Source organism: Rissa tridactyla, chromosome 2, assembly GCF_028500815.1.
Source record: "Rissa tridactyla isolate bRisTri1 chromosome 2, bRisTri1.patW.cur.20221130, whole genome shotgun sequence".
Lineage (NCBI taxonomy): Eukaryota > Metazoa > Chordata > Aves > Charadriiformes > Laridae > Rissa > Rissa tridactyla.
The window spans coordinates 48,337,120-48,409,208 of record NC_071467.1 but is presented as its reverse complement, the minus strand read 5'-3'; the positions used below and the strand labels follow the sequence as shown (position 1 = coordinate 48,409,208).

General features: G+C 39.7%; 2 protein-coding genes across 2 annotated transcripts in view; both read left to right on the top strand.

The window, feature by feature from the left end:
- Positions 1–29,684: 29,684 nt before the first annotated feature.
- LOC128905617 (desmoglein-4-like) lies at positions 29,685–51,854 on the top strand. The gene is made up of 16 exons (XM_054191936.1): positions 29,685–29,732; positions 36,401–36,436; positions 36,809–36,937; positions 37,624–37,779; positions 37,926–38,073; positions 38,976–39,139; positions 39,391–39,525; positions 41,347–41,532; positions 41,715–41,974; positions 42,902–43,044; positions 43,195–43,413; positions 44,587–45,060; positions 46,985–47,133; positions 47,617–47,677; positions 49,263–49,471; positions 50,883–51,854. The coding sequence occupies exons 1-16, from the start codon at positions 29,685–29,687 to the stop codon at positions 51,852–51,854; spliced, it is 3,489 nt and encodes a 1,162-aa protein (XP_054047911.1).
- Positions 51,855–65,418: 13,564 nt separating this feature from the next.
- The window catches only part of DSG2 (desmoglein 2), a 23,616-nt gene continuing 16,945 nt past the window's right edge, over positions 65,419–72,089 (top strand). Inside the window, exons 1-2 of the mRNA XM_054193323.1 lie at positions 65,419–65,605; positions 71,669–71,704. Coding sequence (XP_054049298.1) covers positions 65,561–65,605; positions 71,669–71,704 — 81 coding nt within the window. The 5' untranslated portion in view covers positions 65,419–65,560. The remainder of the gene's footprint in view (positions 65,606–71,668; positions 71,705–72,089) is intronic.

The window sequence follows — 72,089 nt, the reverse complement described above, 5'->3', positions numbered from 1 at the left end:
GGCTGCTACAAGGTGCCTCCGGAACCTTCCCTTCTCCAGGCTGAACAGGCCCAACTCTCTCAGACCGTTCATAGGAGAGGTGTTCCAATGAGCATCTGTGAGCATCTCCCTCAACTTGGAATTGTGCCTGCCTTGCTTTCTCTCCTTACCTTCACCCTCCTGGACCATCTCTCCCATTCCTCCCTAACTCCCAGAGGGGTAGAGCTCTCTGAGAGCACCACTGGCTCCCCTTGACACAGAAACGTCTCCTAGTGCTAGTCCCTTTGGCTTCCCTTGTGCCTCACACAGCCACCCCCACCCCCCGAATTAAGCATATATTTCCAAAAAGCCTTGAACAGGCTCTATGTGAAGGCCTTCAAGGATTTCATGACTGCCAAATAGTGAAGTTCTGTATTACTTACAGGATACCACAACTTGCAAGTCTGTTTTTGGGGAAGCCTAAAGCATTGCAGAAACAGTAACTACTTGAACACTCACGATGGCTTTTGAAATACTGTTATAGGGTCTGTTTGGTTTTCAGAGGGAAAAACAGACGCTGGGAAGTGGTGTGTCTTGACACACTTCTTCGATTGCAGAAGTAGCGACGTCAGGGGAGAGAATAAATGACGAGAATTCCTGGGCCTTGGGCTCCAACCTCTAAACTCATAACAGTAAATTCATCTCTCTAGAAAAAAGAAGCGTTTTATTATTTGGTACTTACACTCAATCCATACCGTCATATATCTGAAAACTGATCTGAAATGCATACAAAAGACTTTCTTAAAGTGCCCTATATTTGGACTGATTTCAGTGTTAACTGTTTGTCTTATTTCTGCCTATATTTAGATTGCCTGTTCATAATAAGTTATTTTCTCCCTACTGGAAAACAGATTCATCTGTTATTTTGTGAGCTCATCCCTCATTTTTTTAAAAGGCTCAAAACCAGGCCCCACAATCCTCTGTTATCAGATTCTTGTTAAACTGCAGCTCATCCACACACTTTCCGAGGTCCATAAACTTAAAGTACTATTTCACTTATGTGTGATATCATTTTGTAAATTTTGGATTGTTTTAACTTACCAGGCATACTTGCTGATTTATATAAAGTCTGAATGCATTTTGTTAGCTTCCTGAGAGATTGTGGCCAGAAAACAAAAATGTAAGAAACACGGCTGGGGTTTTTGTCTGTTTATTTTTGTTTGATTTTTCTTGTTTGCGTGTTTAGTGGATGCAAGACTGAATATTGCTCCACACTTTGAATAAAGCACACATTTAAATTATGACTGCAACTATCTGTACCTTAAACTTGAATTGTTGTAAAAAAAGAAATCTCCCCCAACAAAATTCTTCATTCTTCAGTCTAGTATTTTTATTTATAGAGAAAGTGATTACTTCTTTTCTTGCAAAGGGAGAAATAAAGAACCAAAAGAAAAGAAATATTTATATCCTGAACATGGTGGACTGGAGATGGCATTTCACCAAACCTTTGATGCATTAGTTTTTGCATACGGTCATGATATTGGAATGACAAAATTATGTTGTTGAGGTAATCCACTATACTGGAAAGTACCTTGCAGGGATCTTTTATTTTCTATTGGACATAGAAATTAGCGTTTCCCACAGTAAAATCATTATTATTGCATGCAATTGTGAAACCAAAGGGCCATATTCCATGAGCTAACTCACAGCCAAGCTTTTTAGCACAACTTTCAGATTCTTAACAGAAAAAAAAAGGTATTTATAAAAATGCAGATAACTTTTGCATTTTAAGTTTTTCTGGATTCCTTGACGTTTGTCTTTATTTTTATTTATTTCTCTTTCCATGAATTCTTGTATAAAATATAGTGACTTAGAAAAGTGCTAGCAACAAATTATCTTTTGGTTTTGGAGAAGACAAAAGCATTGCCCTATAACTACAAAATGTTTCTTCCTATTAGAAGATACTAAAATGAAAAATGTTATTATTCCATGGGATTTAAAACTGATGGATTCCTCTGCCATTTCCACCTTCATTCTTACTCTTTTCGTTAAATTCACACATCAAAAAAAAAAAGACAATGCTGTTACACCTGAGGTATAATACTGCCACAACAGAAGTTGCAGTCAAATGATAAAGGAAAGGGCAATATTTGAAAACTTATACTGCAACCCATTTGTTTCAGATTCAGAAGGGGAAGCATTTGAGGGTGAGGCTGAAAACGTGTATTTACACCATCAAGGCTTTTCTCTTGCTGTTGAAAGTAACTCTCCAAAAACATATCTGTCTCAGGTTCCTATCAAGACGAAGCGGTTGATGCCTGATAGCATCCTCCCTTTCTTTTCTGGGTCCAGGCCAATCTGTATTGAAGTCACCAGAAAGAATCCCTCTGGCTTGAGCAAGAAGTTAAATTGGGCTTTCTTGGGTTTGTGGTATAGCCTCGGGCAAGACACAAACCCTCTGTCCCATAATTAATCTGCATGCTACCTTCCAATATTATAGCAAGCCAAGTTAATGCTGCATTTGGAGTGTGTAGTTCTTTTATGTTGCATTTCAAACAGTTCAAAGCAAAGTCTTATTTTAGGTACCTATATGTAATTATAAAACTGAGATCATCAGATGTTAGAAGCTGATAAAATCTGTAGGGTACACAAGGATATTACAGAGTTGTTGGGGTTTTTTTCTTCCTATAAGATAATTAACTTTCTGTTTACTATATTATCTGGAAAAGGGACAGCATAAGATAGGGACTGGCTAACAAAGAATAATAATATTTTTCATGATATTTACATTTTTTACCTTATGATAACTTTAACGTTGTGATACACGGATGCCATAACACTGCATTACATGAAATTTTTTAAAAGTGAAAGTAAGGAAGGATGACTTGTACTTCCAATACAAGAAAAAATACCTTTCATAGGCTGAAAGCCTTTTCTTATGGCATACACTCAGTTTTAGGCAGGAAAGTTTCAATTTCTGAGCAAATGTATAGGTAAATTAAGTAATAAAATGTATATATGCAATTTTTTCTTTCACCTGAAAAATGGTTTAAAGGACAGAAAAAAAATTGGGACAATACTCACTTACAAACCCAAGCTGAAGCTGTATCCTACAAATATCAAATCAATCATAGAACCAGGCTTGCACACCAAAAAGTATTTAATTGTTTTTACTGTGTGGACTAGGTCTGATAGGTTAGGAGGATGTGAGAAAATTAGTAAAGGAAACATTTAACCTTTGTTCCCAAACATCCAAGTTAAGTATCATAACCTGTCCCTGAAATTTAGTTAATGTGGGGAATTGTGTGAGACTCATCTGACTCAATGAATGTTTACTACACCAACACAAACATCTGAGCTTAGGCTTTTTTATAGTCAGCAGAGATCTGGCCAACAGTTAATGGATATGTCTCATCCTGAACTAGATGCCTACATTTGGTCAGATTAATTTTGCCCTAAGTGGCACTGATCATATTTACTCTACTTCCACTGACTACAGATGGTGACGATGTAACTCTAGGTTACCCGTGTGACTAGCTCAGATGTAGACATCTACACTGCAAAAAGCAAAATGTTAGATAAATTAATATTGGCCCTTGTGATACTGTGAACATAGTTTTTGCAAGATTCACTTGTATGTTAAGCAGATCTAATAGAGGAGCCTGAGCAAGGCATAGTTTAAAACAGCTAACTGATTAGGTTACTGTCTTGGAATAGGAAAGACCTTGGGACAAATCTTTGTTCCTAATTATTCAAAGGAAGGACTGGAATCACTATATTGTACATCTTATCAAAGTCTACTAAATATGGGTCTACCATAGTTACTATTCTGATGTGAATGGCATTTAAACCTTTGGCAGATGCCCTTTTCATTCCAGTGCACTACAGGATTCACTTGAAAATCTCTGATAGTTCAAAGGGATGGAAAAAATATCTTTTGCTCATTTCAGTTCCACACCTTTTTTTTGCTAGACTGTGCCTCCAAGGCACATCTGAACATCTAACCCTTTTGATCAATCTGGTGGAATATATACACAGAGTGGGAGTAATTTAAAAAGGGAGTTGATTTACTTTAATTTACACATTCATATAGCTTTTTTGCTATCTGCTTAACATGGCACACCCTTACCCGGTCCCTTGGCACACTAACTGAACCAGCCTTAGATTGCCTTCAAATTCCTTAGCCTTAGAATATGAAGGATAAATTCAGAGATGATCTATCAGATGAACAGGGAATCCAGTGTGGATCTAAGGTGGTTAACATACCTAGCAAATTAAATAAACTGTAGATTACCGCTAGAGTTATTTCATCTCACAACTACAGTTACTTTAAATTTACATAAAACTTCATTCCTGAAGGTGGCAGCATCATGAGCAAATCAATACACAGCCTTCAATGCATGCAAAAACCCAGAACTTGACCATGCAATTATACGTGTTAATTTAACAGCAGAGCCACATGTGACCTTTTAACATGTATAACTGAGAGTAAGTTCTGTGCTAGCAGTTGGTTGGAGGTTTGCACTGAGCGTTTCCCATGTTTTTCTCTTGAGCTTTAAAAGAACATCCTTTCCCTTAGATGCCTTTTAGCATTCCATGCTACTGGTCTTCATGAATTATTATAAGCGTTACATACCAGAAATGGTGAATTTTGAACATTTTCGGCCTAATGCTTTGTTTCACAAAGGTCATTTTACACAACACAGGCACTATAAAAGGACTCACATCATAGATGGACTGTCTTCTCTGTCCACTTCATAATGTGAACACTGTAGGAACCTACAAGTATTTTATTTTTTTTTTTTTACTTTTTTTTTTTTAAGTTAGTGTTTGTGTAGGCTGGCTGGTTACAGAAAAAGGAGGGGATAAGGGTTTCGCCCACCATTGTCCCTATGTATACAGAGGCATGAATCACCCATTTTTACATAAGCAAATTCTTTTTAAACTACTTTTTGTAGCAAGCACCTGAGATCATACTGAAATCAGGGGGAAAAAAAGATCCATTAAGCTTAAAGATTATGGGATAAACCTCTCATTTAACTAGACTTAAATACAAAAAAGCAAAGAAGACGCACAAGTCATTCTTGCAAAGTCCCTGGGACAGCCAGAGGGAATCTCATTCTGCCCCCAGAGGAACGCAAGCTTTACTCCATCCACAACTCCCTGGAAAAAAAACAACAGGCTTTTCAGAGAGGGTGAGTCCAGCCTTTCCCACTTGGGAAAGCAGGGCGAACCACCCCATGCTGGGTGACACAGCTTCGGGAAGGTAAAGCAATATGTGGGCATGTTCCCCCGTGCTTCCTCCTGGAAGAAAGAATTTGCATCATTCCTTAATAATGGCTACACCTAAATGTTGCAAACCAGCCTTTAGTTCTTCCTTAGCCATTTTCTGGTATGCAGAGCACATTTTCCAATCCAGCAGGACTCTCTCCCCTCTGTAGCACAGGCCTCCGGTTGTCAGGTTCCTGGAGCAGAAACCTCCAGACCAAAGTTTGCGTCTGGGTCTCTGTAGAATTCTCGGTAAATTAGAAAAAGCATTTAGGAAAAACCATACCTTTAAAATGTTGAAATAGCATGAATAATACTTAGCTTACCTGCTTGTCACAGATTTTTTTCCACATCGAAATCCTTTCGAGGGTTTGCCTCTGTCTCGCTCAGTCTTACATCTGTCAGTGATGAGATGGGTAAAATGCCTTTTCTCTCATGTCAGAACCAAGATTCTCCGCATTTTCAGATCCTCTGTCTTCTAATGCTTCCCAAACCTAACCAAACTAGTCTAAGCTAGTCCCACAGGGCAATACTTCAAAAGGCTTTTTTTCTGCTTAATTTTAGTATTGCAATTTACCCTCATTATTTTTAGTTCCTACAGCAAGCATTCCCTGCGTTAACAGATAAACCAGGAAGACTTTAAGTAACAGCTCTGCAAAAATGTGTACATAACCTCCGTAAAGTCAGGAGAGTTGCTACTGAATATTCTGTGCTCCTTTGACATCTGCAATATTAGCACGGATGAAATGACACCGGTGCCGACAGCCTGTTATTTGTGTTGGGGAGTTCCTGATGCAGCTTCTTTAGAATTTCACTCCAAAAATATTTTTTTTTATCAGTTCTCTCTGGCAGAAGTGCAGCTGTCAGAAATCCCCTGCGTTGCCTCTGGCCTCTGCCCTGCCAAGGCAGAATTAGCTCATCTCTGGTGTGGTTGCACTATCGTCAGTATTGGAGCTGTGGGTTTGTTTTCACCTGGGCTGCTTTGCACTCCAGATGCGCTTGTAGACGGAGACGTGAAGACAACATGTCGGAGTGTATCACAAAGAGAACTGGAATGGCTGAGTGGTATTACCTCAGCTAATGGCAAGTGTTACTGACCTGTCCTGAATAATAAGAATAAAAAGTAATAATTACTGCGAGGTTTTAAAAAATATACCTACAACAAAAGGCAAAAGTTAAACTGAGTGGAAATGAGGCCTGTGGCTTCCTTCTGTTTCTGAAATAAATGGAGACTTTTAGAAGAGCCCTGAGCGTAACAGGGTGTAGAAACTGGATTGTGCCCAGACACGGCAGGGTCCATCCCTCGAACGCCGTCCTTCCTGTGCACCCTTCTTGCAATGGCAGTTTGTCTGTCTCCTACCTCTGTAGCCACTCGTCTCTGGTGACTGTCACACAAAGAAGGCAAGAACCACAGATCTCTGTTCCTCCTTCCACTCCTTTTTCTCTGAAGAGCGATACTTTCCGAAATCTATTTTCCCAACTTCTACCCCGAGCTTTCACCCAGGCTATGACTAGATAAGCCATAAATACTTTAAAGACCATTCAGATCTAGCTGAATGATAAGAAAGGTCATCTAATTAGCTGCTGCTTAAAAGCTTTTCTAATGATTGATTTAAATCCTTGAATTTTTAAATTAATTTAAAGTTTTGCCTGTTTGACATGCCAGATGAAAGTATATCACATATTTTGATGAGTGGAAATGAATCTGTATTTGGGCAAAAAAAGTCAGTGCAATTGCACAGTAAGAGCCTTGGAGCTTTTCAAGCATCCACAGCTTAAGTTGTCCACGGGTGTTTTATAAGAAGGTAAACAGAAAGGTACATGGTCTCTTAGTCATAAAGTAGATAGTTTTACCATTACATCTGGTTGCTATGCCTCAAAAAAATATTCACTATATTTTTATGACAATGTAAAAGTGGCTGAAATTCATCACAGAAATTTTCTCCAGTTAAAATTATAAACAGCAATGGCTGATGTGCAAAGATATCAGAAGTACAATGAATTCATATAAAAAAAAATCTTTTTAATACACATGCCTGTGCTTGATCACCTAATACATATAAACAGATACTTTCAATTTGTAAATATTTCCTTTTATTAATGAAGAAGGAGCAAGGTGCGCCACATAGGGATCTCTGTGTTCTAAAGCACGTTTGTGCTTCTGCTTTTACAGACTTTACCCGGAGAAAGCCTGCAAATGAAGTCTTTCAATTGTATCTGAATCTCCAGATATTAAATAGATATCAGGCCTTCATGGGAACCGAGAGCTTCAGAAAATGTTTTTTAAATCAGGGTGACTTGGCTTGGGAGTTTACGTTGGCTTCTGGCCAAGCAGAAAGATCCAAAAGAGCAAATTACACCTCCACACCCAGTTAGAAAGTCTGCAGGTATTAAGTTGTTTGTTAAGTAGAGTCATTGCGTTAGTAATTTTAGCTGTGTTTGTTCTTTGTGGAAGGCAACAGGCTCTTCCAGATAGTTTCAAAACACGGCAGGGCAAAACTTGATCTTATTAAAACTAAGTTTCTACATGAACTGTTGTTTCTCGCTTCACAGGTTTCTTCTGCACTTCTCAGCCAAAATTGTTGCTAATGTGCCCTTCTCTGTGAAATATTTTTTTAGAGATATTTATTTTAGAAATGACTCTCAAATCCTTTGCTTCAGGTAAAACTAGCAAAATCACAATGCTCACAGCAGACTCCTTTGCCTCTTGGGCCTGTCTTCTTATCCTTGTTATTTTCTGTTTCTCCTAATTAGAAGAAAAACTGTACTTCTCTCTTGCAGAAAATTTCTGCTACCTTTTTTTTAAATTTAAAATAAAACATGCTTGCACAGTTCAGTAAATCAGCTAAATGCTTTGTAAGCTTCCTTAGACTTCTGGATTTCAGGATTACTTAAAGCTGTAGCTCAATTCTGATCAATGAATGCCTTATTATAGAAGCCTGGTCAGAAACATTTATTTTTCTGAGCAGATTTGTCTTCAGAAAGCAAGGATGACCAAATGATTACAGTAATAATTGTATGTTTTACTTGGTCCTTTGCTGTTGTACTAGGAAATTGCTCTTGGAACTTTGAAATGAGTAAAAAGGTCTAGAGCTGTTGTCTTTCCTCCACAACAGTGATGGAACACCCCAGCTAGTTTCAGTGAAGTGCAAGACTTACTCCAATCCACAGACGTGTAACTGAAGGTAGAGTTTAGTTCAAAGGCTGATATACAAGTAACCTACAAGCCCAGCTAGTTCCTCTGGCTCAGTGGGACTACTCATAGGAGGAGGAAAAGCAGGATTGTGTTTTGCAGAGGGAAACATTGCTTTAACTCTTACCGTATTAAACCACAACGCAACCCAGAGGAAGTCTGTTATGCAGGTGTCTACAGTCCCTAGTGAAGATAACCTTCCAAGCAGAGGACTCCAGTGCAATGCAGTGCCCTCAATCACCCGTGTATCTTTAGGGTGTCTGCAGACTACAGGCATAACCGTATGAGAGATGTAGCTGTGGCAACCGGACATGCAGGAATTGCAGGCACAACTCTCCCAAACTTCCTTTGCCTTGCATACCACTGTGAAATTGCTGTGCAGACTCCTGTCCCCTCAGCGAGGAGCTCAGCTGTCCCTCAGGCTCAGTGACTACTGCTGACACCGGCTAGGGTGGTTTGAATTATGCCAGCTCTCAGGGGTGACTCATCCTTCTCGTGCCCACGTCTCCAAGCATGCTCAAAATCAGCATATTTCAGCTTACATATTGTTTATAGACCAAAAAAAGGTTCAGCTGCCATTGCTGTGGATTGTATGGTTAATTTCCAAGTTTAGGAGGCGTGAAAGCCTCCTTGTTGGCTGAACTTGTAATCTGCAAATGATAGGATAGATTTTCTTTTGCCTTCTCATACCTCTGTGCAATTTCTTGTAAATACAGCTGCAGCATAGACACTAGAGCTTGTTTTGCAAGCTATGCAGAAGTGGGCTGGTAAGATATCTAACCAGAGCGTAAGCCTTGGGGCTTCTTTTCCAGCCAACTGTCAAAGCTTTGAAACTATCATATGTTTAAGGCACTGAAAGGACTGTGGAACACGAGCCTGATGGAATGTGCGGTATTTATTTATCTCTGGAAGTTTACATGTCCTGCTTGATGAATTAGGGCTACAAAGTGACGAAGTAAAAGATGAAAGAAGCTGCAAAGAAGTAAAAGGCTCTGCAGTTAAAAAAGGTGCTTGAAAGCTTGAGTTCATCAAGCAAAACTTTGGTCTTTCATTGAAAGTACTTTCAGTAACGAACAGTTGATCTTGTACCTGGACGGATTGCACCCTGATGTTGCTTGGCAACCATTCCAGAAAAGGACAGTATTTTCCATTTAATGAATAATTTGAGCACTGAAGCTGAAACACGAGTCGATGCCTGACCCTGTGTCACAGACGAATGTCAACAGGAGAGGGGATGAGCCACAGGTACACCCTAACCACAAAATCATCCTTCTCTCTTTTCAGGGGTCAGCTTTAGCTTTGTGCTAAGTGTCCATGTGATCAATTTGCAGCTAGTACTGTATGTAAACAGCCTGTACTGCAAACTACTTAGGAATTAAGAGCAGTTTATTCATTTATATATTCGCTTTGAATTTAGCCAAATGGCAATGAGATGCTTCAAGGCCACTGCAAAAGCTGCTGAAGAATTCATTTAAACAACCAAAGGACAAAGTTTAGAGTTGGACCTGCCATGCAGCTCACCTAAGTCATACAACATTGTTTCTGTAGTCACACCATGCAGAATAACTTCTGTAAGTGGAGAAATATCTGAAGTGGGGAAATTTCTTCAAAGGGATGGAAAGCCAACTCACTGTAGGCCTCTTGCTGATGCTTCAACATGCTAAATGTTGTCATCCTGTGCTCCCTCTGTAGTCACTGGGAGGAGATAAGCGTCTCCAGCAGATAATTGAGATCTTGGACGCTCTGATTCATCTTCTACAGGTGTCTTCCTCTCCAGAGACTGCACGGGGAGACTGTGCTCCTATTTGATTTACCCAAGTTAGGTGCATAATTAAATGAACAAAAGGTTCCAGCAGAATAGCCAGGCGAATTCCTGTGTATTCTTCCCTCTTTGTTTCCTTTTTTGTGCTGGAAACCAAGTTACACAGAATTTGTATTTAAAATATACACATTCCCTTCTGCATATGAGAAAGACATATATAGACTGGGCAGGATACCCTTTTCTCACAGAAATAATTAGGGATTTTTTTTATTATTATCCTCAACTGCAATAAGATTTTACCACAAAGAATTTGGGAACGGTTTGGGACCACTCAGCTCCTTTCCTCTTTAGCCATAAATCCTATGCTCCTATAACTGGAATTTCCAGTCCTACTGATGGACACAGTTTAGGGGGTGGAAAGAGACAAAAAACTTCTCCTCCTCCTCAGATATGTTTCTTGCTTTTCTGGGTGTTCCCTTGTGGGACAAGGAAGCTCTCTGGTGGATCACTTTTCCAGTGAATGATTGCATGAGGAGGAAAGGAGAAAGCAGAGCAAAGCAGACTGTGGCCTGGTGTACAGGGGAAGAATTATGGCGGGTAGAAAGGAAATGGCGCAGGAGCGTTTGAATACAGAGTCTAACATCCCCTCATCAATTACTCCTACAATGATAACCAGTCGCTAGGAGTTTTTGAATGGCTGTTGCCCACCTCTCTCGCTTCTCTCTGTGTCTGCTGTTGGTAGTGTGTAAGTGGCCATCTATGTATTTAAATCTGATTGCGTAGTTCAAGTACAAAGAGAAGGAAAACAAGGAACTCTTGATTAAAAGATGGAGACTGCCTTTTTAAACAGAGACTGAGGAAAAGGCCTTGCAGCTCACGATGTCTTCTTGTAGGAAGAAAAGGGAGTTGTGACTGTTGCTGGTGTTACCACTTGTGACAGGGAGCAGAAAGGTCAATAGATTTTTTCATGTGCCATAATTACTTACATGAGTAGAAGATTTTGACATTAGAGGGCTCCTTGACTTCAGTAAAATAAGCCATAGCAAGACTGAGAATCTGGAATCTGTATGCTAGAGAAGCACAAGCTGTAAATGCCACGCCACTTTTTCAGGTGGAAGTATAATAAATATTAAGCAAATAACCAGGGGAAGCTATGGAATCTCCAGCACGCAAAGGCTTTAAGTCAAGACCAGGTGTATTTCTGAATTATGTACTGTGTTTCTAATGCATGGCAAGTAAAATTATTGTAATGGTCCCCTCTGGCCTTAAAACGTATGAACTGCTTCCTCTGGTGTAGCAACCTAACACAGCGGGCCGAGGGGAGAAGGAGTTTATTACACAGACCGCTGCTGCTGTTCTTAAAACCACACCCCAAAGGAAAGGTGCTTGAGAGGAAATTGGTGCAGTAGGTTAATGAAAGGCAACAGTGACCAACACGAAGAGGATTCATCTATACTACTCTCTGCATGAGTACCTTTTGTACCAGCAGGGGCAGAAGGACCAGGAGGAGCATCTGGGAAATAGCAACTGAGGGTGAAAACTAGGATTTAGGAACGTTCTATTGGTGATGGTAGTCCAACCCTTTTCCTTGCTATGTCTGTCCCACCTTTCTCAAAGTTGGTACCTTTCTTTTCCAGGAAAAAATATCAAATGCAAACTCAGCTCTCTGCAGCCACCACAAATTACTGATTTGCATATTGCCCAAACTTTTCCAGATGGCCTCCTCCTATTCAAAAACTGGTTGAGCCTGCACTGTATAACCTTCCAAGGTAAAGAATCAAATCTGAAACGATTAAGAAAAATGTGAAGGTTTTGATGACCTTTCCTCAAATCATTTCAACTTTCTGGTAAAACCAGACTTCCAAATGTTAATTTTTTTTCCAGAAAATGAGAAATTCCAAGATTGTGGCAACAGGTATAAATACACCAGATAATATTTTCCAGCCATTTGTAGTGATCAACAGCAAAGAAAAGCAGAAATAGTGTCCATAGAGGGAACTAGGTTTGGTAGGTGGTTTTTTTTAAGGATTGGCTTTTTATTCATGATAAATCATGATTGAATTTTAACAGGATTCTTAGAAAAACTGGTTATGCCCCTAATCCATGGGTTTGGTGTAAACTGAAAGAGCTACATTCACCGACGGGAATGACACCCTGCTTTTCGCTTTCTTAGCAATTTCCATACCAAACTACCTGCTGTGTCACTGTCTTTCTCAGCAGTTTCCTAAATCCAGTTGTACCAGTAGAGTAAGGTTGATTTATTACCCTTCTTTTAGCTTTTTTGACAACAGTTAAGAAAAAGACTATTAGGTTATTTTTGAAGATCATGTGTTTTACAGAGAGAGAACCAATAACATTCATAATATACGAAGTTCTCCTATAAGCGTATTATAGGCAACTAGTCCCATTACCCAAAATATTCAGCATTCCTTTATTTTAATGGGGGGGGTGTTATTATTTATTTCTTATAGATTCTTTACTTTTCTGGTTTTGTCTGCTGTTCCTTTCAAGTCTGACATATCTGAGCTATCTCTTAGAGTGGAAAAACCCAAGCATTTCTTTTCAAGAAAGATTCTGTTGCGCACCACACAAAAGTTTTCTCGTTTCCCCATTGTTATTACCATTATTAATACCACTACTACTAATATAAAACATTTTTATAAAAATGAGTAAAACAAAATTCTCTTTCCCAAAGAGGCTTGCCATTAATTAACAAAAAAGATAGTCCAAAGATAGGAGGGCAAAAAGAATATATATTTATATTTATATTTATATTTATATTTATATTTATATTTATATATGTAGTTAGCAGAGTGGCATATCCTTGCACAACATGCAGCATCCTGTGCATTGCGTCCTGGAGCTGTGTGCTTCCAGTTGACCCAAAGTTGGTGCTTTGTTGAAGTAGACCTAGGGGTCACACAACTTTCTGGTTTGGCAGATCTGCGCTTCTCAGGAGCAAAACTGGAATGGCGGACAAAGCGTTCTGCCTCCCTGGAGTTCGGCTTATCACTTTGGATGTGGGGTACAGAAACTGTTTATCAGTTTCCTGAGTGACTGGCTGTTTTCTTAGGTGTGTGCCTGTACTGAGTGCACTGTAAAGCCACACCCCTCCATTTTCACCACTCTCATTCCCTGTCTAATTACATGTGCGCTGTCATAGTCTTGAGAAACCAAGTGGATAACTTGCTAATATCATGACAACCCTCTTTTTTTTTTTTTTTTTTTTGTTGAGGCGTTAGTTTTATATCTAACAATGACTAAGACATTTTTAGTGTTTAATCTTTGCTTCTTCTGACAACATCCTTTATTCATCACAGCCATAAAGGCATAAACTGCCAGTAATGATTTACTTTTTTCCAGAACAAAACGCTAGTGTGAAATCCAGTATTTGAAGACTTATCCTTGTTCTTAGTACTTGCTTTTGTCTTGTTGGCTTCGCTTTCTTACCACTTGCCTTTGTGTATGAAGAAACCCAAATGGTTTAAAAGTATCTTAGAAGCTCAAAGATGGCAATCTGAGGGTCAGTGGCATGTTTTGCTTTGTTTTGGTTTGGTTTTTTTAATTTGCTACAAGAGGCAGCTTTCTCTCAAAATCAAAGTTTGGTACATCCCTAGCTGAGGAAAGTATGCAGGGGGAAGGTGAGGAGGGGTTGATTGTGACTTCAGGTAAATGGCAGACAATTTAATACTGTCTGAAGTTACACAGGTATCTCACCATCTTTTGACAGATGCAAGGTGTTTATACATTGTCATTATATTCATTAATTTGTGAATATGTGTTCAAGTACACTGTCATATTTCATGCATGCATTAGGTATATAAAATGATGAGAAATAGCACCACAATAGCACCACAGTAGATCACAAATAACTTGTGCATCTTCCGTAGTGGTGAGGGAGCTCTCCTCAGAGGGGATACCACAAGAGGAAGCTGGTGGGGGCTGTAAAGGTCTAGAGGGTAAGATCCCCCACTGCATGTGCCAGGGAAGGATCTACTATGGTCACAAGGCCTGCCCTCCTGAGGGAGACCCCTGAGACACCTCCTGAGATGCCACGGGGCTCAACACCAGTCCCTGCAAGTACGTACTGCCACTGGGGGCGTGTAGCAGGCACTGATGAAAAATGGTCACTTTTAGATTTGGATGGCTCAGGTCTGAATCATTTTAGCCAAAAATGTGATGCAAACAATATTAGAATATATATCTGCTGTTTCAAAAGGGTTTTCTAGAGGCAATTTTCCCACATCAACCACCAGAATTGTGAAAAAACAAAAAAAAAAAAAAAGAAAATAGTCAATAGGGAGAATACATATTTCTCTAGATTTTCTAGTATACTTAGAATGACTGTTCAAGTGCTTTCAAGTAAGCACGACTTAAAGAATGCAATGTGTCTTTTAGATAACACATACAGGGCGAGTGAGCACCTGGCACCAGTTTTTGCAGTCCCGTTGGCTCCCGCCATGCACAGGGGCAGCCCTGGCGTCACTGCGCACCTTGGGAGCTGCGGCTGGTGTGGCGGCCTGTACCTGGGAAAACTGAGAGGAGACAACAGAGAGAAAGGAGTTTTAAGAAGCATAGCATAAGATGCGTTAATTAAACTGGAGAGCAATAGGAACAGAAACTTTGCAGAGGGGCAATGCCTTTCCTTCATGTCGTGGTGACCAAACTAGAAAATTACTCTCTTGAGATTCCAGAAGAAACAAAACCAGGCTGATTTTGTGAGAAGGACCTGGATAAAATGCAGAACTTTACAACACGCCTAAACCTCTGCATTGATTGTATACACAATTAATGGAAATTAAGACAAATGTTTTTGTAACAAGTATTTTAAAAGAGAAGCTTCAATAAATGCCAAAGTGAATATTTGCTCGCACAGAATCTCAGTTGTACATGTAATCCCAGTAATTGCTTCCTTCTAATTAGACTTGTAACAGGTACCCAACCCAGTCTGGATGTTCTTCAGCAACCTGTCTGAGATGTCCGTGGGCCAGATTGCAACAGAAGCTGACACAGGAACGATGGAGCAACACACAGTGAGCCTGCCCGCCATTAAGTGACCAGTGCAAGGGTCGGCCACATCTCCAGTTCACACACAATTCAGAGCTCGGGAGCAGATAAATCCCACCTGCCTGACTAAGCGCCCACCCATCAAAGGCATAATGTTAAAAGCACAGTCACTTTGACTTTCTAAATAGTCAGAAACAGCCATCTCTGGAGGCTCACCTTTGAGTTGTCCTGAGCAGGTGACATTCTATTGACTATATATGTATTTGTGATGCTTACATTAGGCAGGTGATATGAATCCAGGCTTTGGAGGGATATAAAGGAAAGCAGGTCCACAAAGCAGGCATGATAAGCTCTGGGAAACAGGCTGTATCATACCAATGGCAGACACACAACTTACTAAATGCTACTCAGCCTCTGGTGAACCACTTTAGGCCCTGTGGGGACTTATTTCTTGGATTTAGGGATGTGAGAAATTGCCACCATCTGTTCTTCAGCAAAGCGTTTGCAAAGCTTGGCAAGGGTGGCTGTTTCAGGTCTTCTGGTAAAGTGTTGAAATGCACCTGTGTCAGAAGAATACATTAAAAGCATGATTCACGTAATTTAGGACTCTGGCTTCATGGATTTGTGTTCAAGCATCCTGTAGAGGCATTTCTTGCTCTCCTTGATTACATAAATTAGGGAAACCCATTTCATCTACAGAAGCAGATTTCCCCTCATGGAACCTGTTCCAATGTTCAGTGAACTCAAAGACATCCATCTCCATGAATTCAATAGTCTCTGGGTCAGTCACTTCCCAGAGATGAAAGACAGAATCCAGAACAACTGGAGAGATAAAACAAGCTGATCTTTACTTCCAGCAGCACACCACGTTCATCTTTAATGGTGCATAATGACTGTTATTTACAGGGAAGGCTAACTCTTGATTAAAAGAGAAGTTTAGTAGTCATTCTTAGAAGGTATGCACTTTATTTTGTTGTGTAAGTTCTCATTGCTCAGTAGGATGCCACCAAATGACCTGGCAAAGGTGACTAATGAAGGACTATTTGCTGCTTCTCATAACAGAGTGCATTCAGTGAAATAATAAGTCCTCATGTTTAAAGCAACAGAAGGAAGAGCTTTTTCACATTGCACATAACTAAATCTGAGGAACTCCTTGCCAGAGGATGTTTTGGTGGTATAAAAGTGTCAAAACAAATTAATGGAAGAAAGGTGCATCAAATGCTATTAGGCATAGCTGTATGGATGCAATTTCCAGCTCATGAAGTTCCTAACCACCAATGACCCTTTTCTGGGAGTTCCTTTCTGAACTTGGCTGTTAGACTAAGCAAGTGCTGTTGGCCACTCTCAAAGGCAAGCTGTTAGGCTAGAGAGAACTTTGGTCTGATGTCTATGGCTGCTGATATGATACATTCTTATGTCATTATCTCCATTTGATATTTTTATTAAGACACCGTCTCACAAATTCAGTATACAAGCACACAATATGTAAAGATCTTTGCCCAGATATAACGCTTTATAGGCTTTATCTGAAACATAAATCAGTTCAGATGCCAATGTTACAGTGCTCGTATAAAACCAGAAAATAACAATGCTATTGCATTAAAGAAGATGATGTGTAATATTTTATGTAAATAAAATGTAAACCAGAAGTATTACATTATGGAAAACACTGAAATACATACTTCAGGCTCAAGCCTGGGCATTGGTTTTTCCCCCAAGAAAATAAATAAAAAATCTGACATCTTAAAATATTTTTTGTGCGTCGTGTGGAAATTTGTGATCATTTCACAAAAGCTAGTTGTTGAAATGGAAAGAACAGGGGCCACTACTTAGGAACTCGGTATTTTCTATCGGTGAGAGTATTGAAATACCATGGTTCTCCATCTTCAAAGGAAAAACAAAATAACCTTAATTTTACTCAGTGATTTCCATGTTTAATTACTAATTTTTAATAAAGCACTGTATTAGAGAGATGGTTTTGACTTTACTTGTTACTGTTGCCAATGGCGGTATTTTAATGACGATTGCTGAACCATATGACTTCCACTTTCTCATTGCCTCAACATTCAGATGCAGGCTACACTACAAAGATCTGCTCCGAAAAAAAGACATGGGTATCCACGCACCAAAATAATTTGGAGGGGCAGGGCAGCACGTGAAGTCATTATCAATGTAGTGATGACTAAGACAACAAAAACATACAAGCAAACGACTACTTCTTCAGGGGCCCCGTTCATACTTGAAGGCAGCTGGATTCAGAATGTCCTTGTGCTATTAGTCATGCTATTCACACAGCAGTCATTGCCTGAGCAGTCAGATTAGACAAGAAACTGCATGCTTTGCTTGTGGCTCACATACCTGCTCTATACAGTCAGTTGAAAAGAAGCGATCACACTCCCAGTAGTGTCACAACAGCTGGTTTGCTTGTGCTGTGGACGTGTAAATGCACCCTCAGCCTCAGCAAAGGCAGCAGATGAAGACTTTGACTGCTGACCATGCCCTGCAGCAGTGTATACAAACATCTGGTCATTGTTACCTAAAGCCTGTGTTAGGATTTCTGTAATCACCTTCAAGCATGCTCCATTAATTAGAGTACAGGCTCTAAGGGCTAGAAGGAACAGTACTGGTTTCCTTTCTCTCATCCATCCTTCCTTTCTTCCCTGGAAGAAGGGGCAGTTAAGGAATTAGCTCTCCTCCCACCACCTGTGAAGGCATTGCCAGCGGCATCCACCCAGCAAAACTCCTGCTACCTCTCCTCTAGCTCCACTGCAGTGAGAGCTGGAAGGAGAGCAGGTCTGTCTGCCTCTCACATGACTTTCAGGTGGAAACAGACAGCCAGAGGAAGAGATATTCTCAAATGATGCTAGAAATAGAGGTGGGACAGGGCACCATACCAGATAGCCAAATCTGGTAGTTCGTTGCTAATTAAAACCAGAAATAAGTGAGTGACTATGTGTGTAAATGCTAACATTGACAAGCAGTGTGTTCTGAGATACGTCTGATGCTAGCCAACGGAGATTTGGATGGGAAAAGCTCATTAAAATGCCCAGCGTTTTCAAACCCACGTGTGAAAAACCTTAAGATGCCTCCTCTAAGCTGCTATCCAGCGTTAGGCAAAGCATGCCAGTGCCATTGCAGGTGCCCGGCTCCAATGCCACTCTCAACACACAGCCGTCCTCAGGCCCATCACCTTCACCGGTTCTTGCCTTCAGCACCGTCTCGTCTGCCCATCCTGCTCAGCTGCTTTCAGGGGGAAGGATCCAGGTGCAGAACTTGTGCAGGCTGTCTGAGATAACACAGTTATCCAGACAACCAGGACGTTGCTTGAGCCAAGATGGGAATGTGACTTTCAATGGCATTCTCTTGGCAAGAGTGGAAAAAAATGGAAAGTAAAACTAGGATGAGAGCACTATGCTTCGGGGGTTTACTTGCCTTTGGGTACTGAAAGCAGTAAGACTGGATAACAATACAACATTGCTCAGGGTTTTGACTCTATGGATGTTTTAGTACAATATATTTAAATAGAGATGGTGAGGTTGCTTGACATATATTCCTGGCTCATTTGGGGCTGGTCATGGACTTGAAATATATATATAAAAATATATATATATATAAGAATATTTATCTAAAAAATCCAAATTATCCTATCATGAATGTTGAGCTTTTCAAGCTTATACACGTATCTTATCCTTGCTGTTTACTTCTCCAGTTCTTAAGTGGTATGTGTCCTTGCATGCCATCCACCTGTGAAGACAGAACTTCTGCAGCATGCATGAAGTAGCACCACCATTGAGAAAACAGATTATTTTGAGGCAAGATGGGAAATTTTAGCTGCAACTGATATCCAAAGGCCAAATGCACATACCTTTGTGTCTTACTAACATTATAGAAATGTGAAATGTCAGTATAGATTTTTCTCTTTAGTTGAGAGAACAAACTGCACAATTGAACTAAATACCCCACATTTTAACAACACTGAAAGTCAGTGAAATTGTTCCTAAAGCCCAGAAAAAAATCTCCTTACCGTGTGCAAACGGCTAGCAAGTCAGCTGAGGGAGGCACACTGGAAGGGTGAAGAAGGGCTCCAGACACAGTTTTATAACTTTGTCCTTTATGCCCAGACATGCTTCTGCTCCCCAACTTGCTTATCTAAAGTCAAACCTGTTGAAAGTGATACCTAACTTTGCACCGTCTAAAGCAAATTCACCTTTAAATCATGTAAGGGTAGGGATTCATGCTTTAGATCGCCAAGCCAAGATTTTCTGGTTAGCTTTTTCTTTTTCTTTTAGTGGCTGCTGAAGTTAGATTCTTAACATCATCTTCTTTTGAAGTGATGCTGTGATGCAGTTACCCAACTTGGTTTTCTAATTAGCAGGCCTGATTTTAGCAGCATTAATGTGGTGATGCTTCACATGTTTGAAAGTCATGCCACTTAGATGCTTGGATGTGACTTTACAAGCCTGTTACTTCATAAGAGCTTCTAAAAATGTCACTTGAAGTTGAGCCTCCACTTGTCACAGAATTGGTCCTGGGTAGCTTCAGATTGCTCCTATGGCTCCTATAGCTTCTTTCTTGTCTTGCTGCTTTGGCTTTTTTCTCCGTTAAATCTAGGATAATAATTGTTCTTTGTCCCAACGCAGAGGTTGTCTTCTTTACCTGTAAGTAGGATAGCTCATGAGATTTCTAACGTATTTTCAGTTAAACAAAATATATGGTAAAAACAATTTTTCCAAAGGAATATTAAGGTTTTACTCTTTAGCCACTGAAAAGCCTGATCTAAACAGTAAAATATAGAACACAAATCAAACATTAGGACTGGGTTTTATTTATCCACATTGGTTTAGCCTCCCTACTATTCCCAAAACCTAGATTTAACTTCCCTTGCATGCACTTCCCTCTTTTTTTGGCCTCTGTGGATATAAGCTTTTGGCATTATTTAAATTCCAGAAATGTAACCAGATACCACTAATTAGCCTTCACATAACACTGCTGATTCAAAAAACTGAAATAAATAATTGAAGAGATAATAATGTTAAAATATTTGCAATTTTAAAATAAATAGTAGATTTTTGTGTTGTTTAATAAGCCATAATGGCTGCAAGATGTTTAGAACCAAGCGTGTATAGATAATTTAACTTAGAGATAAGACAAAAGCCTTTGGAAAGTACTACACACTTTCTGAGGGAAGTAGGGGGATGATGTTCCTGAGATGCCGTTCTTTCTCTTCTCTGCTTCTTTGTACACACCACGTACATACCCATATACGTACATAGATACAGGGGACATAATATCACCTGAATAATTATAGGCTTGGTTTACAGCATCTGTGTAGTGGATATATCATTTATTCAGAAACTGTGGTATTATACTGATGTATAAAAATAATTTAAATTGCATCCTCAATTCAGAGTACAAAAAGGAAAGCAGGATTACAAGTGGAGAAGCGCAGTTCTGACTGGTTTAAAATATCAACTTGAGATTGAAAACTCTTTTTTAAAAATGTGTATCCCTTTTCTGCACTCCGAGCTCCTCAGAAGGGAGACCATGTCAGTATGAGCTATTTAGCAACAAACACAACAGGGCCAGATGCCGAGGGCAGCCTCTGGGCAGTCTCCATGAGCTACTGCAACACACAGGTTCAATCATATGAGCTATGATGTGACTTCAGTTTGATTTTGATGCTCAATCTAATACCAAAACCAGCATTGTCCTTTTATAAAACATACATTTCATGGCTTCTGATGGATGTTTTGACCAACATTACAGTCTCCTTTATTCTGATAATCTTTCATCGTTTATCTAGCTGCCTATATGTATGTCATAGCTACTGCGAAGACCAACTTTCCAATATCTTTTCATGAGGTAAGATGTTTTCTGAAATCACTCCAGAAGAATACTGGTTTTTCTTCACATATTTTCTTTTAACAAATCTGATTTTTACTTTTTCATACATTATAAGGCGAGAGATTGATTGGTCTCCAGTGCTTCTGAAGTCAAACAAATAACAGTGTCCTCTTTACTCCTGAATCCGTATTGTGAATTTGGTTCTTTATCTCCAACCCTACATCAGAATATAAACTCGCAGTGGATTATGCCCAGAATCTCCAAAATGCTGACACGACATTGGCACAGCACAGGGAAGTACACCATCTTCATCCATGCCCAAAGCTAGTCAAGCAAGTTAGCAGCTGAGATAGATTTATAAATTAACCGGTCTTCAAATAAAATGGTTAAGCCAATGTATTAGATTAACAAGAAGGAAGTTAATTATACATTGCAAATTATGTTTCACCATCCTGAATATTAAAAAAAAAACCCAGTAATATAAACCATTTATTTTGCACTCATATAATCTTTGTTTACTGTCCAAATGAAACAAGTTTTCTTTTTCCTATTCTATAAGAATGTTTTATATTTTCTTTATTTAGTAAACTAAGGGAAACCAGGCCACCTTACAGGCAGCTTTGTTCTTTCCATGCAGCATCCCAGGTACTAGTAACCTGCAGTGAAGCAGCACACAGATCCTGCCGATGACCTGTCTAACCTTCTCGTACTAAGACCATTTCCTCCCTCGGCCCCACAACAGGTACATCTCTCCTCTGGTTTCAGTTCCCTGCTCCAAGGCTGCTTGTCTTCATACCTAAACATGTCCAAAACAGCAGCTCCAAAATCACCGTCACAGGCTGAAGCTAGTGAAGATATGGATTCATAATGATTTTGTTAATCCCACCAGGAATACTAGATGTTCATCTTTCATTAATGTGAACCATAAGACTCTAGTATTATTATTTTCTGTGATGCATGAGTAAAAACTGTGCAAAAGTTACTCAGTGTCACCTTCCTTTTGTTTGCCTTTGACTTTGAAATGCAAGTTAGGCTAAGCTTTGTCCATGATGGATGCATTTGGAATTTCTGTCTGTGCCAGGAGGCCATTGCTTTCACCTTCCTCCAACACTCCTGCCTCCTGCTCAGAGGTATGATCCTGGGCCTCTGTTACCCTCTGTGGTGAAAGTGAGATAGGAGCAAGGCACAGTCCCTTCCCTATAAATAGATACTCTTTCACCAGCAACAAAAGCAAATTCTAGTCTGAACAAATACCAGAAGTCTTTTATACACAACTGCAGCTACTGCTTTGGAAGCCCATATGCTACAAGGCCAAGGCCAAGCACCCTTGGATCTTGCGGGAAGGAGTGGGAGACACACTGCATCTGGCGTGTTTTTAAAAACCAGAAAGGTATCACTCAACAGTAAAAGGCAGAAGAGGAAATTAAAGTGGTCATCATCCCCACCTTTAAAGGAATAACTTTTGAGACTGGCCACTGCATACGAACCTTGCCACCTGAGCAAAGATCTCTTTGATCTTTACTGCTCCTGGCTTGCTCCTGCTTTTTTGAGCCTATTTGAGTCTATTATCCTGCCTGCAGTTCTTTCTAGACACTGAAGATAGTCTCAGTAAACTCAATGAGAGAAAAAATAATCTGCTTGTCCTCTTTACCTCTAAGAGGTACCGTGGCAGAAAGTAAGGAAGCTTGGGATGGTTCAGTCATAAGTGAACCTAAACACATACCCACAGACACGTTAGCTCTTCACAGGTCTTCCACCTGTGCCCGTATTGACTGACCATTTTCTCTTGAGGCTCTGAGGGAAAGATTAATTGAGCCTTCTGAATTAACTCTTCCTTCAGGAGATAATAACGGATAAGAGAGGATAACTTTGGGGTTTGAGAGAGATGGGGAGGGCTATGCTCTAAGACTCTCTTGACTTCCCACCACAATACTTGAAGACTTCTGAAGAACTTCACTGTTCAGCACCTGATGTGTTTTCTGATATCACCTCCCAGCTGCTGCCACCATGGGGCTGTGCCAGTGATTTTTCTATTTTATACCAGAAGTCTGTGTTTGTGGCTGCAGACCTGCCTTACACAGAAAACTCAAAGGAGCGGCATGGTTTGCGCATGGGTCTTGGAGAGTTCCTGGGCCATGCACAGCTAGGAATTTCTCCTATGCTTGTCATAGAAGAGTGGTGGCAAGAGCAATAATACTGACTTTTGATGGTGGGGCTCGTTGTCCAGAGGGAGTCATGACAGTAACTCATGCAGGCAACACTAACCTGCACATAAGCCTAGACCCTACTGCAAACCCTAGTCTCAATGAATTTGGCTTCACCAGGAGATAAAACTCACTAGGCTCTTCATTATAAATGAAAGGAAAATTGTACCTCAGATTGGGAGAATAAGAAGGCAGCCAAGAGATGCTAACTGCTTGAAAAAGTAGCAGGTGACTGTTACCCAGGGCACTTATCAATCTCTTGCTGTTAATTCTAAAGGTTTGACAGAGAAGTCAGGCATCAATCTCAGAGTGAACAATCTCATGATTGCAGTGCTCTAATCATTCTCATTTCCACACACTTTTTTTTTTCTTCCTGACCTTCTACTCCTTGCATCATGTTCAATTTTTCTAGTTTTGCTGCAAGGCTGTCTTTCTGATTATGTTCCTAGGCATGCCCCGCACATCTTCAGCAACTCAGAAAATGTTATCATCACGATTATTATTGTCGTTACTCACAATAACAGTAAACTGAAATTAATAGGCTGCAAAAATCAACTGTTCTGAGGAAACTGAAAGACTGTCTTTAACATTCAATTTCATATCCAGAGAGACGCGTTCATAATACAATGCATAGTGTGGTTAATCAGGCTGATAACAAGAGATACTACCCATCCTAGCAATTCCTTTTGTTACTCTTTTGGACTGCAATGGATGCTTAGCAGTCTGAAATAATCTTGACAGGAGAAGCCTGTACTCCGTAACAGTTTTATCAGCAACAACAGTGATCCTGCTGGTATCTAAGTGAGATTCCCAAAATATCAAAACATAAAGTATATGACAAAACATAGACCTGTATGTCATAAGCATCGCAAAGTGTGTCTGTGTGCCTCGCCTGTCAAGTAATTCCCAGGAGCTCCAGCTCCAGAAATGTGAAATAAGTTATATCAGAGGCAAGTGCGTTGCCATAAGCCACTTGTAAGATATCTTAAAGCGCAGCAGGTGAGACAGAGTCCTGTCCCTGCTTTGCTGAGGTGTTTCAGACAAGTCACTTCATCTTGCTGTGCCTTGGGCTCCTCATATTAAAATCAGGCAAACGGTGCCGACTTCATCACTGCTCTGATAGACTTAATGGCATTTCCCATTTGCCTTCTTTCACTGCTACAGAAATTCTCTTTTTCAGCCTTCCACGTAGGTCTGAATACAGCATTTAAATCTACATTCCTGGGTGCTTGCCAGAAAACAGATAGTTTCGTAAAGTCTTAGGCTGGCTTCCTCTTTCAGAACAGAGGTCTGTATTAACTTAGGAATGACAGATCCTCCAGGTAATTGCTGGGGAAACATGCTTCCTTTAATCAAGAAGGTAAGGCTAGAGGAGAAAAGTTTAATTATTTACGTTGTTGGGGTTTTTCGCTTCCCACACAGGAGACTTTCACTCAGGGCTAAGTCTGAGACTGCGGTATTAGGAGGTGTGTTCATGGTTACCTCATGTAGATCCAAGCCCAACTCGGGTGTCCTACCCATCCTCTGCCCCTGGCCTGGCACCCTCAGCTCTTCTTCCCTGCCATCATCTGCTCTGGATGTTTTAAAATAATGCAGGGTTTAAGCCATTTAGGAAATCTGAAAATTATATTCAGCCTCTCACACAATTGAGTGTTCTTTTCTGTTGTGGGTAATATAAAACTGCATAAATATGTATACTTACTTAGGAAGGAAAAACTGTGAAAATATTTAACATAAACTTATAGGAAAACAAACAAACAAACAAACAAAAAATCCACAAAATATCAGAATGAAACTCCCCCTAAAAATACCAGACTGAAGCAAAGCAGCAAAGCAAAGCAAAAAAAAAAAATTAAACTGAAAGATAAAAGTTACTAAAAAAGAAAACTTCACAAGATGTGATCAACTTTATGAAACTGAAGAACTAAAGGGAATACATTAAAAGTGATAAATCTTTTAATTTAAAAATTCTGTTAAGACATCCACATTAGCCTGCTCTGTAACAGTCTAATACAATCATGATGACTTTATGAATAAGTCAGTTCTGGGTTTATCATCCCAGACCGTAACATGCTTACGTTTAAAGGCACATTTAGTTTCTTTCATGTGTTTTCCCTGTACAATACAACTCTCGAGTTAAGGTTGTGAGCTTTAGCCTACAGAAACATTAATGTTAGCCGCGTATGAAAATACCCACAACATGCATCTGATTGAGATACCCAGTCTGACTCCCCATTTCCCTGAGTCCTTTAGCATTCCCAATTGGTAACCTCATCATTCATCCCAAAGGGAAGGGGCCTTGGGAGCTGGCTTAGCTCTCAAGGATTATCTCTCCTTGAGCAAAGCTTTTCAACACTGAAGCGAGTGCTGGAGATGGATTTATGTCAGTAGGAATTTCTTATCCACAACTCAGTTATCTCTCCATCATCAGTGACTGCCTCCTCCTTCACCTGTGACACAAACAAACCAAAGAAATCACGTAGCTTTTCCTTTTGTAGTCATATCACACCGCAGGATGATACTGATTCTTCAACCCATCTGTAGCAAGAACAAGCTTATGGGTAACTCCAGAATGTGTTAGTTTCATTTTCATGCATTTTGCAAATGACAGATAATGTGTTGGTCAGTTCTGTTCAATGAAGAACAATAATATAGACATGTAATTAACGATCACAGAGCAGTGCTGAAATTTTATCAAGTGAAAAATTTTATCATGTTTTGCCATCTAGATGAGATACAAAAGTTGTATTTAGCCATCTAAACATTAAGATAGTTCCTGTTGAAATTAAATGTACAGCACAGCACTGTATTATCGTTATTACCGCTTTTACATGTATCTTACACCACTAACTTTTCTGCACGTCTCCCTCTCACTGGACATCTTACAGATTCTGAGAAAAAATCAACTTTTGTGTCTATGAGATCTGGCCACTTTATAGACGAGCTACCCTAGCACATTACCTAAATTGTTCTCAGAATATCAAAATATGGACAGTACCAATTTTTTATTAGAATACACAAATATCCCTAGCTTCTCTGTAATTAAGGTATTTATTATTACTTCATTGTGTCATTCTTTGTTATTTCCTAGTCTTTTTTTTCTAAGTCCTGTGAAGCTTTTTTTTTTGCTCCTGGATATTGCGCACCAGGGGAAATATTAAAAAAGAATGTCTCTCCAGTGTCCTTGAGTATGAAAACAATATAGGCAGGAAGCAAAGAGGCCTTTCTGAGTGTGGAGCACTTTATTTTTAAATTCAGAAAGGCACAGAGTGGGCATTCGCCCAGTGAGGACAGCAACTGACCCTCTGCTGAGGGACTTGCTTGTTGCTGACCTGAGGCAAAAGCCCTCTCTCCAAGCCCCCACGACAGGAACAGGCATAAATCTTTCTGGGGACTGTGCCAGGAGGGGCTGGGCTGATGATGCAGTCTTGGAGGCTTAAAAGCCTATGCCCCATTCGAAAAAACAACGCAAGAACAATGTTTTAAAACTAATGAGACCACTGCAATAGGAAAAGGGTGCTTTCTGAAGCACTCAAACGTGTTAGTTACCTCACGCAAATGGAATTCATTGGGAATTGTACTGGTAGCTGGCTCTGCAATATCAGCAGGTGACTGACTGAATTTTTAGACACCAAAATATGTTTGAAAAATCTTTCCATGAACAGAAAAGCGAAATTTTAATTAACTGCATTATATGCCAATTATATTTTGAATTATACAGCTCTGTTTACACAATGATCCAAGGACCTTTCTGCTGCTGTTCCATGAAGCACTTACAGGGGTAAGAGAAAAAACACAAAAATCTTCATACAAAATGTAAATGCAAGAAAAGCTCCAAAAGCACAAAATGACTGTTAGGTGGATGCCGCCAATTCTGTCTTATTACCTCCGGTATTCCCAAAGGGTAATGATCAGTGGTTTAAGATTTCTCCTTCAAGGTAGATCAAACTTTTTCCATCGTTTTTGTTTAGACTAAACTTTTTCTTCTTTTTAAATTATTAATGTGCAAATTAAATTTTTGAAAGTCTAAACATTTGTTTTGAAAACCCATTTGAAATTATGTGACAAGTTTTTGCATTGAACGATTGTTCGTATTTACCTTTTCTGATGAGTCCATATGCACCCTTCTTCATAATGGGGTAGAGGACAGAGAGATACAGTGTAACAGCTGAGGCTTTTGTCTTCATTTTTGCCAGGACTATTATTGTTGTTTGAGGTATTTTATCGTCTTTTGTAGATCAAATTATCTTCTGTTATAATAAAAAATTTGACACAACAAAATGGAGATATTTTGGTCTGTAAAAGAACATGCATGTTTACATTTGCAAGAAATAACTTCTTTCTATCCAGTGGTCCAAATGGAAATTCAGAACTGCTAGGAGCACTTTTGAGTGATACACACTTTCAACCTTTCTTGGTTTCTTATCAACGCTCCTATATAGCTTTCACATGCAATGATTTCTTGATAATCTAAATATAATTTATCAATCTTCTTTCAAGGATACTCCAAAAATAGTCTACTGACCCAAGCCTCTGAATGTCTGTAGAGAAGTTTGAGAACTACTCATTCTGAGGCTGTGTTTGCCCTTATTCTATTTCCCCTACATAGAAGGTATAGATCTAACTCTGAAATGCCAAAATACTGGCTCACTTCAACCACTGACTATTGCATTAGTAATATGGATACTTTATGTGTTACTGCAATGATGATGACATCAGTATGGTATGGAACATTAAAAAACATACAAAAATAGCATTACAAATTCTGAAAAATAAAAAAAAAATAAACCCTCCAAACCAAACATTTGAAAAATGTAGAAGGAAAAACGTTTTAAAATTGGCATCTTTTGGAATATTTGACTAAGCAAAAGTTCTGAAATAAGATACTTTGGTGTCATAAAAGAATATGCATCTTTTATATGCGCAACAAATAACTTTTTATTTTCACTTGATCCAAAAAGCAAATTTCAGATTGTTGAAAATTTCCCAGAAAAGGGAAAATCTACATGTGATCCACTTAACGTTGCGTGTCCCGGTTTGCCTCTGTGACTCACTGCTTGGCATGTTGCGCTCATACCAAAAGCTGAGTGACAGCAGGGACATGCACCACTGGCTTTGGCAGCCCCAGCCAGCTGCAAGGCAGCAAAGCACCCATGCTAAGCGGCGTGCGGGCATGGCATGCTGCGAAGCTGCTTACCCAGCAGCAGCATGGGGTCTCGTCCCGGGAGGTGCTGAGTAACCTCAGAGGTGCTGAGCCTTCTTTTCCCAGATTGAGTTCAGTCCTGGGAGATGCCCATCACTGTGGTGGGCTCGGCAGGCTCAGGAGCACGCCAGTCATATTGCACTTTCAGGGATGAAGCGTGCACCCGCCTCCCAGGTTCAGTGGCAGAGCAGAAGTTCACTCTATCTTTTTCTTTCCCATCACGGGGTGATTCAGGTGTCCCAAGGATGCAAGGAGGGACTTACAACTCCTCTGCTGCAGAACAGAGGGACCTATTGCTGAGCAAAGTGGGGAATCCTCTTTCATTTCTCCGTCCCTTGCATATTTGTGCTCTTGCCATCCAAAATGAGGCCAGAAGTGAGCTGTGCAGCACATCCTCCCTCTCCTGTCCTTTTGAGCAGATCTCCAGTTTCGCTGGCACGGAGCATGGGCGCATCTCCCTCTCCACCGTGTCAGCGAGAGCACAACCCATAGGAAGGGAAAGGTATGGCACTAGGAGGCTTTGCAGCTGGTGAAAGCAGAGACTCATTCCTCTGCTTCAGATATCCTTGTGGTCTAATGAATAAAGCACTACTTTTTTCCTCAAATTAATATGTTACCTCTTTAATGACAAGCCATTCTGCTCTGAGTGCTGCACTTCTGTGAACAATGTGGAAGGAACTGACTTCTTCGCGCCTGGAAGTAAACAAATGGACTTATATTTTAGTTCAAGCTAATCATTTCCCAAAGTCCATATTCTTTACAGTAATATTCATTAAGCTCTTCTATTATACTTAGTGCAAGGAGAAAACTGGTTAATTGCATTCAAAGCAACGATAAGTTACCATTTTAATGATTCCTTATGTTGTGAGTAATTTATAAATCACTCGGTATCTTCTCAGCAAAGCTTGCCTTCTGTTTTTTAAAACGTACCCTTTCGTATCCAACAAAGGGTTTCAGTGCAATAAGAATTAAGGTGTGTCTCTCAGCTTTTACCTGCAAGCAATAATGATGTTGTCAAGCGTTTCAGGTGAGACCAGCCCAGGATTTTGGGGTGGGGAAAGACACTCTGTTATACAGCATCTTCAGTGCTTCCCTCAGAGGGAGGCAGAGACGTCGTGAAGGGCTGAGTATAAGGACATCTACCGAGTGTCTTTTTAAATAGACACCAGAGTTGGGGGGGGAGGGGAAAAGGAACAGGCTTGTAACCATAACTCAGTTGGACTTGTATCCGAGAAGTCAGATGCCATGGATTGGCTCCCTCACCGAACAGCTGCTTTTCTGTTCCTTTTATTGGTAAGTCAGATTTTGAAATTATATTTGTAAACTCTGTGATTAGGCCAGTTGAGTCTTCCTCAGAAGACCATTACATTTTACAGTGTCAAGTACCCCCCCCCCAAAAAAAAAATCTTGTGAAATTTAGTTTAAAGAATAAATCTGTGCTTATTTTAAACTGCACTTATGAAGGTTCTATACAAATAATTTAGTTTTTCATTAAATGCTGACAAATGTTTCTTTTAATTATGACTTTCTGCAGTCTGTTGATGTTCAATATGTGACTTCCTATGTTTAATGCATGACTTTTCAGGTGAATGTTGTCTGTGGCTACTATTTAAGTAGTCACTGCCATTAATAAAAAAGTTATCATTATAAAAATCCTAATAACTTGATTGGATATTATTTGGTTCTATGTCTTTATTTTTTTTATGAATTGAGGAAATATGAAGAGCAAATCTCTTTTTCTGAATAGGAGAGCAAGTGCTCTTCAGAGCTGGTCAATTCCTATGGGTATATTTAAGAGAAAAACATGAAATTTATTGCAGACCTTAGCTGAGTAAAAATCAAGACTTGGCCTATTATTTTACATTACAAAGAATTCCTGTCTTGCAGTGCATTAGCGTCTGAGCCGCCATGTGCCGAGCAAGTGAATGCATGATGAAAGTGTTGCGCTTTGGGTTTGTTTTTCTCACTGTAAAAGGAAAGTTGTTGCTATGGTCAAGTGGCATAGTTGTACGATGTGTTCATCAAGGCACGGAAATTATCTGGAAAGGACTTAAAAAAGTTATGGAGGCCCTTCTACTCCTGCAATCTGACTTTTGTGCGGATTATTTTTACTCATCTGTGCTGCTTTTCTAAAATTAGGTAGAGGTTTAAAGCCCTAAATATTGGAAAGAATAGGATTTCTATTACAGTTATGGGCTGCTGTGACTTTCTTTTTACACAATGTATTAGTAAGTGTAAATGTTTGTGAACTTCTTGTTACTAATCCCCCTAGAAATGTTACAGTCAGGGAAAAAGTGCTTGTTGTTATAGGATATGAAATCCTAAAACTTAATTTGAAAAGATGATCCATTAATTTGAGGTGACAGGTCTGCAGTCAGTAAAGTAGAACTAACAAACGCAGGGCAGCTGCCAAGCAAACAACGACAAAACTTGGCAAAAGCAAGTTACGGTTCGGATGAGTTTCTGCTTGTTTAACGCAGCGCAGAGGTCTCCGAGATTGGCACGTTGCACATCACACTCACCCTTCTGGATGTTCGTGTAGCATTAGCGACTATTCATTTTACTCAGTTACCTGGTGATGTGTACTCCTGATGTGTCGAAGTTCAAAAAAAAAAAGTCAACTGTACTGTATCTAATATCTGTCCATTCAAAAGAGATTTTATTGCTTTACTTCTCTCGGCAACTCTGGAGCCGTTTTCATTCTTTCGGTATATTATCATTACAGCTGTGACTGATGGAAGGAAATGCACTGGGTCAGGAAAATGGAGCAATTGTGAAAACTTGCATTATGTTTTGATGGCTATCAAATATTTGAACTTTTCCTACCCAGAGGAAACAATTGTTGTTCTTGCTGTGCGTTCTTCTGCACAGCAGTGTTCATGGTGGCCTGTACGGTTTAATAGCATCTTTCAGCGCTTTATAGAAAGCTGACAGACAAACTGTACAGATTAAATAAATTATAAATTGTGTGGCCAATTTTAGCATGTTCTGAGAAACAGCCTTGGTTTTCAGCTTGAGTAACCTTTCATGAAAATCATCTGTCTGCTTAGTATATTGTTAATAAGTTGTATCAAATAAAATTGCCGTGGAGTTGTACATATTTTAGTACACTACTACACTTTCAAAAAAAGAAAACTTACCAACCCTGAAACTAATAATTTTCTATATGCATTTCACCATTGGTGTGACTGATTCTGCAACCCTTGCTCACGTGACTTCAAAGGCGTTATTCTCATGAGTAAGGGAGTTCTGTTTGTGATACTTGCACAGACACGTTTTATGGAAATAACCTGTTTGATCAGGTATGACTCTTCTCCTGCCAGCTATCATGTGACAGCTAATAATTTTAAATTCACCACATCTCATATATGCACTTTTGTCTGGCTACATTTTCCCATGTGTTATCTACGCTTCTTTTTTTTTTCCAGTTGTTGGGCTATGGCTAGACCTCCTACTCATAACTTGGTTGCACATAAAAATATTAAGGGGCCAAATCCTCTCCTTGCATACGCATCCAAAACATCTGCCAGCATATAGCCAGGAACCTGCAGGCTCTTCTGCCAAAGGATTTTGTTGTTGAAATAGAAACTAAAGCAATTCCGCATCCAGGAATTATCACCTAAAATTAGGTTCTTAAATTTGCAGTTTTACATTTTTAAGTAAAAATGGCCCCTAAGCAAACGTGCATTTGCAGCTAGAGTACTCTAAGCCATATTAGAATTGAGGTTTTATTGAGGAGATTTGTTGAGGAGACTTAGCATGACTAATTTGAAAAACCCTAATTTGAATGATAATGACAAACACCCTCTTTGAAATTGCTTTTCTGTTCATTTTTCTAATGGTTAAGCTCAGTTACTGTATGGAAATTCATTATATCTGTATGACTCAGCAGAATAGAAACAATCTCAGTGGAAACTTTCCCAAAGTGGTCAGTTCTTTGAATAAACATATTTTTAAATAAATAAAACTTTGGAATACATTCTTCTGACTGACATGAGCATTGTCACACTTTTGCTGAAATAGCAATGGATTCTTCCATCCTTGGTGCAACACAAAATATTGACGTCAGTTGCTAACTCAGGAAGCGATAGAAACACCTGACTTCCCCAGAATTAGAAAACAAAGTGCCAGAAAAATCATCCTGAAAAACTTCCCCTTTAAACTGGAAGTGCATTCATTAGTGACCTAAGAAAATGAAAAGTATAGACAAAAACACATTAATGTTTTGATTTAAAAGTGATTAAATGGCTTCTTTTTAAAATATGAGGGTTTGTCTTATGTTTCAACTCTGCTTATTCCATACGCACTGATTTATATTTTTTTAAAGAGATGCAGAATGAGTAAAGAGAAGGGTTCGTTATTTCCACCCTTTACTAGTAAGAGCTTTGGCTGAGTAAGAAAGACGTAAAAGTCCCAAAACGCTGACACAACCAGAGCTACCATGGCCCCCTGATGACTAATATAATACGTGTGAGTTCTCAGCACTCCTCCCATCCAGGCCAATAACAATACCGCTGTTGACTTCAAAGAAAGAGAAGCAGATCCAGTATGAATAATGCTGGGAAGATGTTAAAGGCGTGTTCAGTCATTTAGATTTGAGTAGGTGGAGGAGGGAGGATTCCATAATTGCGTATAATATTGCTTGGCAGTCAATTAATGATTAGTTAATTCTTGTTTGTAAATTGCTTTGAAGGTGCAAAGAACCGTACACATCCTATGGGCCTAATTCTGTTGCCAGTTACATCAGAATAAATCCAGAATTACTCCAGTGTATCTCTAAGGCGTCATTTTGGACACAAGGTTCAGTCTCTATATCATTACAATAAAAGACAAGCTTTCAGACATTCCACTGTGCAAATGACAGTCACCATAAACATGTTTCCTGCCTGCACCTCTCCCATCCCAAACCAGAAAGAGCTTGTGCAATGAGCCTCTAGCTTCTCTGCAGAGTTTCCATTTTTTCACAGCCTCTTAGAGACCCAAGGTCCTCAGGATGCATCCCACACATTCCAGTGGCTCCAATTGCTTTAATTATTGTTTATCACTGAATCTATGGAAAGTACTGCACTGGGATACTAGTTTAGAAGGGAAATTTGTTCGTTACCTGGAAGTGTGCTGGAGTTAGCTACTAGGAGACAGTACCTCTCTGCTTGAAATAGCACTAGAGAAAAGGTTTGCATCGGAGAGATATTAGGGATAGCCAGCTGGGGTGGCGGGAGTCTTCTAACTGCTGGTGAGAGCGGAGAACTGGAAAACAAACATTAGCTAGGGAGGCAGAGGAGCCTCCACCCCTGGATTGAGTTGGATAGATATCATTGCAGAATTGTTGAGGTTTAGCTGGTGAAGTAGACAACTTTGGTGTCTGCCTGCCCTCCATTCCTATAACACAGCAGCAACTGAGAGAGACATACCAAATGCAGACATCAAGTTAATCAGATCAATCTTTTCAAATAATACCACAAGCTGTACTAAGGACTCCGGATTCAGAACCATCAAGACTTCTTTCAAGATTTTCCATTAGCAACATGTGGCAGAATGCGTTTTTCCTTAGTTAGCATGGGACAAGTGTGGAAATACAGGGCCTAAATTTACTATCCCCAGCATTACTGAACAAATTCCTGACATTCCCATTATTGCTTCTCAAGAACAAAGGGTGAAACTCCAGTGTAAAATGTATGCTTTTCACTACTTGAAAATAGAACTCCCTATAGGCTGAAATCAAGTGGTTTAGGAATATTCATGTCCTTAAAGAACAGCATTCTTTACAGGCACGATTCCTATTTCAGAGACACTCAACATATTTTTTCAGTTAGGCGTGCTGAGCAGGAGAGTGATGTGGCTGGATATGAGATATTGGTTTCACTGTCAAATAACAGCACAGGCCACAGGATGCGGACAGCAGACAAGATTCTCTAACGTTGCACTGGGAGGTGTACACCCATACTGTTCTGGGTCAAGGCAATTGCTTGCATGCCAGAAGGGATTTCAGCCTAAGGGTGGAGAGGATTTCACTGTACTCACCAAAGGAGTCTCTGCTCTGCTGGTGGGATCAACTGATAAGAAACATTGAATCAGTGCTATTTCTGGTGGACTTCGTCACTCAGAGTCTGTGGTGAGAGTGGAATCTGCCCCTTGTACTCTCCCGTGTTTCTCCAAGCTCCAAGAGGGATTACAAAAGGACAGGCCTCAGCTCCCACTGGATTGAAAAAAACCCACAGTTTAAATGGAGTCTGATATTGTCCCTTCTCTGAGATGAATAATGGCTGCTCGTGAATTTGAACACCATTCTGCAGCTGAAGATATAAATAGTCACTAAGACATAAAATAGATTAAAGATGCATTGATGCTTCTAGCACAACAAGAAAATACTGTAAAGAATTTCCTGCAAGAGTACCTTTCTTAATCATTTATGTCAATAACTTGCTCAAAGAAGCAAGAAAAAAAAAGGTTTACTCCATGAATAGTCTGACAAATTTCAAGGCATATGCACAGCAAATGGGCAAATCCACAGTCTAACTTCCCTCATTCAGAAGCAGATTAGGGCAGACATTATGTGTTGAGGTCTCAGGGAATATTCTGGGCAAAATCAGATCATTGCAGACATTGCTTTGTAAACGACAGATGGTGGACCTCTTATGGCATACAGGTAAATAGGGAAAAGGGGGAAGAGAGAGGAAGGAGGGTGAAGCTGCCGTTCATTAATCTGTTGCATGTAAGAGATTGTTTGAACTTGAAGAAAGCTGAAAGAAGTCTGTGCCCTTCTTCCAGCCTTGACAGAACAATGCAATAAATTTGAAGTGAGGAAAGTCCCATGAGGTAAAGCTACCATAGAGAGAAAGTTTATCACAGATTTTCTGCAAGTATAACTGACATAAAACCCACCAGATAAAACACGTCAGACAAAAAAAAAGCTATTGAAGTGGGAAATTATAAGGAAAGTGGAAAATTAATAACTACAGCTGTTAATCACATTTGGTGAGAAAAGAGAAACTCTGCAACACTTTTTGAGTCACCTGGATATTTTATTTCTGCCAATGATGAACGAAGCAACCATCCCTTCCTGTAAATCCCATATTCTTCACCCTTAATCATCTGAAGAGAGCAAAGGCAGGTCCTAAATCCAAAAGAGATGCTCTGAAGAGGTACATTCACCAAGTGAGCTTCATTTTTACACCTTACGTAGGAACAAGGTTAATTAAACTGTGCCTGCTTTTAAGTTGTGTTAATCAAGAAATTAAGGATTCTCTTTTATTTTAATTTTAATTTTAAAGTAATTGCGTATTGCATCTGATCCTGCCACCTTTATTTACTCAAGACTTTGGTTGCACAGCTACACCTCAAATCAAACCCCACTGCACTCCAGGGAAATCTGCCTCATGACTGCAGTTGGCTTCCCATCTTACATTGAATCTCTTCAACCTCAGTGGGAAGTTTCAAGAAAGCATTTTTGTTCTTTTTGTTTAAACTACATAGTTAAGTATGCCAGATCTACTGTGGACTTTCTAAATCAGAAAAAATAAAGAATAAAGAAAAAATTCTTTAGAATAAATAAATACTCCTTTCCTAGTTTCCTAGACACACTTTTTAATAACAACTCTTGCAACAGCTTCGCGCTTCAGCTAAGGTGTTGCAACCTAAAAATCTTTGTGAAAGCTCTATTTTGATGTAGGTATAACTTTGTTAAGGCACATCCATTCAAACACAAAGTTCTACCTTGAAAGACAGAATTAATTTTTAAGGTGTTAGCTGTCAAGGAATTCAAGTGATGGATATAGAAAAAAAAATGAATTGCACAAAGTCATTTATGAAAATCCTGTAGCTACTGCCTAGACAGGCTATTGCAATAGTCTTCAAAAAAAGTGCTGCTCCAGTCCTGCAGTATAGCAATGCATGGCAGTTGGATTTTGCTTACTGCATTTTGTCCTGCATTTTATATGCCAATCTTCTTCTTGTTCTTGCAGGTACTCTTGGATTTCAGCACAGGATTTCATGTAGAGGTAATATACATTTCTTTAGGAGCTGATTTTCTGATCAAATGAAATGCAACCAATGCAAAAATGAAATGGAAAATACTGAACTAAGACATTTCTGAACTTGAAGATTGAAAACATATTTAAATATTAAAAAGTTGCAGGTAATAACCTGCTCACCCTCTCAAAAGAACTTCTCTTGAACCTAAATGAGTGTCTCATACACAGGAATAATTTAAAAGTAAACATGTACAGGCTTAGAGTTTGGGACGCACAGACATATAAAAAAAATATGATCTATAAAAATCCCTTTTCTCCTTATTGTTGGAAATTCTAAATGTGTTAATTTAAAATGGTTGGAGGTTAATGGTCAAATGATACTGGAACTCTATGTCAAAGGTAAAAGAATGGGATGAAAATGGAATGGCAAGATGGAAAACCTTCAGAAGACAAAAACGTGAATGGATCAAATTTGCTGCAGCCTGTAGAGAAGGAGAAGATAATTCTAAGAGGAATCCAATTGCCAAAGTAAGTAGAAAGAAAAAAAAAAAGGGCTTCACTGACAAGTTTTTCTAAAGACAGGCTGATAAAAACAGACAGATTTAAAAGTATATTTGTTTAGAGTAGTCAAAGCAAGGAATGTAGAATAAAAGAAAGATAATGCAATATTTTCAGCTCTGCTGAGACAGTCTCATAAGGTGAACCCACGTGGCAGCTGAGAAGTGACCAAAGGCTTCCTAGAACTTTGCCATCAGTCTACTTCCTGGACAACTCCAACCGTAGCCTCTTTGTGTGCAGCATCTGTGTACTAGATTGCCATATTTTTCTTTTCTCTCTCACCCTGAGAAATCCCTGAGCAGAAGTTCAAGGATAGTGCATGACTTCTGTGGGCAACAGAGCAAAGAAGATGTCTTCCTATCCTCTCACCATGACTGTTACCCTTACTGATCTCCAGCCACAGTGTGATAGTCTTGGAAGTTTCTCTCTCTGCTTCCCTGCCAGAAGATTTAAGAGAAATAGAAAACCTGGCCAGCGCTTAAGGAGAGATGGATCTCTAGGCTGACTGGTTTGTAGAAGAGCCTTCCATTGGTTCTGTCAGTTGAACCTTGTGATATGTGGTTGAGAAACTGAAATTACATAGAATGTTTTTACAGGAAAAGACATGCAGGTGTCCTCAGTAAACTGGCATAAATTATTGTTATCTATTATTATAGATCCGATCAGATTGTGAAGAAAACCATCCGATCACATACAGCATCTCTGGAGTTGGAATTGATCGTGCCCCCTTTGGAATATTTGTTGTTAACCCGAGAACAGGAGAAATTAATATAACGTCAATAGTGGATAGGGAAGTAACCCCAGTATTTGTTGTAAGTACTCCCCTATTTTCCTGACCTTTGTAATGATGGATCCCGGGTGGGGCAGGGAGAGCAGAAGGAGACAAATTCATTTGTTTCAGGTTGTTACTTTGCTTACTTCACTTTTGGTTTTAAAACATGTAAATCTCTTTATCCAGATACGTTGCTTTGCTAAACACTCAGTGACGGGTGTAGATTTGGAACCACCTCTTGAACTTCGAGTCAGAGTTCTGGATATAAATGATAACCCTCCTATATTTGCACAAACTGTATTTACAGGATCTATTGAAGAAAGCAGTATGGACAGTAAGTAACTATGTTATGCCTATAACAGTATAGCAAATGAAGCTCACAGAATACAGTTAATAATAAAACTGGGATGCTCATTCTACTTTTTCTTTGGCAGTGACACATATTGGCCAGGGTTACTGCAGAGGAAGGAGCAGCAGATGCTTCTCCAATTGCTATTCCAGCCGGGGCCCAAACTCATTGCCTAAAATTAAGCAGCGATTCTTCCTTCCCCCTTTCCTCCCACTCATGAACACTGAGTGTTCCAGTTTCTAACCATACCATCATGCAAATTTTTTCAGATCTGAAAATTCAAAATAAATCAGTTAATTCCTTCTTATTAAAAAAATTAACATTACACCTACACTTATTTCCTTTAAGGGTATATAAAATATAGTTTTTCCCATTTTTTCTATTTCAAATATTTGCATTTGTAGCCTGAGTATTGCAGTTGCGGTAGAATATTACCAAATAGACCCTTACTTAAAGCACAAAAATGTGGGGTTTTTTTACCAAAAGTACAGCAATCAACGTTAGACATGCAAATAGCACCGATGCAATGGTGCCTAACACTCATTTTCTACTTTCTAGAAATTCTCATTTAAAGCTGTGGAGATTTCTTACATGAATATCTACAAGCCCAGTACTTACTGCTTTTACATAACCCCTATGGTGACTTAAAGAAGTTCAGTGAAAATCTGCATTACTCCATCTTACTTTAATTTTAAATGTATTTTCAAATCATTAACCTTCAGTCAGAATCAGTACTACAAAATCAAAATTTTTTATAAATGTCAATGCATAGATAGCATTCTATCATTTTTATACACCAAAATTTAGCATTGTCTTGATGAGTTGTTTGCAGGAACAAAACAGATTTTCTGGTTCTTTTTTTTTTCATTATTATTTTTTATTTTTAGACACACTGGTGATGAAAATAATTGCAACAGATGCAGATGAACCTAATCATTTGAATTCTAAAATTGCCTTCAAGATAGAGAGTCAAGAACCTTCAGGTCCACCCATGTTTATTATGAATAAATATACTGGAGAACTCCATCTTGCAAATTATCTTGACAGAGAGGTAACATTTTCCTTTACAAAGTTAAATAATGCAATGTTGTGGTGTATATGTGTTATGAGAGTGGGTGAAAAAAAAAAGAGAGAAGTTGTGGTTTTTACAAAAACTAAGGGAGAAATGCATTTTTTCTGTGTTACAATCAAATGTCTAAGGCAAATCCCTGCATTAGGAAATAGTAGCGAGATGTGAGTATTTATAATGTTTAACATGTACAAGTGGCCCTTCTAACACACTTATTTCTCTTTCTGTGACAGCAACATAGTAGCTACACTCTTGTTGTGAAGGCCTCAGACCGGGATGGAGCTGCAGATGGAATATCATCCCTTTGTAGCTGTAACGTTAAAGTTATTGACGTCAATGACAACTTCCCAACTCTTGCTCAAAGCTCTGTAAGTTTTTAATACCAAAAGCAACATCACTGTTTTAGAACCCTGTTCAAAACCCCTTACTAGCCTGTAGAGTGTTTTCAGGTTTGAATGCTCCACTGGATTAACGGGGTTGTTTCCTTGAAGTGTGCTCAAAATCCAATCCGCTGCTTGCGTAACGCTTCTGATAAAAGGCACCTGGATTATTTTTGTATTCAGAGAATCCAATCCAGCACTGAATTCTCTGTATTCAGATAAATCCAGTCATTCAGGTGTCCAGACCCGTGCAATACGAAATCACAGAATTGTAGGGGTTGGAAGGGGCCTTTGGAGATCATCTAGTCACAGCCCCCTGCGAAAGCAGGTTCACCTACAGCAGACCGGACAGGAATGCGTCCAGGCGGGTTTTGAATCTCTCCAGAGAAGGAGACTCCACAACCCCTCCAGGCAGCCTTTTCCAGTGCTCTGACACCCTCAAAGTAAAGTTGTTTTTCCTCATGTTGAGATGGAACTGCCTGTGTTCCAGCTTGTGTCTGTTGCCCCTTGTCATGTCCCCAGTCACCACTAAGAAAAGCCTGACCCCATCCTCTTGACACCCGCCCTTTAGATATTTATAAGCATTGATGAGATCTCCTCTCAGCCTTCTCTTCTCCAGGCTAAATAAAGCCAGGTCTCTCAGCCTTTCCACATAAGAGAGGTGCTCCAGTCCCTTGATCACCTTTGTAGCCCTCTGCTGGACTCTATCCAGTAGTTCCCTGTCTCTCTTGAACTGGGGAGCCCAGAACTGGACACAGTACTTCAGGTGCAGCCTCACCAGGGCAGAGTAGAGGGGGAGGATGACCCCCCTTGGCCTGCTGACCACACTCTTTTTAATGTACCCCAGGAGACCATTGGCCTTCTTGGCCATAAGGGCACTCTGCTGCCTCATGGTCAACTTGGCTACCAGGATTCCCAGGTCTCTCTCTACAGAGCTGCTTTCCAGCAGGTCAGCCCCTAACCTATACTGGTGCATGGGGTTATTCCTTCCTAGGTGCAGGACCCTACACTCGCCTTTGTTGAATTTCTTTAGGTTCCTCACCACCCAACTTTCAAGCCTGTCTAGGTCTCACTGAACGGCAGCACAGCCTTCTGGTGTGTCAGTCACTCCTCCCAGTTTTGTATCATCAGCAAACTTGCTGAGGGTACATTCTGTCCCCTCATCCAGGTCATTGATGGATATACTGAACAAGACTGGACCCAGTACTGACCCCTGGGGAGCATCGCTAGTCAGGGGCCTCCAACTGGACTCTGCACCGCTGATCACAACCCTCTGAGCTCTGCCATTCAGCCAGTTCTCAATCTACCTCACTAACCCACACTTCCTAAGCTTACCTATATGGCCAGATTGCGTACAACCCAGTTGTTGTACGATCTTTTCTTACAGAAAGCACAAATCTATTTCCTCTAAACTGCCTCTGCAAACACTTGAGGTGACACAGGTCTTCAGATCTGGAACTGGAATCTGAGGGCGGTGAGACTCTGGAACAGGTTGTCCAGAGAAGTTGTGGATGCCCCATCCCTGGAAGTGTTCAAAGCCAGGTTGGATGGGGTTTTGAGTAACCTGTTCTAGCGGGAGGTGTCCCTGGCCATGGCAGGGCGATTGAAACTAGATGATCTTTAAGGTCTGTTCCAGCTCTGGCCATGCTATGATTCTATGATAATCACAATTTTCCCAGAACACATGATTTTTATTAAATTGGCATGGATTGGGCAGGACATCCTTCAAAAGAATCCCTACAGTCAGCTGTGTTTTCCTCACGTTGTATATTTTAGTGTTTGCTAATAGGTATTTATCTGTCATTCCAGTTTTCAGCAAGTATTTCAGAAAATTCACTCAGTTCAGAACTGCTACGAATACAAGCTCTGGATGCTGATGAAGAGTTTACAGACAATTGGTTAGCAGAGTTTTTCTTTATATCCGGTAATGAAGATAACTGGTTTGAAATTGTTACAGATCGAGCTACAAATCAAGGAATCCTTAGAGTGATTAAGGTATGGATAAATATCATGATTCAGCTGTTGAAATAACCATCTTAAAATAGTTTTAATTAATTGTTAACAAAATTAAGCAAGCAGTAAAAAAACTGTCACTCAGCGATTTAAAATAGAAAATATGTGAATAAAATTAAATTAACTTTTATTTATTATCTGGTTCTCTGTGCTTTGTCTTTTAGGAATTGAATTACGAATATCTCCAAACTCACTCACTGATTATTGGTGTCAGGAATGTAGCTGCCTTCCACCACTCCGTTGCACATGAGTACCGAATTTCTGGAACACCCCTCACAATAGAAGTAAAAAATGTGATTGAACCACCCAGATTTCAACCATCTTCAGTTGTTTTTTCTATATCACAAAACACAAGAGTGAATTATGTTGTGGGAACATACACAGCCATCGATGAGGACACTGGAGCTATTGCATCAAATGTTGTGTAAGCTCTCCTCTGCTTAACTCCCTGGATTGAATAATTCTTTGAATTGAGATTTCAATGGGATAAGAAATAGGTATTTTAAAGGGTGCTTTAAAAAACAACTTTGAAAATATTAAGAGATTAGCAATAGAATAATAGCAAGAGAATAGTATATTCTTCAGCTCATTTTTATGATACAATCGCATATATATGCATATATGACCTTCTTTCTTTAGCTTTGTGCAAAGACAAAGAAAATATCATTTTTTTAATAGGCTGAAACTTAAATAAATAAGAACAGACTTTTTTTTCTAACCCAACCTAAGAATATTTTTTCTTGAAATGTTTGCTACAAATAGCGTATTTGTTAGCACCTCTAAAAAAAAAAGCAGAAACCCCCAATAATGGGCAATATTATACAATCAGAAGAGGCCACTACCAGCTCATTCAGAAGTAAAAAATATAATTAAAAAAAATTATATTTATTTCTGCTGAAATTAATGATGATTCATGGGACAGTAATTTGCTTTTTAATGTATGTAAAATAAATACATCAATTTTACAAATGTTTGAAAAGTTTTCGTAAAACAGAGAAATATGTTAGCAAATACAACTGTAGGATGTTAGAGGAAGAGCTGTGGATTTAACTACTGATACCAACAAGAGTTCTAGTAAAGGTTTGGAGGGTCCAGAAAGACTTTACTTTTAGACTATGATACCACTTTCAAAATATAATGAACGTCTACAGATTTACTTTATTCCTAATTATTTTTCTGGTCTACATCTTTTGAAGTCTAAAGGAATTTTCCTTGAACAGGGTGAAACGCAATAGGACCTAGCACAGCCTAAAGAAAAACATTCCGAATTGACAAATATTATTTGCAAAATTAATATTTAATACATATATTCATAACATAATGCTGAGTATTTTTACTTCACCAAATACAGATATAGTATAGGACGTGATCCAGCTGCCTGGTTCAGAATCAATCAAAACACTGGTCAAATCACACTGAACAAAGTTATTAACCGGGAATCAATTTATGTAATCAATGGGCAGTACAAAGCAGAGGTTCTGGCTATCACCAGAGGTAAGAAGAGAGATTAAGTTTTCTGAAACAAAACTCTGTTTTTTCCAGATTTCTCTCAATGTTTTTTTCCTGTTTCTAGTTTTCCCACCTGAACTGCATTATTTATAGTACCAATATTCCCTCCTGACCACAAATACCTTCTTTTTACAGGGGTTCCTCGATATACCGCTACTGGCACCATTGTGCTTTCAATAGAAGACACCAACTACAATTGCCCAACTATTAATACTGAATTAAGGAAAGTATGTATGCATTCTCCATCAGTGATTATCACAGCCAAGGGTCTGGATGGTGATTCGTATGGTTTCCCCTTTACGTTCAGCATACATGGTGAACCTCAAACTACATGGATTATCAGATCAATAAATGGTAAATTCATCTACGTATTGTAACAGAATAAACCATAGTAATAAGTTTTCAGCTAAGATAACAGATTAGGATAACCTTTTAATAACAAACAAAACAGTTATTAGAATCTATTCTAATCTCACTTAAATTTGATTTTATGCTCATGTGAATCCAAGAAGCTGATCTGGATTTACGTGTGTGTATGTATATATAAATATATATATATAAATATATACATATATTTAAACATAGGAGAACTAGAATCAGAATTGTTACATGTGTTTTATCAAAAAAATAGAGCAACACAACTGTACTTTACTTGAGTGTAGCTATGATAATCACTTCTATTGATCTAAACCTAATGACGTAAAATAAATGGAGTAATTTGATGCTTTTTTATTTCTATATTATCTAAAAAATTCTAAGCATATGACAAAAATCTCTAATTTATTTATTAGAGTATAAATATTATTTGGCAGTCTTTTATGAGACTCATATGAAAATGGCAAATAAAGATTACAGCTTTTGCAATTTATTGTACAAATTGTACTTCTATTTCTAAGAAAAACATTTCAGTCAGTGCCCAGTGGAGCTTTTCCAGTTTCCTTCACTAGGACATAACAAACTAATGAATTAATCAAATCTCATACATTACTAAATGACAGAATTTCCATAACTTATTGTACACATAGAAGACTATATTAAATTGTAAATATCACAATTACAGCTATTCTTGTCTCCCCTATTTTTCCTAAACAGATGCAAATGTGTAACTTTAAACATTTTAAAACTACTGAAAAACTTTTGAAAAATACATGTAAATTCCTTGTGAGGGAATAAAAATACTGACAAAACTTGCAATTTTTATGTTCACCATTACGCAAATAAAAATCAGGAAAAGCAGCAGTAGATATTAAAAAGTGCATTTGCTCTTTTTATATTTCTCAGGTTAAAAAGTGATGACTAGACTGTTCTGTCTCAGGTTTTCCAAAAGAAAGAAGCAGCATAGATGAATATCATAAATTTAAGTTTTGAATAAGTACTGCAGACACATAAGTAACTGAAGATCTTAGAATGGGAAAACTTAGTTTTCATTCTGTTCTATTAACATTACTCACACAAACTATAGATTTGCACAGTATTTATGGTCAATATTTCAATATAAATATTTTTCCCTTTTTATTTTTCCCAAAGCTTCCTCTGCAGAACTAGTGAGTCAGAACATGGACTTTTACCTTTATAGGATCTATATCAGTGTAAGCGATAACCAAGGCCGACGCTGCTCTAGACCACATATAATTCCTGTGCAAGCTTGTCAGTGTGATAGTCGTAATTACTGCACCAGTGGGGCCACAAAAGTAATTATCATCGGTGGTGGTGGCGGTGGTGGTGGCATTGGTGGCGACGGTGGCGATACTGGAGGCAAGGACGGTGGAGGACCAGGACCAGATGACGGTGATAAGGGTGAGCCTGGGCCTGGAGAAGGAACTGAGGACTACACAGACGGGCAAGTTTACACGAGCGGATACAGTGAAGGTGGTGGAGTATATACTGCAGTCACTGATGAATATTATGGAAATGGAGATTACGGCAGAGGTATCCAACCTGCTACCACACTGAGTGGTGCTGCCATTGGCCTGATGTTTCTTGGTGGATTAATATTTGTTTGTAAGTATAAAATTAAGAAAACAATTCTATTAGTTTTCTAAATGTACTTTTTTAATTCTTCTAAAATAAGGTGGTTTTACTTGTTGGTTGTTAAACTGTTGTCTCCCATGGGACATTTGACAGAGAAAAAATTGTCTTTTAAATTATAATAATTTCAATATATTTAATATTCTACATATTTATATAGAATATAAATATGTCTACATTTATAATAAACATTTCATTTAGAAATAACTATTTCCTTCCTAAGACTTAGGGGTTTTTTTCCTAAGGTGTTATCCAGTTCCTAGACCATCAGACAGGGCAAAAATATTTAGCAGAAGATTCAGAAGATTTTGGGCAAGAGATGTCCCTGTCACTTACAACTTACACCTTGCAATTCGTACTTCTGTTACGTTACTAAAAGAAATGGACAAATATCAGCTCCAAGTTGGGTATGAAAAGATGTAAAGAATAAGCCTACTTTGAACTCAAAGCCAGATTTCAGTTGTAGAACAACAAATTTAATCATCTTAAATTTTGAACGCTTTGGCTATGGCTGCCAATCATTACATCTATTAAGAACAAGTAGCTTTTGAGATAACAGGATCAAAACAGATCACTCATTCATATGTCCTAGTATTTTTGAAGAAATACGAGTTTCAGGATTAAGAATGACTCAAGTTAGACTTTATGCAAGAAATTACTTCTCAGACCACCACAATCAGATGTGATCATCTTTCTTTCATGGCCTGGGCATGAAGCAATCAACATCTAAAATTTCACAATGCAGAAATACTGACTACAAAACCAGAGGAAATAGAATTTTCCCCTGATTTTTTGTGGAGAGGGAATTTGGTTTAGGTTTGGACCTTTGATTACTAGGAATGAACAAACACAAAATTTTGAAGCTGCAAACAGCTGTTTTGTTTCTAGTTCCCAGGTGGTTAATGGTTACAGGACAGACTGCTTTTCTGCCTTTGGAAATCTCCTCTCCTAGTTGGCGGTCCGGAGTAAATCTGCCCTTAGTCATGCTGTGTGAGGTAGCACTTTGTACACTGTGCAGCCCTTTCCCCTCTTCCCTCTTCTCCTCAGTTCGATGTTAAGCTGAGACTTTTAGATGCTCTGCTTAGTCTGGTGTAGGCAACTGTCTCCCTCCACTCCCTAGATAATGAGGTTGCTAGCTTAGCCATCTGCGTTAAGGACCTAAAGACAGCCAGAATTAATATCGCAGTGCCTTTCTAAAATGAGCAGTGTTTTCAATGTTGACATTTAAAGCATTCAGCAATTTCCAACACAGTTCTTGAAACAGCTAAGTGCAATACAGCACACTGGGAAACCCAACTCACTCGATGTAATCATTTGTTTGGTGGTGTTTGCCTCTATTGTTTTTTCAAATCAAGCATTATGTATATGCGATGTGAAAAATGCAACTGGAGACTTAGCCAAAGATCACTGTAGCCAGATGGATATCTCTCCACTGATTCTCATATGTCTATTATTACTAATGTGTATTTCTTTTCAATTAAAATATCTGAAGAGACAAATGTATGCTTATATATCAAGAATGAATATCACTGAACGCTATACATAGCAAGACTGGTTCTGTTTGTTTAATTTTCATACGTGCAACTTATATTCATTCAGCTGAGATAGATCAAAGTCTGTTCCCAGGTGTATGGGCATAAATTTGGAGTAACAGCCCTACTCCACACCCACTTTGCTCTGTTATAACTAAAAGTACAAATTATTCAGAATCTCCAAATACATACGTTTCCAAAAGCAGCTAATGATTCCAACAGCCAGACTTTCCGGCTGCTTGGTTTGAAACACTTTAAAAGGCATATTTTCAAAAGTTCTTGAGCACCTGCCCTCTGGGAAAAGCAGCTATTCCTGGGAGGAAGAGATGTCCTAAATCCCTGTTTCCTGTTTCTTTCCTGTTAAGTGATTCCAATTTTGATGTCAATGAGTGACTGTTGTGGCTGCGGACCTGGCGCTGCAGGTGGAGTTGGAACTGGATTTGAACCCGTACCTGAATGCACAGAAGGGGCAATTCATCCATGGGGAATAGAAGGTGCCCAGCCTGAAGACAGGGTCAGTACATCCCGTGTTTCTGAAACCCGCAGTAGCTCATATTTAGAGAAAAGGCTGCATTAAAAGTGACTGTAGAACTGTGTCATCTTCTAAAAGAAGCCTGGCACTGACAACAACTGCCAGGCAGATATGAGGGGTGATTCTTAATTAACATTTGCAGATGGAGTTTGTGTGTTTTCAGTTGTGTTCAGTTAGCTTGGCCCAACAGTTTAGTGTTACTATCCTTTCAGCTGAAACACAATTACTAGCAAGCTTTTTCAGTGCAAAGTAAGGTAACACAAACCTTTTTCACTGATCACCTTTTATGTTAACAATGAAAAAAACTTGAATGGATTCTTCTCTTTTTTTTTTAATGGGGATGGTAATTAATAGCTATCGTTAACAGTTTAAAACTGCTAATTCCTTAACATGATTCACAAAGTCTTGGTCTTCATATGGGAATTTCAAAGTCACCATTCAAGGAGTCAAAATATTGTTTTCCAGGATGTATCACACATTCTTGCCCCAACAACAGCTGCAGGAGGTGATTTTGGTGAACCCTCTGGTAAGCATATCCTAAAATTTTCTATGTGTGCTGTCATAAAGCTGTCTTTCAGATCTTCATGTCTTCCGATTCAAGGAGAACTTTGGTTTCACAACTATAACCTAACCCTTACAATCTTACACCTGCAGATAGTCAAACTGATGCTTTAGGACTTCCAGTATGAATAAAAGATCTGAGGTTTGAGCCTTTGAGCAGATTCATTTCTACAAATTACATCTATTTTGAAATATCTGCCAAGGCTTTCAAATCTCAGGCAATTTTTCTTTATCATTCCAGATAGTGAATGGAGGGTCTTTTCAAGACACCAGTTTTAGCAGAAATAGATCTTGAGGCCAGAATAAGGAAATTTTCCTTCATAACTCAGTGGTGAGAGGTTCAGTTCTTCCCAGTTTCCAGGCTCTGCTTCCCACAAAGGAGAGTAGGACCTATCAAGTAGGCAGTTAATTGCTGACCTAGTGGACTAGCCTAGACAGAAAGCTGGTACATAGCACAATAAATTTATGCTTCTGAGATAAGGTTCTCCCAGGAATACAATGGCCACAGAGAGTAAGTCAAGGTGTGCAGTGCCACTTTCTCTTTTTCTCCATTCCTCACTTCACAACAGGAAGGAAGGATGCTGGCACAGATCCATTTTCACTAGGTTCTGACAGGAAGAAATTGTCACTCTGCAAGACAGCTTCTCTGATGACAATTGATTATTCCAAAATGTTCTCATCCTTAAGGTAAAATCAGAAGAGAACATTTTGGGGCACATACGTGAATTAAGAAGTTCTGCTGCCATGACAATTGAAAAGTTTAAGACTAACATAGGTGATTTCCTTTATTTCCACTGTTCAGTACCATTATGGTGAAAGCCCTTGGTTCAAATTCTATAAACTGAGACTAATGAGATTAAATTAAAAAAAACAATATAATATAGCATATGTTTCTTAATGTAATCATAGTCAAGACTACTGTATGCAACTGGTTTATTATATGACATGCTGATATTTAAGACCACCCATTCCTTGTTATCATATATGAAAAATCTGGAGAAAATAAAATCCTGTAAGTATAACTTTATAATTTATTGTAAAGGTCATTTTCATTCTGCATTATTAACACTCCCTTAACAATCTAACGACTAGAAAATTTGAAAGCAGCTATGAAAGCTATTTCTTTCAGAAATGAGTTTTAGGCAAAACAATTCTAACCCTGATGTGATCATAACTATACATTTATGTATTTGCATAAATATCCATAGGCATTATCTAATTTTTGAATGCAAATGCATGACAGCATTTATGTACACCAGACAGAGGAAGCTCTCCAGTCAATTACACAAGTAAATCATTGATTTTCGAAAGCATATATGCACATGCTGCCTGGCCTCAGGAATAAAATCAAAGTCTTAGATGTCTGCTAGTATGCACTTCATTTTTATTGCAGTTTCAATGTTTGGCACCTGTGCACGGATCTGTGACTTAAACTAGTCTAAAATACCTTTAGAAACTCAATAGTGTCATTGTGCTATTTGTAAAAACAACTGGAAAAATTCTGTGTAAATTTTCACAGAACACAGAAGAATAACTTTTTCTGTTTTCAGACATATATACAAACACATATGGAGGTGGAGGAGTAGTAGCTTCTGGTGTTGAAGAAACTACAGGGGTTGGCTACGGCACTGGTACTGGTTATGGAACAGCTGGAGGAATTTCTGGAACAGGGGAAGTAAAAGGGTCAATCGGAGGAACAATAAAAGAGTATCGAGAAGGAGGGGTGAATATGGCCTTCCTAGACAACTACTTCTCTGAGGTAATTACCTGATCTTCTTTGTGTTATATCTACAAGCCTACTGTTTGATTCTCCTCCCCAAGTTACATGGTGGGAATCCAAAATAACTTCACTCAAATTGAAACTTCCATGATATAAGACTGGTGTGAGAGCAAAACTGATCATATTAGTAGGAAAAACTACGACACTAGTAGTACTGCTTTTGAGGTGCTGCCACAGTGGATTTGATTGGTTGCTCAACAGCCTTTTTGTAAAAGTGGCGGGCACACTGAAGGTATGGGTAGCAAGCAATGAAATTATTTCAGCTTTGTAAGTGACCACAAAATGTATATATTTGCTACCTTTTCCAATGTATAAATAGACAGTAACTTTGTGAAATTGTTCACACCTACTTCCTGTACAACTTGTTTAATGAAGTAACTTTGACCCTTAATGAACTGTGAACACCAGTTCGCTTTCTTCCTTATTTTTATTGCCATTTCTATTCCCTAAAAGACTTGTGAACTGCAAGTGACACAAATATGTAGTTTTTTAACTGGCAACATATTAATTAGCTATGGAGTTTACACGATTAATGGATTAATGGGATACATTTTCATAATTAGCATGAACTGTGAGGCATAAATACTATAACTGTGTATGGCACTAAAATATCAATTAATATATAAGGATTGCTGTATTTCAAAATCTAAACAAGATTCATTGGAGGAGAGGATAGAGCAGTCCTGAAGTCCTGAGCATGGACTTTTCCCAGACCACAATCGTTCTGGCTGGTCTGGGAGCGCTGTGTATCAATCGTCTGCAAGCCATAGGCCTCCACAGATTACTCCTCCTACTGACCACCTCAATCCTTCCCTGCTTTGTCCAACCTCACCCCACACTCACTTTACATTCTCCTCTTTCCTGCCCAATCCCCCTGCACTGACCACCCCACCACCCCCAACTCCAACCCAAATCAGTGATCTCCATCCTGCTCAAAATGGATTCCCCTCTGGTCTCACCAAGCCTTCCCCACTGTGGCCAACCCTCTGTCCTGGCCTCTCCACTGCTCCCCGCGCCATCCTGCTTTTCTCCTCTTCCTACTACTTCATTTGGAATTTGCTGCTCCAAGAGTACATTTGTTCCCCTGTCCCTTTTGTTCTCTCCCTTCACCCCACAGTCAGACCCACTGACAACAGACCAAATTTGAGATGCAAAGTGTTGGCAAAAACAAGAATAAAACATCAATAATGTTTGAATAAAACTTATTTCAAGGTTACAAAAATGTTGATGGTATAATTTGTCCAGTTGATGTCCTGTTTTTCAAGTCAGATGGGTCTTACTGTAGTTAGGGAAACCTTACTGTGGTTTGAGTCTTCATGGTTAAAAACCTGATGAAAAGTCACTCTGCTCTTCCTTTCTCTTTTTTTCTGTGTGTTTTTGCAAACTGCAGAAAGCATTTGTGTATGCAGATGAAGATGAAGGTCGGCCTGCAAATGACTGCCTATTAATATATGATCATGAAGGAGTCGGTACTCCTGTTGGCTCTGTGGGTTGCTGCAGCTTTATTGGAGAAGATACAGACGAAACGTATTTGGATACATTAGGACCAAAATTCAAGACCCTGGCAGAGATCTGCCTGGGCAAAGAGATCGAACCTTTCCCTGATGCCAACCCAACCTGGCCATGTGTTAACATCAACTTTCCCAACCCTGAAAGTGATCTAAACCTCCCGCCACCTGGAACCACCATCGTTGTCAACGGATGTGCACCTATGCCTCCCCCAGTTGGTACTACAACGGTTGTTACTGAAAACACCTACACATCTGGATCAACTATACAGCCCCCAAGGCCAATGCCGGATCCTTTGCTCCATGGTAACATGACGGTGACTGAGACCTACACCTCCGGCTCCCCCTCTCTTTGCGTTGACCCTCTGCGTGCATCCAACGTTGTTGTAACAGAAAGGGTTGTCGGTCCTGCATCTGCCTCTGATTTGCGTGGCATGCTAGATATCCCCGATCTCACAGATGGGTCCAATGTTATCGTCACGGAAAGAGTAATTGCACCTAACTCCCGGCTCCCAACCTCTCTGAGTATTCCCGATTTGGTAGATGGGTCGAATGTGGTGGTGACAGAAAGGGTGTTCAGGCCTGCCTCCGGCATGCCAGGCAGCTTAATAAATATTCCCTCGGAGTTATCAAATGCCCACAATGTGGTGGTCACTGAGAGGGTAGTGTCAGGGTCTGGGATGAGCAGCCTGGGAGGGACAAGCCTCGGGGGGACAAATCTGGGGGCCCTGAGCAGCACAGGTCAGATGCTCGGCGCTGACTGTCACCTTGGCCAGGCAATTGGCACAGCGTCCCCCGGCACCTCGCGGAGAAGAGTGACAAAGTACAGCACTGTGCAGTATTCCAGTCAGTAAGGCCTGCGCCAGCACCCCTTCCTGCTGAAATTGCCATTTGCACCAACACTCGTCAGCTGCCACCCACCAAGAATATTGTTATTATTTATAACTAGGAAATAGCGCTAAAGTTTCAGGGATTCCTACTTTTGTGAGGACCTCTGAAGGGTGCCCCGTTTCAAGGTCAAATGCAGGACTTCGTCAGTGAAGGGAAAGTTGAAGTTAGCTTTAAATTTATTTCTTTTTCTCTACGTAGCACCGCAAGTGTACAAACAGATACAAATGTTTTTGGAGGGATATCTGGTTACCGAGTGGAGCAGTGAGAGGGGATCCTTGTGTGCAAACAGTATCAGCATCAATTAATGTCATATAAAAAAGAGCTAAGATACTGTATTGTTGAGTGATCTCCCACAATAAGTAGATTTGGGTTACTAGCCCCTCACTGACAAGACAGGAAAAGAATGTAATTAATAATTAGTCAACTCAAGACTAAATAAGCACTTTCAAATGCATCACTTTACTTTGCATGTAATTCAAGGAGCGCTACAAAATGGCACTTTCAATCATTTCTCCCATGACCAGCAATAGTTATAAATAATAATCACATAAACAGAATACATTTTCATCGCCTTCTGAAGTTCTCAGTAAAAGAAACCCTCTGCCACGGCCTGCCATGTTGTTACTCTCACGGTGAGGAACGTGACCAGCAATTCGCCGCAGACAGTGCTGCCACATTGACACTGTCACCCAGGAAGATGTTGGCTTCATCTTTTCTCCATTACCATTACAGCTTTTCTTAAATCTGAAAGGACTTCAGTGACAACCAGGAGCTCTTAGGCAGATTTTTGTGCCAAACTATGGCTACCATTTAAGTCTCCAATGTCAGGTTAAATTAAGAGGGCTATAACATACTATGCCAGTTCTTTTTTCTTGTACTGACAAGAAAATAGAGTTTTAGAAGCTTTGTGATGGGGGGAGGCAATAGCAAGTATTGTATAACTGACACTGGTAGCTGAAGTCCTTCATGAAAAGAAAAAAACACTTGGGAGCAATATAAATTTACTAATAAGCAGTGCGGAGAATTGTTATTTCATATGTCAATGTATTTTGCATTGATATTTTGAAAGTTTATTTTAATGTGTTAACTGAAAAAGTCTTTATAACTCTATAAACTTAATTAAATCTGGCTTTTATTTTCCCACAAAAACAGCTCTACTGGACTCTGTTATTCTAATAATACCTTAACATGGCTTAGAATATGATCTGAAGGAGCAAAATACTGAAATATAGTATCTATCTCATTTTACTTCTGTATCATATGTATAATAACCATAGTGTACGCAACATCGCTTCAGTGTAAATACAATAGAGTTATATAGAGGGACTAGCTTTTTTTGCTAGAGCACCAATTCAGCAGTTTTCCCTCAAATTTTGCTTCTTCAGCTTTGATGGATTGGTTAGTGAAAAGTTTAGGAGTTGTCTGTGAACCTCCCACTCTCTAAAACAGAGATGAAACTTTCAGTTGCATATCCAGATTAACTCATCTCAGAAGAACTGGATGACAAATTTCTGAGTCCGATATCAGGAAAAGGCTTTTTAAAAGATGCTTTTGGAAATGCGACTAGATCCACTGCCAAAGACAACCTGCAGTGCCCTCTGAGTCAATGCCACAGCCATTAACACCAGTAAGCCCCAGGAGTCATGACCAAATCCAAGGCTACCTCGAGAAAGGGTCCCTTCCATGGCCTCAAGGTTTTTTCTGAAGCATCTGAGTGTGCTAGATGCTCTCCTCATAATATCTGAAGTACTGATATTTTTACTTCATCCTGTAGCCTTGATTATCCTAAATATCACTAAAATTGCATTGCCTTCAGTGGGATAAGTCTCTCCTATACATTATGTACCAACTCTAAGTATGGTTTCTGGAACCATTCTATGAAGAAGGAAAATAGGTACTAATATATAAAGCTGTATCCTTTTATATCTGGAGGATTTGTGCTGAAATTCACTAAAACGCTGACAAGCTCTCTTTCATTTTGCTAACCACCTATTTACATAAAAAAGCAAATATTTGAAATATGTATGACTCTGGACATTTAGAAAGCCTATGCAATATAGCCAAAGCCCATTAGAGATATTTTTTAATGTAAAAAAAATGAAGTCTTGTGTAAATATTTCCATAATCATCTTATGCAAATCAGATTTTTTTTTCCTAATTGTGCTTCAAAGTAATATCTAGTTTTCAGAAGCACATGTGGAGTACTTTGTGACCCTCTTGAACAGGAATGCTGTGTGATGTATGAGTCTCTAAACTAACTACGGTTTCTTGCATGTTTAGAAATAGAAATGGGAAGAATTAATAGAGAAAGTACAGCTTTTGGTTATGTAGTGGTTGTCTACTTCTAGTATTATCTTTTACCAACTTTAGATAAATAAAGATAAATAGCGTATTATTTAATACAATTTCTTGAAAGATTTCTAGCATTTTTTAATGTCAGTGTCTCACATCAAACAGCAATAACAATGTTATCCCTCAGCACTTTTCTAGTGCGTTTCTGAATACTAATTTCTATTGCTGTCTAATTTTTACAAACTTTCTTAGCATTTTTTTCTTAGTGAGATGTGGACATTTTTAGGTTCCTGCAATTGTGGAAGAAAAATGTATCTGAAGGTGTGAACAAATACTTAGTTCATGAAAAATTCTGTGCAAATTCTTTTTCTAGCTTTATTCTTAAAAAATAGCATATAGTTTAATCCTGACTAACAGACATTAGTTTTGTTTCTTTTACTTCTGTTGTAATTTAGAAGCCCACTTGCTGTCTACCTTTAATCGTGTTGTTTAATAATGAAGAATGAATGGGTTTCAGGAAAGAAAGGCAACTTTGAGTAGTGATATTAACCCTGCTCTAAACTGTTCAAGCAAAAAACACTTATTAAAGTGTCAGCAATGTGCAACACCAAGTCTATGGCTTTCTTTTTTTACTTGGGTTTTGTAGGGAAGGATCCTACAATTTTACGCAGGCTCACTGAGATCTTGGCAGCATGAAAAGTATACCGCCATGGAAGAAAATAGAGCCGCAAGTTGAGGGTCTCATTAGATTTCTATCTTGGGAACACTGTCTGAATTCAAACTGCAGGTTTCGATTCTCTTTACGGAGTCCTGATTTTGTGGTAATAAATAAGTTGTGAGCAGCACCTACTACTTGTAATATGAAAAGACCATTCAATTTGAGCAAAAATTAAAAAAAGTCTATTGTTTTGCTTGAATTAACATAACTGCATAATTCAAATGCTCCTCACTATTGAGTAACCAAATGGATCATTTTCATTCTATTTAAAATATAATTAATATTACAGTGTTATTGTGTTTTCATAAATAAAAACTTTGGAGATATGTTTGTAATAATTTCTGAATGGCACTGAAGAAACACAATAAATGATCATTTGAAACATCATGTTTTAAGTAGAGTGGCTCAGGATATTTTTTTTCCTATTACAATGGAAAATATAGTTTCCTTAAAACTGCTGCTTTGTGCAGGATAACTCTAGTTTTAATTTTCTTTCAGAAAAAAAAAAAAAAAGAAAAAGAAACAAAAGGTGTTGATTTAGAAAGTTAGGGCATCCCAGGATGAAACTATTTCATATATTAAATTGACTAAGATACTTTGGTTTATGTTTTCAAGCAGAAACTTGTGTCAGGTCTCACAAGAATTACAGTACAATTTCCTCAAGCTATCATTCTCTGCGTTGTTCTCTCTCTTTAGACGGCCTTTTCTGTGATATTCTTCTGTCCTGCAACTCTGAGTGCTTCAGAGGAGCTATAGATTAACACTGGAGTACAAGGCACAGAGAATAAAAAGAGCAAAAAAGACTTGAATCACAGTATTTGGTCAGCACAGGCATCACAGGTACATCCATTGCATACAAGTCAAGCTGAGTTGAGCCAAGCAAAAACACTTTGGTTCTAAAAGTAAAAAGAGTACATTTTGTCATTTCCGAATCAAATTTCTTTCTAATGTTCCAGGCCAGTATTCATGATAATTATGATTTTTTGTACAGAGGTTTTTTTTCAAAAGGGTTTATTTGAATGCAGTAAAATATTGCTTTTAAAAAGAAAATAATATATTTACTTCCAAGTCTAATGTATCATTTTATTATGCCTTAACATTTTGACATCTTTTTTCTCAGTATTTCCTAAGCGTAATCTTTGGCACTCACACATATCTCAGATGATTTAAATATCTTTTCAGGAAGTTAAGTCAGAAAAAAATCATTGTCCTTCTTCCAATTTATAGCAACGATATTGCTATCAGTCTGATGACACTGCTAACTCCAGTGCAACAAAGATAATTTATCATTTCTCTTCTGCATATTTAGAACCTGCTTAAGTGGAATAGAGCAAAATTCTGTTAAACAAAACCACCTGTTACGCCCAAGTAACTTTTGTTGAAATCTACAGGAGTGCATGTACAAGTCAAAAATGGATCAATAGACATAAAATTCTTTCCTATTCCAAGTGCACTGAAATTTTACAAAAAGGAGAACAATGACAAAATTACAATTGGTGACAATTTTGGATGCACTTCTGTCATATTTTCCTGTCGCAACCAGTCGTTAAACAGCATCTTGTATTTCAGGACACAGCACAACAAGGTATGAAATGTAACAGTCATGAAAAGCCAGTTTAGGAAACAAAAGTGCTTAACTGACATCCATCATGTACCCTGACCTTTGATGTTCATCATACACCATTGGGCCTACCTGCAGATTCAGTTAGTTTAGCTGTTTAGCCTTTTTATTTTTACTATTTTTTAGGAAAGCTCTAAAAAACGCACGAAAATACTTATATTACTTACAGGCTTTTTTCCAACTCATTTATGAAAGATTTGATTCAAGCCAGTCAAAATCTAGGTAAAATAAATAGTAATCTTGTACCTGCGGGCTTTGATCTTACAGTGATGCGGTACCAAAGCTCCGGGCGAGGGTCTGTCCATGTGCCAGTCAATGCAGGCTCAGGTTGTCAGGGAGGCGAATCATCTTGCCACACCGGACCGGGGCTCGAGAGAGAATGCTCTCCCCAGGACTCCTTATAGGACCTCGGTAAGTTGTTTAATTTTTCTGAATTTTCGACAAGTTGCCTTTGAAAAGGGGAATGGCAACTTCATCTCTTCCCCTCAGGAATACGATTATAAATTCATCAACTTTTGTAAGATGCTCAGGTGTTAAGGTGTTTTGGTAATATATATAAATACATTGCCAGCAATGTGCCTGTAGCATGCATACACAGGACACTTCTTGAGCCTCTGATGCTGAATGTCTATTAAAATGAATGCCATTTGACTGTAAAATCTACTCTAGATCAATTATTTGTATATAAATAGCAAAATAACAGCTATTGGACATGCAAAATATATTAATAATAGCAGGAAAGTAATGCTTTAATGTTGTATCTGGGTATGTAACTCTGACTTTTATCTCCTTGATTTCCTTACTTAATATATTACTGAATAAAAATGACCACGTTAGGCTGTAGGCACACCATGAAGAGGCTTAGAAAGGGACTAGAGAAATTCATGTGTAACAAGTCTATAAATAAACACTAAATAGCCTCGCCTGGGTGACTCCTAGGGGATGGACTGCAAACAACGACCAGGCTTGCACACGCTTTCTAAACGGCGTCTCCCATTGCCATTGTCAGAGACAGAATGAAAAGCAATACACCCATTTTTCTTTTAAGTCTTATCAGTTAAGCTCCACCACCATGCGGGGGGGTGCTTTCAATTTCATTACGCCCAAGTTCAGAGTCTAATCCAAAAATTCAGCAGGAGTATTGCCAGTGACTGCAAATAGCTTTCTTTTTCACCTTTGAAAAGTTGCCTAGTCTCAGTTCTAGGAGATTGTCTGGGATTTACACTTTTTACAGAGGAATCATCTGAAAGCATCTGAAATAAGCAAGTCTTAATGGAAAGTTGTCAATCTTAACACTGATGTTAGCCAACACGGTTTGCACTTTCTTCCGTTCATAGCTCTGTAACCATTAGGAAAAAAATGAATGCAGCCTTTGGGGCATTTGGAATATTTTGCCTTTTGCAATCAAAATCAGAAAATATTTTGATTCCACAGAATATGAGTGGTCTCAAGGCGGTAGGGATACACATCCTGTAACCATCCCACACAGAAACGCGTGTGTCCATGGCCCGCTCTGACAGAAGTCTCATCAGAGCCAGCTCTTATTTTGCACTGTCACCATTTGTGATTCATAGTGTAACTCTGTAATCATTCTTATCAATATGATTTTATACTTTAAAAAAGGAAATATTATTAGGGTAAGTGTGTGAAAACTACTTGGTCATCATCCTTAACATTTCATTTATCTAAGGAAATCCCATGTAGAACGGTTGCATTTTAATAGTTGCACAAGCCCACTGGGGAATAAAAACAACAGGTCCAACATATGGCAGCCTTGCAGTACTTCAGATGTGTGCATTTCAGTGTAATATATCACAAGCTGTGCCACGTCACACACCATAAACGTCACAGACAAAATTGTCAGCATAGGTTTCATTGCAAAATTTCCACTGGCTTCATTACACACACTATGAATTAAGAGCTTGCAGAATAAAGTTAGCATATATAACGAAATACCTGAATACAATATGTTCCTATTTCCCTCATACTGAGGTACCATAAAATGTAACTATGTCAAGAGCAGACCTTTCTTCCCCACAAAGGAAACTGCTGCTGATTTTTAACTTCACATTCAATTGAGCTCTCTGTTGAAATCAGTTGTGACTGGATTGACTCACTTGATACTTTAAGCTCCTGAAACTAAAGCTTGTTACTTCCTCAGTTATCCTTAAAATAATTTCCTTGATTAAATTTAGCTAAGATTAAAGCATTTTCACTTGTGACAGGCCTCTGACACTAATATTTGATGACAGGTGTGAGTCGTCTTCACAGCATTACTTCTTTCCTCTTTTGTCATCAGTAAGTACTTTTAAAGAGGGCTGGCCATGTGAAACCCCTACAGTATGAACATAAAGAAGAGTGAATCTAGGATTCACAGTAAACCCCACAAGCAGTATTTCAAGAGAACAGGGGCTGAGGTGCGAAGTTCATGCAAAATTAGGCAATATGGCAAATTCTTGGCAATATATATTCTTGATTTGATTTGTAGGTGGAAAGAGAAAGAGAAGGTGAAAGAGCATCTAGACCTTCTCCTTGGTGGGTGTGGTGTGAGGGGACGAGAGGGGAAAAGAGAGGAAAAAAAAGAAAAGCCTCATTCTGGGAAGGGCTTTAGACCTCAGTACCATCCATTCAAGTCATTACAAGAAAAACCAAGTGCGCACAAAGTTATAGGGTCAGATTCTACATCCCCAATCACAAGTGAACAGCACCTGCCTACATCAGCAGCCCCTCTCAGATCACCAGGAGATGCTGAACAGGAAAGCTCAGTGGTTTAAAGGACCGGACCTTGTAGTCCCGTCTCATTTCTTTGTGTTTTATTCAGTCAATTTGTCTTTTGTTAATGAAAATGGGAAGAGACGGGACTCAACACAGGGTCAACTCTACTGCTATCTTTCCTGACATCCTAACCCTGAGATCTTCCAGTAATGAGGATTCAACAGCCTCCCAGCTGATACGAGTCCTTTAATTACTACTGGAAATTTCAATTGATAGCTTACTTAAAGCTCCCTTTTTGCAGTTTCTCATCCTCTGTAAATGCAGAGAGGCATAAGCCCTTTTTAATGTACCTTTTAAATATCATGGAATCATAGAATGGTGTGGCTCCAACCCTCTGGGCTTGTGATTCACCCTGACTTACTGAAGTTTCTTGGAATCTGTGAGGACATGGGAAACAAGATTTCCTTTTATATTCAGATTGATCAGTTCATCTTTATTAGTTTGATTTCATGTGATTCCTCCTGAGCACCATTCTCACTTTATAAATCAAAGACTTAGAAAATTTAAGAATATGTGTATAGATTGTGTGCTGAGGCTTTTTTGCTTTTCCAGTTAACTTGGAATTATTTTTATTAATATATTATTATTATTTTATTATTAACTACTATAATTGCTTAGCCCAATATGCATTCTCATTTATCCTGCATAAAACTTTTAGAGAACACTAGTAATTTTTTAGTGTAAACACAACTAATTGCACTGTATTCCAAAATCAAACATTTCTTTTGATAGTTTAGCTATGCAAAGTAACTCAATGAAAAGAACAACACAGCTAACTTCAGAAGAACAAGTAATATAAAAGCCAATTCATAAAGTTCTGCGACAACAGTCCTCTAGGAAATCTTACAAACAATGATAGAACAAATTTCAACTCCATTCATTTTTTCAGCCTTGGGTATTTTGTATCACTTTAATAGATTTCTCTCTCCTAAATATTTTGCTTCTATACGATGAACACCACTGTAGATATATATGAGGTAATGTCCATGTGCAAGGTGAGAGCAGTTGTTTTTGCCAAGGCTTTTCAGGTGGTCTTAGATGGCTCATTGCAGCTGGCATGCACTGAGTTATGTTAGGAATTTTTCTTCCTGGGGGACTGTGACTTGACTTGTGGACTCATGCAACGAATTCAGGGCAGGCATTAGAAGAGCATCAGCTCCAAACCGGTCAGCCTGTAACCTCACTGCAGTGCAGACAAATTACCAGGGCAACTAAAAGCAGAGCCAGAGGTCGAAGTACCCTCTCTGCTATACCATCATTAACATAATTTAATGAGAGGTTTTTGCACTTGGATGGTGTTGTGGGGACTTTCAACTAAGAACATGAGTTAAATGTAGTGAAAACATATCCTAACAAATCAGCCAGCTGCTACGATTATTGATATGACAGACATGCAGTCTCCAACAAGCTAGCCAACACTTGTAAAGAGTGTGTTTTTCAATAAGGTAATCTGTGGTGAAACAACCAAGGGTGAGGTTTGAGTTAGCATTCAGATGTATATGTTGCACACCTATGTAACTTTCAAATAGCCTTTTAAGAAGTAAAGGCCTTTTTAGCTGGGCCTGTTGCGATAGGACAAGGGGTAATGGTTTTAAACTAAAAGAAGGTAGATTCAGTCTAGATATATGGAAGAAATTTTTCACCAGTGAAACACTGGTGCAGGTTGCCCAGAGAGGCATTAGATGTACCATTCCTGGAAACATTCGAAGTCAGGTTGGATGGAGCTCTGAGAAACCTGATCTAGTTGCAGATGTCCCTGCTTATGGCAGGGAGCTTGGACCAGATGACCTTTAAATGTCCCTTCCAACCTGAACCATTCTATGATTCTATCAAAATCTGAAGGAACTTTCTGTTACCACATCCGGTCCATTGATAACTGGCAACGCAGTACAGGATCTCTTTTATGACTTGACTGAAATCTGCTGAAAAAAACAGCTGAGTTCTTGTCCCTGCATTTCCAACTGAAAACCACCCCAAACCCCGCCAATATGAGGGTTCACTCTTCTAATTTACAGCCTAAACTTCAAATCAGCTTATATCTGGTTTTGTGCCTGCGTTGATCTTCACCGTTAAAATGGAGACCTCTTTTTTCGCTAAGCCAATCCCTTCTAAGGTTACATGTTGACTTGGTATAGAGGCATACACAATAATTTTGAGTATATTAGTTCAGGTTCCTCAATTGTGACAGGAAAAAAACCCACAGAATAATACTCTTTTTCTCCTGAGACAGGGAATGCCACATTCCTGTATCTACGGCCCCTGAAAACTTATACTGCACTGCACCATTGCAGCTGATGCTGGACTTGACAAATTACAATAAGAACAGCAGAGATTACTTCCATAGCCCAAGCCGCAACTTATCAAAATGATCTTCCTGTTGAATATAGTTCAGTTGTCCAGCATTGATGAAGATTCATGGACCAAACCAAGGCTAATATTTCTATTTATGCCAAACACAAGTATAAACTGGGAGAGAAGTGGCTGTAGAGCAGCCCTGCAGAAAGGGATCTGGGGGTGCTGGTCAACAGCAGGCTCAATATGAGCCAGCAGTGTGCCCTGGCAGCCAAGAGGGTCAACCCGCATCCTGGGGTGCACCAAACACGGCATGGCCAGCTGGTCAAGAGAGGTGATTATCCTGCTGTATTCAGCGTTGGTGCAGCATCACCTTGAGTACTGTGTGTGCAGTTCTGGGCCTTACAATTTAAGAAGGATGTGAAGGGCTTTGAGTGAGTCCACAGGAGGGCAACAAAGCTGGTGAAGGAGCTGGAAGGCATGGCCCAAGAGGAGCAGCTAAGGACTTCGGGCTTGTCTAGTCGGGAGACAAGGAGACAAAGACATTGCTCATTGCTCTCTACATCTTCCTGAGGAGGGGAAGTGGACAAGGAGGTGCTCGTCTCTTCTCCCTGGTATCCAGTGATAGGACATGTAGGAATGACTCAAAGCTGCGCCAAGGGAGGTTTAGACTGGACATTAGTGACATTTCTTTACCAACAGCATGGTCAAACACTGGAACGGGCTTCCTAGGGAGGTGGTCGATGCCCCAAGCCTGTCAGTGTTTAAGAGGCATTTGGACAATGCCCTTAACAGCATGCCTTAGCTTTTGCTCAGCCCTGGAGTGGTCAGGCAGCTGGACTGGATGATCCTTGTAGGTCCCTTCTAACTGAACTCATCTATTTTGTTCTATTCTGTTCTGTTCTGTTCTGTTCTGTTCTGTTCTGTCCTGTCCTGTCCTGTCCTGTCCTGTCCTGTCCTGTCCTATTCTATTCTATTCTATTCTATTCTATTCTATTCTATTCTATTCTACCAGCTGCACAGCAGAGCAATCATTTTTCAGTACCTACCTAAACGCTCTCTGTCATGTAAGTCTTCCCAGAAAGACTGGCACGCTACCCTGAAAAAACAGCCTACAGGCAACTTCAGAGCGGCCTCGGTTGCTACGCAGAGGAAAACAACAAAAGAGTTGCTCTGCCACTCCTTGTTTTGTACACATGAAAGACTCTATTTCATGCTGTCGGACAGTAACAAAATGCCTGTGTTAGGGGAAAGGATCTGGTCTGGCTTTTTTACAGCTCTGCCAATCCCACAGCTTGCAGCTCGGCAGGCAGATTCTTTTTTACGGCCACAACTGGCACCTTGAAAGTTAAACAACCCAGACACACCAGAAAAGAAAAAACAGGCAGGCAGGAAACAGGAGAGTGGATACAGGGGAGAGAGCTGAAGAGGCACAGATAAGGAGGAGAAAGCAGCTGAGTGAGAGAGAGGAGGTAAAACAAAAGAAAGGAGGGGATTTTTCCTGGTGGTTATAAAGGACTAAATAGCTTGAATTTCTTTAAGGAGCGTGACAGGAGGCATGGAGAATCAAAAACACAGTTAACACACACGGGAAAAACAATGTCTCTGTTCTGAGAGTGCCAACTGTTTACTTACAGTATCAGACCCTGTCGCTAAGGTACTTCTCTCCTCAGTCCGTTCATTTTTTCACCCCAATGGCCCTGGCCCTGCAAGCCCTTCGAAGCTGGCAACTGTACCCAACACAACCGCTGCGGTCCCAAGAGCTGTCTGGGGGTTAGGAACCCTCTCTGTGATGTGCATATTTTTTCACAGAATATGCATTATCCATTATTTATTTTGAATAACTAAATGGAATTTTGATATATTCATGCGCAGCCTCAATACACTGCTTTCTACTGGGATCTCCTCCCAAAAGCCGAGTGGCAGCCAGGGCCACAGTGCAGCAAAGAATCTTTAAACAATGCAGAAAAACAAATGGTTTGAAAAACAAATATGACCTTCCTCTTCGTTCCGCAGTGTTGTGACTCTGAAGTGCTGCCATCTCCAGTGGGAAAACAAAGATCAAATGCTCCGTGGGTCTTCCCATGCAAACTGATTATGGGAATTGCGGCTTGGTTGTGGGAGGAGGAGGGTTTCGCAACTGCCAGGTTAAAGTGGAGGAAAGGCAAAAAGAAATTGTACTTCACTGGTCGGTGACACGGCTACTAGCTGTATTAGAAACAAATTGATACTGTTTGAGATTTATTTCAGAACATCAGGCAAATTCTCTCTGTAAATTATGAACAATAGACGTTTCCCATGCAAGGGAACTAAGTAAAAAAAAGCCCCAAACTTTTTTATGATAACTGAGGGTCTTGTAGGATGTGCAGGACATGTAGCCGACCCGCATGAAAGTTACAAGCAACATAAGAACAGACATCTAAATTCTGGCAAAATAATTTGCAGAACAGCTTCTGTCTCTCTGTGGTTATTGAGCTCTGTGAAGAAGAGATCATTCTACTCATTCCTTCCATAAACAGACAGGTAATTTCAAAGGGAAATCAGTGCTAAGGATTTTTCAAAGGAAACTAAGTTAGATTTTTACTCTATCATATCAGCAATAAAAAATTGGCAAATAGTTATAAATATATATATTTACCAACACTTCATTAACAGTGTGTTGGATGGGCAACCAAAAACTTTTTCAGAATTCCAGGAATTACTAAAGGAGAATTTTTTACTAACATTTTTACTTTTACTGACATTAGCTGTACTAGCTACATCGGTTATTAAACTTCTCAAGAAGGGTCTTTTCTTCTTGAGACCCTGAAGAAGATCCTCAGAGGATCTTGGGGTGTATTCTCGTGCAAAGGTACACATTTCTGTTTGGTTACAAAGTGATCAGTCCAGCGCAGTGACTCAGTGACAGAACCAAGAAAGAATACGGAAGCCCTTACTGCCATGCGTTTCATGCATATTGGCTTCTTTGTTTCTGCCTTTTGTTTTCTTTAACTGAGGAAAATTATATTAATGCAAAGGGTATCGGCAAACTGTATATTGTGAAATTCTAAGTAAATAACACAAATAGCTATACATAACTTCAGAATAAAATGTGAGGTAAAACTGTTTCCCTTGTGATCCCCATGTATATTATAATTGTCGCAACTGATGTCAGGTGCAATGTGAAATTATTTATCGTGCACTGTTACAACAGAAACAAGGGGACATAATTTAATTGGAAAGACTCCCATACGGCAGGTTCCCTCGCCGAGCCCCAATAGTGTCACCCACAGTATCCTAACCAGCCGCTTCAGAAATTATTTACGACAATTGAGCATAATCTTAGAAAGATTAATTAGGTAAGTGCCTCAAAGATGAGAGGATGTATGGGAAGTGTATTTAATTGTTTTGCCATCGTGAAGAATCAGTTATGCCTTCGTAAGCATCAATTAATCAGGTGTATCCAGGAGACATCTCTGCCAGATAACGGCAGGAAGGATACGGCTCGGAGCGCCTTAAAAAGATTACGGGGAAAGTTAGGGTAAAATAACTCACAATTCTATTTTCCCTTCGAGACTGTATTCCTCCCCCCCCCCATCAATCTGTAAATTAATCGTTTTGTTGTGGCAGTAGCTTTGCACGCCTCCTACACGTTCCAGCTCGCTTTACCGGAGCGGGGAAGAGGGGAATAAAAACTAATCTTTGAAAGCTCTGGGTGAAATGGCGGCGGTGGGCGCCCGACGGGCCCTCGGCGGGCTCCCGCGGGCGGGGCTCGGCGGGGCGGTGGCCGGGACTCCCAGCCGCGGGCTGGGCTGGGCCGGGCCGGGCCGGGGCCAGGGCGGGCCAGGCGCCACCTGCCCCTTCCCTTCCCGGCGCGGCTCCCCGCCCGCCACACTCCACCCACCCGCGGCTACTTTTCCCCCTCTCGGCGGGCCGCCTCCATTTCTCCCGGCGGGAGGCCCGAGGAGGTGACCCCGGTTGAGACGGCGGCCATGTCGAGGGGCCCCACCGCGGCGGGGCGGCTGCTGGTGCTGCTGGTGAGTCCGGGCCCCGACTGAGGAGGGGAGGGTCTCCCGGTACCGGGTGTCGGGGGGAAGGCGCTGCTCGGCCGAGGAGAGCTGAGGGAGCCGCGGATGAGCCCCGCGGAGGAGAGCGGTCCCCGTCGGGGCTGGGCTGCCCGCCCGCCGCCGGCTGCCCCTGGCTGGGGACGGGGGTTCTCCCTTTCCTTGGAAAACAGGTAAAAGCAATCGCCGTCTGCCGCCTGAAAGCGGGTGGAGGGAGAAAAACCCGGTAAGAACGGTATCTCGAATGGGTGGGGTTCACATTGCTGCCGGCTTCGTGTTCAACATATTATCTGTATTAATGAATTGCATTACCTTTTCGAAGGAATAGTGCCAGGAGGGAACGTGGATCTTAAAGTATGATTTAATGGAGATCCTTATTGCCGTAGAGAAGTGATACCAAATTCTCAACAATCCACAACACTCCAGGCTTTCTCTTTCCCTGCCCTCACTCTTTTTTTACTCAACCTTTTTTACATTCAACCTTTAAGACCTTCCACCCTATGAAATACCATTCCAGACTTAAAAGCATGGAGTATTCCAAGACAAACCGAGACCAGAGTGCCAGGCTTGTTTGATTTGGACCGATGCTTTCTAGCCGTTTCGAGAGGTTTTACAGGAAGCTCTCCTTCATATCTGTCGTGTTGCTCTTTAGCTTTTCACCTTTCCAGGCTGGCAAAATGCCTGCGGAAGCCGGGTGGCTGCCGCTGCCGCCGCCCAGACAAAGGCAAGGGTGGAGGCCAGGCCATGGGCTGCGCAGGGGAGCTGCCAAGGAGCCGGACAGGGTTCAGGAATGGCTTGTTGCAGGGTCAGGCTGGCAGGTGCTGTCAATTGTCACCTTGGTCCCCAAGCTTTAGATCCTGCAAAATCAGGTTTGTTGACTGGTGACCTGTTGCCTGAGAACTTTTACTTGTGGGTGGCCATAAATCAGACAGCAATGGTTAACCCTGTTCTTTGGAGCAAGCTGGGAGTTATGGTTTAGTTGGAAAATGTTTTATCCTTGTTTTGCCCAAAAGAGCAATATAAAACACGCAGAGTGCTACTTGTACAAAAGTTTTCACCAATTCTTTCTGTAATAGCTGAAGCCACGCTGCTGTCTGTTTTGGTGGGCTTGCACTGGCTCAGCATGCTGTTGGTTTTGCGTGAAGAAAAGAGGAAAATTATTTTTCTTAGTCTCAGCTAAAGCTGGGGCGGGGTATGGTCTATTAACTCAGTTCAGTTCCTAAATGCCTCGTTGTCAGATAGAATATTAGAGCAAGTGAAGCTGCTTTATAGTTGGTTACTGTCAGAAGAGAGAGAGACGCTGCTGGGTTTTGCCTTTTTTTGTCTCTTTAGGGTTTTGGTTTGGGTTTTTTCCCCTATCTGGACAAAGCCATTCATGTGGCAGGAAGTGTAGTTGCTTGTTTGAGAGCATCAGATTAGGGTCATTTATATCTTATGACATGTAAGAATGGCACTAATGACTTCAAAACTTTAAGAAACTACTGAAAAACAAAACCAGTCTAAAAGTAGTGTTTTCCCAAGGTGTCTTCTACCTTGGAAGCATCGAGAACTATAAGTTCTTCCTCTCCCTGTTTTTCCTGGAAGTACCTCTTGATTGTATGCACTCGCTCCCTGCCTGCGGGCTGCATCCCTGTATCGTCATCCCTGGGTACCTGGCAGAGGTCACAGCAGCTTTCCCTATGTCCCTGCCTCCAACCCTTTTCCAGGGATGTCCAGGCATGCCGGATGGTAGTGCACCTGTGGGGTTGGGCTCGACGTGGGCGTGTGTCCAGGACACACACCCAGAGCTGTGGGCCTGCCAGGCGGGCACGGCTGGTGAGGATTATTAGCCTGGGAGGTTTCTCGGTCATTTCTGAAGGGGGTGGACATCACATCTTCAAAAGAGGAAGTCTTAAAACACTTCCTACATTTGAGTGAAAGAAGAGTCAACAGAGATGCATGAATCTTACCACGCGAGTAACAAAACTTATTTTTCTCTGAATGTCTTCTCACATTGTACTTCCTTGACGTTTGAGATGTCAGACTCAAACTGGGTATAGTGAAATTCAGTCCAAAATACATTAGATCACTATTGTAATGTGAGAGCTGGTAGCAATTGCTTTTCAAAATTCATAGAAACAAGTTAAATTAAAAAAAAAAAAAAACCAAACACGATGCTTAGTTTTAGAAAGAACACAGGTGAGGTAATTCAAAGCAGCCTAGCTTCCATTGCCAGTAACATGCTGAAATACGGTAAAAATATTTATAAGCATCTGTTCATTGATTCAGCAACTTAATATTGTTCCAAAAAAGGCAGGAAAAACCAGCACTATGGTGAGATATGAAAGCAGGCAGGTGAGAAATACATAAGATCTAGTATTGAATTAAATCTATTTAATCCTATTGAATTAAAGGGGTGTATTACTTGGGACACCATACTTCAGAATAAAATGAATCCACCCAGGAGATACTAGAGGAAAGCAAAAAATGCTGTCTAAATTCAGGAAATCCTTTTTTATGATTCTCGAAGTGAGCTTTCAGAACTGGGAACTGAGAAAAGAAAGTGGGTAAGATGCAGGGTAAGTTTTCAGATGTATGAAGGATAATTGTGAAGAAAAGGGAATTCCACTGTACAATGAGAGCATTATCAGCATGGCAAAGAGGGAGATTTGGTTTGAGGTTAAGAGATCTCAATACAGGTGTTTGAGTTTCTGTTACGGTAAATGGAGATGCAGTGGATGCAGAGTGCACCTATTTGGTTGGATCAAATTGTGCTTTCGAAGCAATCTCCAGAGTGTGTGAATCTGATCCCTCCTGGGTGAAACTGCGTTGGGAGATGCATCCGTCTGCTCATGGGTGTTTGGTCTGCGGGACCAGGCTAATTCTATTCTGAAAAACCACAAAGCGTGGGTTGTGTAGCGCTGGGTTCTCAGCAGCGACTGCTTTGCTCTGCAGATCCTCTCGTATTGGGTTTACAAACTAGACGTAGCTACAGTCAGTGGAGCCCAGAGAGAAATAGATGTGAGCTGGCTTTGCGGCAAGTTGAACTGTTCTCTGATGTCTTTGTCTGTATTGGCTATATTTCTGTTGATTATAACGGAAGTTTAGGCACTTAGCATTCATTTAGACATGTAAATTTGCACGCCTTAATCTGAAACTGAATCTTATCCAAACAGCAATATGATCAACTTGCAAAGAGCTAAAAATTAGGATGATAAAACGAGGATAAAAATTATCAAAGACTTCCCATCTGTAAGCCTATCTAGGCACCACCTTAGGTTAGCTAGCGAGGCTGTGGGACCTCCATCACTCATTTTTAAGAACAGGTTAAACAGTTGTCAGGAAGCACGTAGGAGCAGCTCATCCTGCCCCAGGGCTGGGAGATGAACTGTTGGATAACCTTGGATGGTCCCTTCAGCCTGCTTCTCTAACTGTGGAAGATCTTCACTTGTCTGTCATCTTGGACAGCAAACTGACTCACAGGAGGTGCAAGGTCCTTTAGTCGCTTCCTGATCCACATGAACGTGGACTTGGGCAAGAGCAGCCTTGTGCTCCCTATACATGGCAGTCACTCCCTTCTTTCCCCTGCCCTCTTGCCTACTCCTGCTACTTTTCTGTAGTCTTTCATTCCATTTCTATTACTTCAGGCCTCAGGTTTTCCACCTCATTTTCTGTAACCATACAGTTATCTTCTGAAAATGCCTTCTCAGCTCTGTGTCATCAACAGATGTCATCAGTAAATGTCTGGGTTTTGTGCCAAGGCCATGAGCCACATCAAATGACAGGCAGGGCTTTCCTACTCTTATTAAGCTGTTTAATAGAAGGCAGCTCTAGGATACTAAAAAAAAAGGCGGGGGGGGTGGGTGGAATTAAGAACTCAACACCTTTTGGATATGTGATTTTTCACTTTTTCTTGAAGAAAAAATCATAGAAAACTGCTTTTCTCCTTTCTAAAATATTTGGATCCTTTACAAATTTCCAGTGAAGTGCAGGATCCCTTTATATATTTGTTCCATACCTATTTATGCATCTCATAAATAAAATGGCATTCTTCAACACCTTTTGTAGATATCTTAGAAGTCCCTTAAGGGATTCCCTGTAGACTATAGATTGAAAAATACAAAAGCAGAAGTATTTTTTATTGTTTTAGCAATAAAACAGTGTTTTGAGGCTGCTTTGCTACTAAGCAAACAAAAAGATTTTTACTTTTCTTTATCTTAATGACTGATGTAATTTTCTCCACCTTCTTGATATGCATCTCGGTGACAGACCTGCTTATTCTTGAACTTCAGATGCTTTTGTTTATACTGCGGTTGTCAGGTTTCCAATACAAGGAAACTTCTGACCTTGTGCCTCTTAGTTCCATTCAGTATTGAGACAGAAACACTTTCCCTTCAGTTTACCAGTAATAACAAACAAGGATGTTCACAATGGCATCTTGACAACTATTCACCTTCCAAAAGGGTTGCAGCTTCTGTTGGAAAACCTTGACTGTTGTTGGAAAACCAAAATTCCCCTGCCACTCTTGCTGGTACAATCTCATTAATCATAAAAATAAATTTTAAAAATCCATCTAACTAATAAAAAAAATTAAGAATCTTCATGAAAACAACTTGGTCTAAGGTGTAAGATCCTGTAGCCCTCACAACGCGTGTCCATTAGGGAATTTAGTGCTTGCTGATTTTTGTCTTCAGAATATATACATTTCAAAAATTGCCATTTGAAAGACAGTTTTGTTGTGCAAGTCGAAACAGCAGTCTGCTGCATTGCTCAACATCGTCCACCTCATTGTTGTATTGTGTGGGAAAGAGATAACATCTTTTTTTTCTTTTTAAAAAAAAAAAAAAGCTGTCATCGATACAGCAATCAAGGCTGAGTCAGAGGTATGAATAGGGAGAGCCCAGTCAGCAGTCTAGAAGAGAGTCAAAGAGCATATAAAGAAATACTCCCTGATTTATTTCAGTAGGAAATCACCTTTTCTGTGCCTGCTTTCCCTTAGGCATTGGTGTATTAAAAAAAAAAAAAAAAAAAAAATCACTTAAGATGCAACAGGTAGGTAGATGTAATAGTTCTGAGAACAATAAAAGTATTCTCTTCTCTGCCTATACAAAGCTCAAAAGCTCTATTTGTTGGTTTCACAGGTTGTAATAACCTACTTCTTGTTACTGTTTTTTTCCCAATGCGTACGTTGTTGCACTGTTTGAGGGTTTTTGTTACCTGCGGAGTCTTTGGTGCCTGGAGAGTGGGTGTGAACACAGGGTCTCTGGTAATTTGGCTGAGGCTCCAGTTGCTTCCAGCTGGGATGAGGCACCTAACTGAGGTGTTTAAGGGCATGTGTAACTGTCCCGGGCTATGCTGGTGCATGAAGAGGTGGGCAGTCCCAATGCTGGATGTTGGCATGTAAGGTTTTGTCAGAGCAAGCATGGTTTGCTTGTTGGCATGCATGTGTCTCAGCCTTTTGTAAGTAAGGTATGCATGTATGCCATTTATCCTCCCAGCAAGGCGCTAAGTAAAGAGCTGCTTCTGCCCTGTACACTTCAGCAGATGTTTTGAATAGTCTTTGCTTTTAAACGTTATTTAACCTTTTTTATTCTCTTGTTGTGGTTGGTAACCCACCACAGCCTGCATAATGCATGATTTAGCCAGAAGAGGGAGCTTCTCCAGGATGCTGCTGGCAACCGAGACTTACCTTCAATCAATGGAAAAATCCTATTGTTTCGGAATACTGAAGCATTATTCAGCACTAAAAAAATGGTTGTTTAAAAATGACAATAAAGTTGTATATATTGGGTAAAAAATGATTAATTGCTTATTATCTGTTTCCTGCTGGGAGAAAATTGCAAAACTATATAATTATAGTGTGTATCTTTTATGTGAATGGTTATGGGTAAATTTTTCAGAAGCTGTTATGGGTAAACAGTAAATATTAATTGATAGAGGTCAGATGCCCTCTTCCTTATGTCTTTGCTGTTCTTATGGGGAAGGTTATGTCAGTTAGATTTTAGTACTGCTGAAGTGACAGAAAATTAATAATGATTATCGTAAATTCCATTGCAGATCTGCTTGAATTATGGAAATGGACTCTACGTGAAGGTAGGAAATAATGTAAAACAACTTTTCTTTATCAGTGCCTGAAGAAGGGTTCTCTGAGCAAAGAGCAAGTGTCAAAGGCGTGCTTTACATCAGTGGATAAATACCTTGTTTTACTGTTTTCTGAAACGTGAAAGCTGAGTAATGAATAATGAAATGAAAGATGAAGTGAATAGATTCCTACATCCATCAAACTGAGTGATGCTCAACTTTGAGAAACTTCTTCTAAAATATTAATCTTGTAGATATGTTTTGTTGGTTTTTTTTTTAACTCTCTGTGAATGAAATCAACTGCTATTTTATGGGAGATGTTAATTGTGGAAACATTTCCAGATGTTAAGCTAGAAGCCAGGAGACACAGTAGGGACCAAGCCGGACAGAAGGATGA

Coding starts and splice junctions, on each gene's coding strand:
- LOC128905617 (XM_054191936.1), top strand. CDS start 29,685: ATGGATTGGCTCCCTCACCGAACAGCTGCTTTTCTGTTCCTTTTATTG. Junction 36,938..37,623: donor AGAGGAATCCAATTGCCAAA/GTAAGTAGAAAG, acceptor CTATTATTATAG/ATCCGATCAGATTGTGAAGA. Junction 45,061..46,984: donor TGGTGGATTAATATTTGTTT/GTAAGTATAAAA, acceptor TTTCCTGTTAAG/TGATTCCAATTTTGATGTCA.